The sequence below is a fragment of the Zea mays genome, chromosome 8 (genome assembly GCF_902167145.1).
Source record: "Zea mays cultivar B73 chromosome 8, Zm-B73-REFERENCE-NAM-5.0, whole genome shotgun sequence".
Taxonomy (NCBI): Eukaryota; Viridiplantae; Streptophyta; class Magnoliopsida; order Poales; family Poaceae; genus Zea; species Zea mays.
In genome coordinates, this window is record NC_050103.1 from 166,096,804 (window position 1) to 166,165,385 (window position 68,582).

A 68,582-nucleotide genomic window follows, 5' to 3' on the forward strand; every position below is an offset into this window, starting at 1 on the left:
TCTTTATTGGTTGTCTTTCCCTAGGCCCACGAAAGAATGACCTTACGAATTATTGGGCCCTTGGGCTTTTCGTGAGGCCTTTTACTTCTTTAGTGGACCCAGGGGATATCTATCCCCCACAAGCCCCCGATCTTTGAGTTAATTTAGAGGTAATCAACTCAAAGATCCAAGGTCCAGAAAATGACTTCCTGCTGCCTCCTCTGGCTCTGATCACTCGTTCGACCAAAGTTTGGTTTTGTGCTTGTGCCTTAGAGGTCGGCATTTTGGATTGTAAGACTCTGGACTTCATTGGGTGCACCGGAGGTGCACCCAATGGGTGTAGCCCCCGACCTTTGAGTAGATTTTAGAAGATAATCTGCTCGAAGGTCTTCTTCCAAAGGTTATCTCCATTCGCGCTCCTGCGTCTCGGTTGAGGATTGGTCTTTTCAATTTTGCTCTACGCCTTAGAAGTCGGCGCTATGTTGATTTAGAATGATAATCCATGGGGTGCACCGAAGGTGCACCCAATGGGTGTAGCCCCCGACCTTCAAATGGATTTTTCGAAGATAATCCATTCGAAGGTCTTCCTTCCGCTTGTGGAAACTGGCATGAAGCTATTTTGCATTATGCTTTTGAGGTCGGCATTATGTCATCAATATTTTGCTGCAAAGGTCAGCGTGTATTTTGTCTTTTAGCAGCCGAGTTTTGCAATCCATCCATATCTTGCTAGGTAGTGCAATTTATTTGCTTCTGCGATTGATTGGACGTTTGACGGACGTTCTCTGTCTAGTCTTCACGTCGCTTCTGTCGGCCATATCTTGTACTTTGCTGGTTATATTTGGCTTTCCTCTGATCCTTACTGATATCTCATTTTTGTCTTGAGGTATTCACTGCATGCTCTGCACAGATGTGACCATTTGAAAAATATACTGATAATTCCTGGGCGTCCCCCCCCCCCAATGGGTGTGGGCAAGGGACGGCTTGGTACGCTGAGTGTTTTAGCCGGTTGCCTCTGAGTAGTAATGCGATGGGACGGCTAGTGTAATCATATCTTTTGCACTGTTGATTGGAGTCCCAATGGGTGTAGTGCTGCATGAAACGGCGTCCGCCGTCTGACGTGTCTTCGGGTGGGTGGAAGTGCTTATTGAATGCCTTGCGACTGTTCCGTGACCGCGGTTAGAAGTGAGCGGTTGCCTTTCCCTTCTATAAATAACCCCTTTGCTTCTCTGGTTTCTTCACATCTCTTCGTTGCTCCTTACTGCCTCTTCCCTTTCTTCTCTCCCAAAGCTTCAACCATGGGCAAGAACAACAAGCGCAAGCGTGAGCCGACTCCTCCATCGGAGGAGTTTGGTGACTCGGAATACTCGGAGGAGGAGTTCTCCTCCGAGTCCGAGGGGTCTCCGGCTCCCGCCTCTCCCCCGGCGTCGTCCGATGACTCGGACGACTCCCAGGGGATAGCCGCGGAGGTCTGGACGTACATCCGGGCCGTCGAGCGCGCCGGGCTCGAAGGCTCGGATGAGTCGGAGTGCTCCTCGGATGAGGAGGACTCGGACGGCGGCGACGAGGGTGAAGACGACGACGACGACGACGACGACGGTGACGGCGACGGTGGCGGCAGTGGCAGTGGCAGGGGCGGCGGCGACGGCAGCAGGGACAGCACCAAGGGCGACAGCAGGGGCAGCACCAAGGGCAGCAGCAGGGGCAGCACCAAGGGCAGCGGCGGCGGCAGGGGCAGGGCCAGTGGCTAGAGGCCACTGGTTTTCTTAGATATTAGTATAGTTTAGTATAGCTAGAATAACGTAGTAGTAATTAGTGTAATTTAGTAGTAGTGGTAATGTAGAGTAGTATATTGTAGTTTAGTAGTAGTAGTAATGTAGAGTAGAAGTAGGGAAGTACCAACTCATAAAGAGTTGATTTGTAAGCTCGTCAACTTCCCTTTAATGAAGTATATCGTTTATCCCATCTTTTTGATGACTTGCTACTGCTTTTGCTGAATGTTGAACTGATTCTTTCGATATAGTAGAAACAGCGCCGAGCGATGTGAAGATTGACATCAGCGTTTTAGAAGTAGTACTGAGCAATCGAACACAAGACCAGCGTTTTAGAGGCAATGCCGAATGATAGAAGGTCGGCTTCGGCATTTTAGAAGTAATGCCAAGCGACAAAATACGGGGCCAGCATTTTAGAAATAACGCCGAGTGATATAATATCGGTGTCAGCATTTTTAGAAGTAATGCTGAGCGTTTGAACACGTGGTCGGCGTTGTAGAGGCAGCGCCAAGTGATTTGAAGGTCGGCGTCGGCATTTTAGAAGTAATGCCGAGCGATTGAACACGTGGTCGGCGTTTTAGAGGCAGCGCCGAGTGATTGAAGGTCGGCGTCGGCATTTTAGAAGTAATGCCGAGCGATTGAACACGTGGTCGGCGTTTTAGAGGCAGCGCCGAGTGATTGAAGGTCGGCGTCGGCATTTTAGAAGTAATGCCGAGCGATTGAACACGTGGTCGGCGTTTTAGAGGCAGCGCCGAGTGATTTGAAGGTCGGCGTCGGCATTTTAGAAGTAATGCCGAGCGATTGAACACGTGGTCGGCGTTTTAGAGGCAGCGCCGAGTGATAGCCAGCTTCTCAAGTTACTTTGAGGAAAATGGCCGAGTGATGAGGTGACACATCGGCTTTCTTGGAAATAACTGTTAGATATCCACGTAGCATGCTGGGATTTCGGAGATGACCGCCGGGTGATGACTGGGCACTTTTGAAAAGGTATCTGGCTCAAGAATATCCCTTAAGAGTCGCGCTTTCAGCCGCCTTTGCTTTCCGTGCCCTAGTTCTTGCATTTCCGCATCTGAGTCTTCTCTGCCACTCGCCTCCTGCTCTGTTTCGCCAGCGAGAAGCAAGATGGCGCCCAAGAGGAAGACCGCGAACTCGTCTGCTGCAGTGATCCCCGCCATCGATCCCAACAGTCAGTTGCCCTTCGCAGGTAACCATATGTCTGTGATTTCTGAAGTTGAGCTTCTCCGCCTTGTCTCCATCGGGGTTCTCCCTCCACGGGAACTCTGTTCTTGGCGTTCTTGCCATGGGACTACTGTCCCAACCGAAGATACCCACGAGTCAGTGGTTTACACTCCTTTCCTTCTTCGCGGCCTCGGCCTTCCCATATCTCCTTTTTTCCGTGGCATCCTTGACTTTTATCACATCAACCTGACTCATTGAACCCTAACTCCATTCTCCAAATTTCTATTTTCGTTCACCTCTGCGAAGCTTATCTTGGCGTGCTGCCGCATTTTGGCTTATGGAAGTATCTGTATCACTGCCGTCCTGGGATGGCCGGGGGGCAACATCAATTGGTCGGAGGTGCCAGCTTAGAGATGCGTCGGGGGCGGAAAACCGAGTATCTCGAGATACCCCTTAAAGACAGCATTAAAGGTTGGCGTCTGGAGTGGTTTATAATGGATAATTATGGAAATTCTCTCCCTTCCCGCTCGGGAAGACAGGCAGACGTTCGTACTCCGAGTTGGACTGAATCTCCCACGGACCAAGAAGTAGCCGAAGCGGGCGTGTTGCTTACTGAAGTTGGATTACTGAAAGAGAGAGGTCTGACTGCCGAAGCCGTTGTCACAGATTTTGTGTTCAAAAACATTCAGCCGCTGAAAGACAGGGCCTATCCGGCATATCTTTACCGAGGGCTGGCCGACTCAACCCGAGTTACTAATAGGAGAATTCCTTCTGTGGATTTGGTGAGCCGACTTGAAATGATCCTCAGGGGTAAAGTTTCGAACGTTGGAGCTCCAGTGGCATACTCGGCTTGGAACCTACCTTCTTCCCAAGCCTTCACTCTTTTTGTGTCCAATCCACCCGTGACAGATAGCAATTTGGGTCCTAGAGTGCGACCTTCTGCTGAAGAGGTCCGTTCCTTAGTTGCTTCGCTCGGGGAGATACCTGATGATGAACGGCAGATTTATTTTGAAGTGCCCCTGAACCCTAGTGATGCAGACATAAATGACATGCTCGATCTGCTAGCTGAGGATTCATCTGATACTGCTCCTGATGGTACATTGGCAGTGGTGCCCCTTCCAGAGGTTGATGCGACCTTGGACGTCTCGAAACCTGTCAGTACTCGCCCGAGGCGCCATAGCCGAACCAGTCAGCCCGAGCCTTCTGCTGATGAGCAGAAAAAGAAAAGGAGACGCCTCCGGCGAGTGTCCAGCTTTGACGAGGATACCAGCACCTTAGCTCCTGCTATCGAAGAAATGACTGCAACTGGTCCAGCTGACATTGATCCCAATGGGTGTGCTCCGCCTGCTGCTGACCCCAATGAGGGTGCTGTTTGTGCTGTTGCTGTGGAAGATGAGGAGGAAGAGAATGAAACTCCATTGACTCGGAAAAACAGTCGGCAGTTCGTCGCTAGCGGCGGTAGTAGTGGGGTTCCTTCTCCTGCCTTGTCTGCTCTTATTGGTCTGCAAGAACTGTCCATGGCCAATTTTGATCAAGCTCTAGAGGATATGGTCCCTGAGAACTTGTTGTTGGAAACTGCAGACGTTGATGCAACAGAAACTTGTTCGGCCGTGCCAGATGCTGGGTTGAGGTCGTCCCGTGCCTCGTCGACCTTAGAGCACGATCTCGAGGGCCGGGATGATGACTTGGATCGTCCTGATCCTGTGGAGGTAGCTGAAGGCCCGTCGACCTTAGAGGTGGTCACGGCAGAGAGCTTGGATCCTTTGAATAGTGCTGACATGTGCCCAGCCCCCGAGGGTGTCGCCGGGGAGGACTCGGCTCAGGTGAGGAGCGTAGGCCACTACCCAGCCCCCGAGGGTGTTGCCGGGGGTGACCCGGCTCAAGTGGGCGGTGCCAACCTTGACCCAGCCCCCGAGGGTGTCCGAGCGAGGTCTCCCTCCTGCACTTCCATGGATGTTCATGTGGGTTCCCCTCCATACTCCGGCGGCATGATGGTGGCTCAAACTCCGGATCAGGGGGTCGCTTTGGAGGGCAGCATCCCCACTGGTCTAGCGTTAGGCTCTGCTGAATGTAATGAGCTCGTTCCTGCTGGTCTACTGCAAACAGCTTCGGGTGGTGGTCTGACACCTGATTATCAGCTGATTTCTCCTGACTTGGGGATCCCTTCGTTCTTTTCCAACCTCCAGGTGCTGTGCTTTAGTTTGATCTTTTATGTTGCATGAACCGCTGTCATTATGCTCATCTGTTCTTCTCGTCAGGCTTTGGTGAATGGGTTGGCCAGTCAACTGAAATCGTAGGGTGCTTCCATCCCGGAGGTGGCTTCATCTCTTGAGTGTTGGAATCCGGTGTTACTTCGGGGTCGCGTATCTGAGTTGGAGGCCACCAATGCTGGTCAGTGTCCTTTCTTCTTCTTCTTTGCTCTTGCCCGTAGGTTGTTTTACCTTCTGACCTCATTTTGTTTGAATACCTCTTGATAGGGACGGCTCGGCAGATCTCAGTTCTTGAAGAAAAACACTTTCAAGATCAAGCTGAAATGGCTCGACGATGCGCTGACTTCGAGGAGAAGTATTCTCAAAGTCAGATCGAGTTGAGTCAGGTCTCTGCGGCTTTGGATGATGCTAACGCTCTGAGTTCTTCTCTTCATGTTCAGCTTGACTCTGAGAAGGTAGCTTACGAACCTGTGCTTCGCCTTATGATGCTCTTGGATTCTGAATGAGTTGATTTTTGCTTGTAGGAAGAAAAACGTATCCTTGCTGCTTCTCGCGACAACTTGGACAGATTGTACCGAGATTCCAGTAACTCGCTGACCATCTTGGAGAGGAGCCACCGTTTTACGATGGAGGAGCTTGACAATCAGCGCCGTCAACTGCAAGAATCCTCAGACGAAGTGGCCCGCCTTACACAGTTGCTATCGGTAAAGGACGCCACCATCAAGGGACTCCGAGCTTCTAAGAAATCCATTGCTCAGGAGTTGGAAACTGCTCAGCAGGCTGTTAAAGTCGCTGAAGAAGCTGCTGTCACTTTCAAAGCTCAGCGCGATAAGGCCCTGGACAAGGCCGTTCGGGCGGGACGAATCTTGATGAGAAGACCCGGCGTGGCTGTCCCTGAAGATATAAGAGCCGACGTGAATGCTGCCCCTGATTCCTCGAATCACCCTTCTTCGTCAGTCGTTCCTGAGAAAGACATTAGAAAATAAAGAAACAGTTTGCGTGCTCTGAGCGCGCAGTTAGCATGATCAAGCATTCATTTAGAGGTTTATCGGCTTATCATTCGAATGACGTGATTACTCCCTTATTGTATCAGAATTTATTAGTTTGCAAGTTTGTGGTAACGCTGCATGATGATTATGAAGTTTGCTTGTGGGATATGGAGATCATCCCTTGAACTGTATAAGCGCGAGTATACTATTCTGGTTTGAGCCGTCAATGACTTTTAGCCGGTAACTTCCGTTAGTAGGGTATAGTGGTCACCCTAGGTAAAGTAAGCGTGAGTATGTTGCACCGCCTTAAGTCGTTGCCGACTTAAGTCGATTGCTCCGTTTGTAGGGCATAGTGGTCACCCCGAGTTAAGTAAGCGTGAGCATGTTGCACCGTCTTAAGTCGTTGCCGACTTAAGTCGATTGCTCCGTTTGTAGGGCATAGTGGTCACCCCGAGTTAAGTAAGCGTGAGCATGTTGCACCGCCTTAAGTCGTTGCTGACTTAAGTCGATTGCTCCGTTTGTGGGGCATAGTGGTCACCCCGAGTTAAGTAAGCGTGAGCATGTTGCACCGCCTTAAGTCGTTGCCGACTTAAGTCGATTGCTCCGTTTGTAGGGCATAGTGGTCACCCCGAGTTAAGTAAGCGTGAGCATGTTGCACCGCCTTAAGTCGTTGCCGACTTAAGTCGATTGCTCCGTTTGTAGGGCATAGTGGTCACCCCGAGTTAAGTAAGAATGCGAGTCAATCGTAAACGAACCGAGTATCCTTGAAATCTATCTTTATTGATGACATATTTCCACTTTACAGAGTACATGGCCGCCCCGGCTGTTTTGAAGTACAGCTAGGGGTAAAACTTTCTGAGGTGCTCTATGTTCCAAGAGTTCCCGACTTCTGTACCATCCGTCTGGGTGAGGCGATACGATCCGGGCCGAGTGACCTCTGCTACTATGAAGGGTCCTTCCCATAAGGGTGATAGCTTGTGCCGTCCCTCCCCCGTTAGAATTCGGCGGAGGACGAGGTCCCCTACTGAAAAGAACCTTTGCCGCACAGCCTTATCGTGATAGCGCCTTAGAGTCTGCTGGTATCGTGCTGATTGGATTACTGCATTCAGTCGTTCTTCCTCAAGTATATCAATATCCTCCAGCCTGGTGGCCTCAGCTTCCGCTATGCTTTCGAAGATCAATCTTGGTGCCCCAAACTTGAGGTCAGCAGGTATCACTGCCTCCGACCCATAGACCATGAAGAAAGGAGTGTTTCCATGCAGGGCTCGGCTAGGTTGGGTTCTCAAGCTCCAAACAACATAAGGCAATTCTCTTATCCATTTTCCTGCGAATTTTTCATTTTTATCAAAGACCCTTTTTCTAAGTGCCTCCAATATCATTCCGTTGGCTCGCTCAACCTGCCCGTTGGCTCTCGGATGGGCTACAGATGCATACTTGATCTGAATGCTTTTTTGCTCACAGAAGTCAAAGAATTCTGAACTGGTAAAGTTGGATCCCAAGTCAGTGATGATACTGTTTGGTATCCCAAATCTGAATATTATGCTTTGTATGAATTCCACGGCTTTAGCAGAGGTCAAAGAGGCAATGGGCTGGAACTCTATCCACTTAGTGAATTTGTCAATTGCCACCAATACATGGGTGTATCCTCCTTGAGCCTTCTTGAAAGGTCCAATCATATCCAATCCCCAGCATGCGAAAGGCCAAGTTACTGGTATGGTTTGTAGCTGCTGCGCTGGCATGTGCTGTTGCTTCGACAGGTATTGGCAAGCTTCGCATCTCTGAACTAACTCGGCTGCATCATTCTTCGCCGTCGGCCAATAGAATCCTGACCTGAAAACCTTCCCGACTAATGTTCTGGATGCTGCGTGTATCCCACATTGCCCTGCATGGACTTCCTCCAGAAGTTGCTTCCCAATGGATGGGAGAATACACTTCATGAGAACCCCTGATGCACCCCTTCTGTATAATATCTCCCCAATGAGTGTGTAGTGAGCCGACTGTCTGGCAATGCGCTCTGCTGAGTTCTTGTCGTCCGGCTCTTCTTCGTTCTTTATGTACTTAATGATCGGCCTCCTCCAGTCATCAGAGTCTGACCCGGTTTGATCTACGATGTTGCACTCTTCTGTTTGGTCTATCGAGATACTCGGCCGTGTAATTTCCTGCACGAAAACTCCGGGTGGGACCTGAGTTCGACCGGATCCGAGCTTGGATAGTGTATCAGCTGCTGTGTTACGATCCCTTTCCACATGATGAAATTCCAGACCCTCGAACTTATCTTCCAGCTTTCGAACGGCAGCGCAATATCTTCCCATTGAATCACTTGAACAATCCCATTCTTTGTTTATCTGGCTAATGACTACCAGAGAGTCTCCATATACCATCAATCTCTTGACGCCCAGTGATATGGCGATGTTTAATCCGTGTATCAAGGCTTCATACTCGGCTGCGTTGTTAGAGGCCGGGAATAGTAGCTGGAGAGCATACTTAAGGTGCTCGCCTCCAGGTGCAGTGAAGAGAATTCCTGCTCCTGCTCCTTGCAGCTTCAGCGAGCCATCAAAATACATTCGCCATACTTCTGCGGTTTCTGGATTATCCGGAACTTGCTGTTCTGTCCACTCTGATACGAAATCGACCAGTGCTTGAGTTTTGATGGTAGTGCGAGGTCGGAACTCGATATCATGGGATCCCAACTCGCAAGCCCACTTGGCTATTCGGCCAATGGCTTCCTTGTTGTGAAGAATGTCCCCTATTGGAAAACCAGTAACTACTATGACTTTGTGATCGTCAAAGTAGTGGCGCAGCTTGCGGGCAGTTAGAAGTACTGCATATAATAGCTTCTGAACTTGAGGATATTTTTTCTTCGATGGGCCTAGAACTTCACTGATGAAGTAGACAGGATGTTGTACCGGGTGAGCATGCCCTTCTTCCACTCGCTCGACTACCAACGCAGTGCTTACCACGTGAGTCGTGCAAGAGATATATAGCAGCAAATCTTCAGCCGGCTGAGTCGGCGTGGCTCGCTGGGGCGGTTTCAATACTGGCGGTGTTGTCAGGAATTTCTTCAGTGCGTCTAGAGCTTCTTGTGCCTCTGAAGTCCATTGAAACTTATCCACCTTTTTCAACAGTTTATAAAATGGCAGACCTTTTTCTCCCAGTCTGGATATGAATCTGCTCAGGGCTGCCATACATCCTGTGAGTCGCTGAACCTTCTTTTGTGACCGAGGAGCTTCCATCTTCATGATAGCTTCAATCTTATCTGGATTAGCCTCAATTCCCCGGTGGCTGACGATAAATCCGAGCAACTTTCCTGCTGGTACCCCGAAAACGCATTTTTCAGGATTGAGCTTCCATCTATATCTTCTCAAGCTGTTGAAAACCAGCTGTAAATCTTCGATGAAGTTTTCTGGATTCTCAGTTTTGATCACCACGTCATCAACGTAAGCCTCCACACGCTTGCCCCAGTGATCGGCTAGGCATGTTTGAATGGCCCTCTGATAAGTCGCTCCAGCGTTTTTGAGGCCGAACGGCATGGAGGTATAACAGAAAGCACCAAACGGGGTGATGAACGCCGTTTTTTCCTCGTCCTCTTTTGCCAAACTAATCTGATGATACCCGGAGTAACAATCTAAGAAAGACAGCATCGAACATCCAGCGGTGGAATCCACCACCTGATCTATCCTTGGGAGCCCGAAGGGATCCTTCGGACAGTGTTTGTTGAGATCAGTATAGTCGACGCACATGCGCCAATCCACTTTATTCTTTTTGAGTACAAGAACAGGGTTGGCTAACCACTCGGGGTGTAATACTTCTCTAATAAATCCGGCCGTGACCAAGCGAGCTAACTCGGCACGAATGGCCTCTCTCTTGTCGGGCGTGAAACGACGCAGCTTTTGCCGGATCGGCCTCGCCTGAGGGTAGACTTTTAATTTGTGCTCGGCCAGTTCCCTCGGGACTCCCGGCATATCCGCAGGTTGCCATGCGAATACGTCTCGGTTATCTTGTAGGAACTGGACGAGCGCGCTTTCCTATTTGTCACTCAAACTGGAGCTGATGATGGCCGTCTTGCGCTCATCAGCGAACCCCAGGTTGATCCGCTTGGTGTCCTCAGTCGGCTGCATAGAGGTCGCGGCCTGAGCTTCGTTTGCCGGCACGGCGAGGTCTTCTTCAGGCTTAGAGTTCGCCGGTGTAGAAGGAACCGTTGACGGCTTGGTGGTGAGGGCTGCTTGGATGGCCACTCGGAAACATTCTGCGGCCCCTTGGAAGTCGGCGCGCACAGTTATGATTCCTTGTGGTCCGGGCATCTTCAGTATCATGTACGTATAGTGTGGGATGGCCATGAACTTGGCCAGCCCTGGCCTCCCGATGATGGCGTTGTACCCGCAGTCGAAATTCGCCACCTCGAACCTCAGGAACTCGGTTCTGTAGTTATCCGGAGTCCCGAAGGTGACCGGCATGTAGATGTGGCCCAACGGGTATTCCCCTTCCGTCGGCACGATGCCGAAGAAAGGAGTGTCTGACTCGTGGAGCTCTTTGAGGTGAACTCCCAAGCCTTGGAGCGTACGGGGGAAGGTGACGTTGATGCTGCTCCCCCCGTCCACTAACACCTTTTTCACCCGGCTCTCTCGGATCACCGGATCGACGAGGAGCGGGTATTTGCCCGGGTGGTCGAAGTTGAGCCATTGATCCTCCTGAGTGAACGTGATTGGGTGCTCCGACCACCGGTACGGGGCGGGAGGGCCGGTGGTCGCCACCAGTATCTGGCGATCGTTGAGCTTTTGTTGTCTCTTGCTCTCCTGCGACCCATGTCCACCGAAGATGACGTTGACCTCCCTGTCAACGCGCGGGAATGCTCCTCCTCCCCCCTCCTCCGGCCGATGGGGCTGTCGTGGTTCATCTGGTCCTCCCCTCGGCGGAGGAGGTGGTAGAGGTTGGAAAGGTCGGCCATGCCCGACGGAGTGCTTGAAATCCCGGCAGTTGCGGAGAGTGTGGCGCATATCCTTGTGGTACGGGCACTGGGCGTCGAGGATGTCGTCCAGCGTGCGTTCGCCTCCACGAGGTCCTCCTCGGGCGCGAGAGGCGGGTGGTCCGGCGGCGTGTACTTCTTCGCGAGGTCTCTTCTCCCAGCGCTTGTCGGGCGGCTGGTTCGCGTCGCGTCGTGGTGCTGCTGGCACGGGCTTTGCTCCTCCGATGAGGTCCTGGGCCCGCTCGTCAGCGGTGATGTAGAGGTCGGCTTCCCGGAACAGCTCCTCGGAGGTAGTCGGCGCCTTTTGCAGTATGGCTCGGACGAAAGCCGAGTCGTTAGATCCTCTGTAGAAGTCCTCGATTACGGCCGCCTCCGTGACCTCGGGGATGCGGTTTCTCATGGTCTGGAACCTTTTAAGGTATGACCTGAGAGTCTCATCCCCCCGGCGCTTGATGGATTTGAGGTCCCATGGTTGCGCTGGCTTGTCGGAGAGAGACTGGAAGTTGGCGGTGAAACGTCGACTGAAGTCTCCCCAGTCGTCGATGCAGTGTCGGGGTAGATGTCGTAGCCACTGCAGCGCGTCTTGCCCGAGGACGATGGGCAGATACGCAGTCATGACGTCCTTGGATGCCCCGGCAGCCCGAGCAGCGGTGGTGTAGACGGCTAACCAGCCCCCCGGATCCTGCTTAGGTTCATATTTGTCGACATTGGATACCTTGAAGTTGGGAGGCCATTGGATGGCCCTAAGGCGCGGAGTAAGGGCGGATACTCCGCACGTGTCCTCCTGTCGTCGAGGATGTCGTCTGTCCCGGGGAGGGGAGTGGCGGTGGTGGCTCCTCGACCGTCCCCGGGTGGTTCCACCAGTTGAAGCTGTTGCCGACTCAGTTCGGGTGGCCTGGCTTTGGGTCGGGAAGCCATGATCTCGATCATACTCCTCTCGACGGCGAATTTCGTTCTCGTGCCGCCGTTCGCGCGAAGCATTGATAGAGCTTCGCGCGTCTCGGCGACTGTTGATGGCGTGTCGCAGATCGTTCGGCGGATGAGCGAGCGGTAGAAGATGGTTGGCTGCCTGAGTGAACAGGCGCCGGTATCCCTCGGCGTCGGGGATCCGAGGAAGTCCGTCAGCTATCCGGGCCAGAACGCCTCCGACTTCGCTCGGCGTATTCATGGCTCGGGCGAAGTCGGGGTTCAGGTTGCGCCCGAAGAGCGGATTCTCGCGTCGTTGCCTTACATCTTGCTCGGCTTGCTCCTGAGTTCGACGGCGATCTCGTCGTCGGGAGTTCCTTCGTTCCCTGAAGACGCGTTCTTCCGGAGTTTCTCCTATCTCTGAGACCTCGTCTCGCGAGACAGGTTGCTCCGGATCCCGTTCTCCAGCTGCGTGATGTCGTCGAACGTTCCTGCGCCGATTCCTTCGTCGGCGGGATTCTCGCTGAGGCGGTTCTTCTCCAGGCGCGGTCGGTTCATCGTCGGAGACGGCGGGTGATTCTGCTCTCCCGATGAAGAGGACGTCGGGGTAGAACGGTATTGCTGCCACGGCGGCTTTCTTTCCGTTCTCCTTTGAGGTCGGAGGAACGGGAAGAACGACTGGCCTCTCCCTGGTCTCCTTCTTTCTCACGACCCGTGTCCATTCTTTCGTCGGAGAAGTAGACAGCGGAGTCTTCCGGGTCAGCGAGCTTCTCGCTCCAGCCTCCCCGGAGACGATCTTGTTCCGAAGAGCCGGAGGTAGCTTCTTTCCAGCATTTTCGGAGTTTGTTGGAGGAGACTTCTGTTCCGGCAGATCCGCGAGGCGGTGTAGAATTCCTTCTTCGTCCGCCACGGAGGAGATTGTCCCGAAGCAGAATGTGGATCCGGGACGCATGGTGATCTTGCTGTGGAAGGTGACGGCCATTGAGCTAGCTTGGATCGTCGACACACCCCCTACCTGGCGCGCCAGCTGTCGGTGTTTTGGGTCCGACCGCACACCCGGGGTTGCCCCTCAAGGTGTTTTTAGGAGTAGGACGGTGTCGACGACTGTAGCAAAATGGTTCGTGCCGATCGCACGAGGGACAATGGACAAGATTTACAGGTTTGGGCCGCTTAGAAGTGCGTAACACCCTACGTCCTGGTGAGTATATGAGCGTGGTTACAAGAGGATTCTCTGGATAGAGGGCGCAGAGAGTTTTTGTGGGTGGCTAAGTGGAGCAGAGTCGATCGATCTGAAGGGGTGCCCCCTAGGCCTTATATACTCGGCCGTGGAGCATTACATGTGATACGATAACAACAAGTAGCTGAAAGATAGTGAACTTCTTGAGTTTATCCTTACGTAACCTCCCCCGACTTATCCTCGCATGGCTCCGTTGCATGGGGGCTTCAGCGCGGGAAAGTCGGGTCTCTGTTTGTGATTCATTCGTTCGACGTTGTGGGCCGCCTGTGTTTGCACTAATCAGTCCCACGTCTTCTTTATTGGTTGTCTTTCCCTAGGCCCACGAAAGAATGACCTTACGAATTATTGGGCCCTTGGGCTTTTCGTGAGGCCTTTTACTTCTTTAGTGGACCCAGGGGATATCTATCCCCCACAGATCAGGCTCAGTGGGCACGTGTGAAGAGGCACTTTTGGAAGTGCGCTGATAAGGTCATCAAGGATGCCATGTACAATGCTCGCATCGCGGCCGTCAACTACTACTACAAGAAGATAAAGGGGCAGAACATGAGCAAATCAAAAGGGCCAATGAGATCTACCTCACAGAGGAGCAGTACCTGGAGAGCGTTGTGGATTGGCTTGCGAAGGACATGGAAGCCTGGAGGTGGTTGGCTAAGAGATGGGCGTCGGCCTGAGTGGATTGCAGAGTCCCAGAAGCACCGTGCCAACCGTGGCACTGAAGGACCGGGGCACAGGTACGGCGCCGATGGACACCTTGGTACCGCACGCCGCATGGTAAGTATATAAATCAAACTTGTATGTTACATCTATGAAAATTCTATGGTTTAACTCTTCTTTTTCATGCAGGAAGCTGAAGTGGAGTTGCTCCAAGTTTTATGGAGGTTTACGTCCGTGGTCACCATGGCCCTGATCCAGCGAACCCTGATGTGCTATGCAGCGAGGCGGCAAGGGAGAAAATGGTAAACAAGTTTGTATTTACGAATTAAATTGCATGTTTTGTGTCTAACTCCAACTCTAACTTTCTTTGCAGAATGCATATGGGGAGGAAATGACTCAACTCCATGGGCCTGACTTCGACTGGATGCATTCGGACTTAGATGCCTCGGCGTTGTACCACAGTGGTGGGGGTAGAAAGCATGGCAGCTGAGGTGTTTGTGTTTGATTCGACAATTTCATTAACAAGAATGTGTCCACTTAATGGCTCAACTATGTGTATCATGTAGGTTTGCCTTTGGCACCGGCGTTGTGGAGTATAACAGGACAATAGGTCAAGGGAAGGCATCGTCTTCAGCAGGGAGTTCTCGCTCCTCCAGGTCTGCTCGAGAGGCTGAGCTGGAGGAGGAGACTCGGGCAGCACAAGAGCAGGCTCGAGCAGCACAGCAGCAGGCTCGAGCAGCGTAGGAGCAGGTCGGACAGCTGACGCAGTATATGGCTTCTTATTTTCAGGTAATTCGTCTATCTCATCACGTGTTATTGAATTCAAAGTATAATGTTGCGATTCTAACGTTTCATCCATTTGCAGGAAATGACTTCTCGACTCGGCCCTGATATGAACTTGCCCACTTTTCGCCCTCCCTAGGTAACACTATCTGAACACTTCAATTCCATAGCAACTGTTTTTTATTATAAAAAATGGCTCGCAGGCACAAGGATGGGGACAATGGCCAGGACAAGCTCCAGCGTCACAGCCACTGTGAACCGATGTTGGGTGGACGCAGGCACATGCAGGCACTTGGATGGCTCCACCACCCCAAGGATCACAGCCAGCCCCAGGATGGGTGCCACCGGTCTCCCAGGCACTGCCGGGCTCTCAGCCACTTCATGCGTGGATGGCACCACCATCGACGGGGTGGGTGCCACCACCTCAGGGGTGGCCAGCACAACACTACCCGTGGATGCATGCACAGCCTCCTCAGCACAATGGATCACAGGTGACGTTCCATGTTTAGTTTTATGCAAATAGTGACCAAACATAGCAATGCATAGGTATAGGGATAGCAAAACACAACCTTATTTGAATGATTGATGAATTGCAGGGTTCAGTGTCACATGCTCAGGGATCGGAGGGTGTTGTCAACGTCTAAGACTACCTCGTCCATGGTTCCCGAGGGAGTGGCTACCTTCCTGGTGGTGGAGGAGGGAGTGGCCAAAACTCCCACAGCCCGCAGGAGTGAGACTTGTCGTGAGTGTGGACTGTGTATGGACTATATGTATGGACTATGTATGGACTATGTATGGACTTTATTATGGATGTGATTGTGGTTTGAAACAATTATGGTATTGATTGTGGATGTGGTTTATGAATTCTGTATTGAAACTGTTTATTGTATATGTGATTGTGGATTATGTGTATTTTGCTGTGAATTAAAAGGTGCAGAAAAATCTGTTTTGGGGAGGGGTACCATGAATTTTCGTCGGCCTGCACGGAGGCCGACGAAAATACATGCAGGCCGACCCAGCTATTTACGTGGGCACGTGGAAGCCGACGAAAATAAAGCGCCCTATTTTCGTCGGCCACGGTGGCCGACGAAAATACCCCGCTGAGCACCTATTTTCGACGGCCTTGGGGGTACCGACGAAAATAAGTCATTTACGTCGGTACCGACGAAAATAGTTGCACATTTTCGTCGAATTTATTTTTGGCGGCTATTTTCGTCGGTATGCCGACGAAAATAGACTTTTTTCGTCGGTTTACGCTTATTTTCGTGGGTTTTTGGCCACGAAAATTTATGCTTTTCCTGTAGTGTTCTATTTAATTTTTAATAGCAAAGAGATTTTAGCTTCTTCAATCTCCTCCCAAACACGCGCTTAGAGTTTAGTACATCAGATGTTTGGTGAATTTTAATGTTAGTTTGTGCTTTTTTGCAGTTGTACCATTTCTTTTTTAAAAAAAATGTATGTTCCTTAGGATTACACGGGTATATAAATTGATTAAGATCCTTAATTAAATATAAATATTGAAGTGACACAAGGCAAAGTCCATTTGGGCTATACTCATGCATATATAGTTGTACACGTCAGGTAACAACATTGCAAAAATTAGGGCCATTGACTCTTTTCTACTACATGCAACCTTCTACTTTTAACATATATAACATTCTATCTTTAAAACATATAATCTCCTATCTATAACATATATAACCTTCTATATCTGACATCCCTCAATCTATATGGTATAAAATTAAGTTTAGATTGCTACGAATCTTTCCAAATGATGGACCAACCAAAGGTGTAACCAAATGTGTCACCTCTTTCAAAGACTAGTTATAACATTCTATCTTTAACCATGAACCCTTAATTAGCTACAACTAGTCTTCGAAAGAGGTGACAATTTTTTGGAAATTTTGTGCCAAGGGGTATATCTAGGCCAACGATTCCCCAACATTGTCGTGCAAATGGGCAGAAGAGGAACAAATGCTCTATGGTTTCTTCTACTTCCAGGTTGCATAGCTCACAGTTGTATGACTGAATATTCATGTCTCCTTCTTAACATATTTATAGTTCTTAGGCGATCCTTAATCAGCAACCAAAAAGAAAACATTGTGCTTTGGTTGACAAAATCATATCCATAACTATTTGAAGGCAAGATCCACCTCAGATGCCCAATTAGTGCTAAGCCTTGGATGAGGACAAGACATTGGACCTTATCTATTCCCCGCACATAATCTCCATTTACCAAGTCTCACCCCTCTTTTTCATTGGAAAGTTTTCCTAGGCACTCCATTAAGCATCACAGCAGAGGTTCCTGATTCTTCCCTTGTCAAAACAGGAGGAGGAGAGACTTTGATCCTAAAACGTGCAAAGCACACATGTACGGAGAACGGCACATACTGCACTTTATTACCATCCAATCATTAATGTTTATTTATTTAGAAATGTTGGTGCACCAATTTATTTATTTATTTATCCAATCCAGCTAGTTATATTTAACCTCAACTATCAACTCCTGTTTTGTGATATACTAGTACAACTAAAATGTACTCCACATGTGTCTAATGGCTTGGGAGAAAACTAATAATATTCGGAAGTCTCTCCCAATAAGGCATGCATCACATTTGATCGAGAGCTTCTACAGCTGCATCTTCAAATAATTTACACCCATTATTTACTCGTTTAGTACGGCTGGTAATATATAATCTGCACATGGCTCGCCCTAACTTTCTGGCGGCTGCTGCTCTGCTCTCCTTTGTTTAGCCTGATGATGGCTCTTCTGCTCAATATATATATGTTGTGTGTTCATTATCCTGTTTTGTTGTCTTGCAATTGTTTCCAAGCCAGTCAACCAATTGGCTACTCCAAAAAAGCAGGACACAAGTGCATGCACTCTCCAGGAACGTAATGAGTTTGTTATGGGTGTGTCCGTCGCTGTAGATGACATCAGAGGAGAAAAGGGCGCCAAAACAACACTATGAATCGGCCGCCACATCATTTCATGTAGGAGAAGCTGCCACAGAAAGAATATATATAATCAGGCATTCAGGCCTACTAATTAGGCCGGCGTGCGTGACAGTGTCAGTGTACTTATCCTTCAATTCAGCCGGATATATGTATGCTCTTCTAGGGGGCTTAGAAATTGATCCTAGGCATCATAAAATCTAACATTTATCCCAACGGAACAAATATATATTGTTTCAAATAGCTAAAATATTTTCCATGCTTGGATCATATGGTTCGCTAAGACACTACACAAGCAGATTAATTTTGTTAGCAGAACTACTGAGTTTCATACACCAAGAAATTTGACCCAAAAGGTTAAGTTTTGACTCCGAATGTAGTAGGGTTGTGAGGTTGTCCATGGAATTTGGCTCTTTGCCGAGTGTCATATTCTTTGCCGAGTGTTTTATTTCGGGCACTGCCACGCAAAAAACTCTCGGTAAAAGAAAACACTCGGCGAAGAAGCTCTTTGTCGAGTGTTTTATTTTTGACACTCGGCAAAGAGTTTCTTTGCCGAGTGTCTTTTTTTGACACTCGGCAAAGGGCTCTTTGCCGAGTGTCACAAATACAACACTCGGCAAAGAGCTCTTTGCCGAGTGTTTTTTCTCCAACACTAGGCAAAGACAATTTAAAAATCACATTTTAAAGTAGTAAATTAATTCAAATGAAAAAGTTTTCAACTACAAATTTGTATAACTCATCATGATGTACAATTTATATATTGAACATTTCTTCATATGACAAAATAAAAATAAATTTGTTCATAAAACCGATATCTCTCTCGTAGTTTATGAAACTACGAGAGAGACGTATAGAATTTGTGCATATTGTTAGAACCATCATCTGAGATAAACAAATTACCAAACAACCAAAATAAACTTTGTAGATCTTGAGAAGGTATATAAGTTTATAGTTGACAACTTTTTCATTTGAAGTCATATTGTCAACGAAAACTACGTCTGAATTTAAAAAATTTAAAATTTGAATTTTGAAAACGACTTCGAAAGGAAAAACCACCAACATGAAAGTTGTAGGTATTGAAGAGTTATGAAACTTTGTAGTTGACAATGTTTTAGTTTGAAATCATCTTGTTATGCAAAACTATGTTTGAATTTTGAATTTTTCAAACTGTCTCGGATGGAAAAACCACCAAAATAAAAGTTGTAGGTCTTGAAATATAATGAAACTTTGTAGTTGACAATTTTTTGATTTGAAATCATCTTATCATTGAAAATTTCGTGTGAAGTTTTTAAATTTAAAATTCAAATTTTATAAACGGTCTCGGATGTAGAAACTATTAAAATAAAACTTTTAGATCTCAAAAAGTTATGCAACTTTATAGTTGGTCACATTTTCAAATGAGCTCATTTAGTGCCTTAAATAATCAAATTCCTCTCGATTTGTTATAGTACATGGGGAATGGAAACGTAATATAAACATAATTGGTGTAGTAGTGTAGTGGTATAGGATGGTATGTGCGAGAGAGAGAGGTTGTGAGTTCGAATCTCACCATTTACAAAACATATAAGTTTTATTCAAAATGATAGGACAACAGGTAAGGTAATAGGGTAGGGTTAGAGAGTTGTTTCTAGAATTTAAAAAATGTTTTGCTGTTTTTTTTTTAATTTTTTCGATTCTTAATTTGTCGAGTGTTTTTCTTTGTCGAGTGCTTTTTGACACTCGGCAAAGTTTTTGCCGAGTGTCCGAAAAAAAGCACTCGGCAAAGAACCCTTTGCCGATGAAATCTTTGCCGAGTGTTCTTTGCCGAGTGTTATACTCGGCAAAGCCTTTGCCGAGTATAAAATAGCCTTTGCCGAGTGTTAGACACTCGGCAAAGAACGCGATTCCGGTAGTGGCCATGACTCATTAGCAACAGCAACTCAACATTATCATTCCTGCAATGCACATGTCCATAATCTATGTCTGGCTTAATTACAAACACTACATGCATGCTATAATACTCGGTGTTAGATATGTGAATACGTCACATGGGTTAACTCTTTAAAATTTATTAGGTGGTCTGGCTCTCTATGCAATGTTCACAAGGTTTAATTCAAGCAAAATTTGTTTAAGTAGACGAGTAGCTCATCACATCAGGGATCAGACGACCGTAGCAGGTATTCCCTTTTGTTTATCTTAGCTTACGGAAGTCAAGTGATGGTGTTGCATTATACGACATCTGTCTATAAAAAAACTCTTCACTTTCTCCACGTGTTTTTGTTGTTGTTGTTGATCGAGGTGCATTACTCAAATTAATGGTGGCAGTATTACAATGTGCTAGAATCATTATCTTTTTTTGGCAACTTGGCTTTATAGTAAGAGAACATCTAGTCATAGATCAGTCTTCAGAGGGAATTAATCACTAGTACACACAGCCTCTATAGTGACGGTTCTAGAGACGTTTTCACTAGCGCTTTTCAGTGCCGCCAGTACTAAGGGCTAGTGGAAATCGTCATTTCCGCTGGCCGTTATTCAAGAACCACCAGTGGAAATAACATTTTCACTTGCGGTTTTCTTAAGCAACCGCCAGTGGAACTTCACTAGCGGTTTTATTATATCCCACAATAGACGATGTACTCGTCTGCTCTATGCCTTGTTCAGCTGCTTGGCATGCATCTGTGTATTTTTCTTCTTTAAAAAAAAACAGTGCATTTGTCTAACATAGCCATACAGTTTAGTATAGCAGAATTGTTCCAATCACGTGACTCGAAAATGCTTTGCAAGTTAAGCTTTTGAAAAAGACATCACAGTTCGTACTTCTGCCAATATTATTATTTTTCTTTTTTTTTCTATTCCAGCATTCTTCCTGGCTCTAGATTATTTCAAAAGAGGCTACAGTTCCCTTGAAATTGTCCAATAATTGACTCAGTTGCAATTCAAGTCCATATTAGTACACCCAGATAGTGAAGCTTATTTCTTTGGGATAAATATCACTGCTGTGTTCAAACATTTTTTTAAACAAGATTGAGTTTGGGTTGGACAATGCTAATGTACAGAATCTGTCTGTATCCTGCTGCGGGTGGCAACTGGCATGAATACATCAATCAGCGGCGCGACTGTTCGAGCTCGTTTGGTGTACGCGATTTTATGACAACCTTCTATGAGAATCTAAATTCCCCGAGAATCTGACTGTAGATAAAATCTAAATATCGTGAAATTTATGTGTGAAGGAAGATAAATAAGTTTATAGAGTTTATGATCTAGAAAATGATGAATTTCTGTCATCGGGACGACACGGCGAATTCTACATTTACATTGTTTTGGACGATTTTCCGCCAAAGTGATTCTCATAAAATAAGCTTAGAAGTGAAACTGTTAGAAATAAAATAAACACAAAGATTTGTGTGTAAAAATCATCTTTAATATAGAGGATCAAACAACCACGAGAAAACAGATCCACTATCAACTGTATAGTACAAGTTACACAGAGGACCTATATTTATAGGCGTACATGAAAGAATATTTCAAGACATATTCTAAGTATATAAAATGAATTAGAGACATATTCCAACAAATCTCCCCTTAACTCTAAATTCATAGAACTGTTTTCCAAACACCACTATGATGCTAAATTTGAATATCAACCAAGTCTAAGGAAGGAATCATTAGACTTGGACCTGGAGCACGACTTTATATCATCAAAATAATCTCTCTTCTGGAACACAATAGAAACAGTTTCAACATCAACTGTTGAACATTACAAGTAATAGAGATTATTCAAACGGTTGTCCTTCATGATAATACGATTGCCACGATAAACCTTAAGACCAGGCGGCGGCGACCACAATATGGATAAAAACAATGTGTCTAACACTAGCTCCGATACCCCTTGTTAGGAAATAAAATAGACACAAAGATTTACGTGGAAAAATCTCTTCCAATATAGAGGAGCAAACAACCACGAAGAATACAGATTGACTATCAACCACAGAGTACAAGTTACATGAATGACCTATATTTATAGGCGTACAGGAAAGAATATTTTAAGTCATATTTCAAGACATATTCAAAATATATAAAATGAATTAGAGTCATATTTCAACGAAAAATGTTTGCCTGTCAGAAACCAATTTTAACAACTAGAATCCGATTTTAAACTGAAACAGGAAGAGGTTGCAATTTTTTTTTGGGATCTATGCAAATTTTTTTGGGAGCCAGCACTGTTTCCTGATGCCTGAATGCCTTCCTCGATGCATCAAATTGCTCAGAGTGGGAGCCCAGATTGGCCGATCGGGGCATGCATGCAATGCATGAACACACACGATCTACCTAGAACGAACGTCGTCGAGGTCAGGCATGGTTGAGGGTCAGTTAATGATACGTCTGACTGTCGACCGTCGTATAGTATAGCTAGTATATCTGTATATGTAATACACTATATCTGTCACCTATCAGACCTACTGTGGCACTGATTCTTAGATTATTATCAGTGGATAAAAACTCCAGCTATACACTTGGTAAACGTGATCCTTAAATACATTAGTTGTTCATAGCTGACTTGTAACAAACTAATTATTGTTATATATATAACACTAATATATACTTATATATCATATCGCATGACGCGTTAGGCGAGTACGATTAAGTACCAAAACTATTTTTTAATCTATGTCTCCGAAAGTGGAAAACTAATAAACACAAACGCGTATAAATAAACACATACGGGGCACCGAGTCTCTTGCGTACCATTGTAGCTCATCGATCTTCAGTTCTTCACCACATACGCATGCTTCGAGAGCAAGATAGCTGCTAGCTACCATCTACCAACGGGTCATCGGAGGTGGAGCAAGCAGTGGCCAGCTGCTCCTCCACGCCGCCGTCCACAATGGCAAAGATCAAGCCATGGCCTGCAGGTCTGTCGCCCGACGATGACTCAGAGCGTGAGCGGGGGCAGGCAGCAGCATCGTACACGGTGTGGATGAAGTCGCTGGTGTTCAACGGCAACGGCTGCACCGTGTACGGCGCCGACGGCCGCGTCGCCTACCGCGTCGACAACTACGGCTGCCGCGGCGGCAGGGAGGTGTTCTTCATGGACCGCGCCGGCAGCAGCCTCGTCAGGATCCAAAGAAAGGTAGGTGCAGTGCATACACATCAAAATAATAAGAAGAAAAACAAAGAGAGACCGAGATCGTTATATTTTCTCCGAGAATCGCCATCGAACCCTATGTCCCTATCTATGCTCTCTGATGCATGCCGGCATTGTTATGCATGCAGAGCTTTTGCATGTTTAGGAGATGGGAAGCTTGCCGGTGCTTAGACGACGACGGGGAAGACGCGAGGCCGTGGTTCAGAGTGCACAAGACATGGAAGCATGGCTGCGGCGCCGGCGCCGCCGCCGACGTCGTGACGATGCACGGCGGCGGAAGGACGTACGAGATCGAGGGGAGCTCGCGCAAATCGGACTACAGGATCCGCGGCGCGGACGGCGCGATCATGGCGGCCGTCGGACGGAAGCGGACGGCGTCCGGGGTTGTGCTGGGGGACGATGTTCTAACGCTGACGGTTGGGTCGGGGACGGACCATTTGCTCGCCCTGAGCTTGGTGGTCGTGTGTGGCATTATGAACCGCCGCTTGTGATATGGGTGGGAATGGGAAGGAACGACCAACCAAGAACGGAATTGTTTCTTCTGTAAATCAAATACGTATAACATACTAGCTCTACTGCAGTTTGTCTCCAGTTCATTGAAATAGTTTCTTTCATATGACTGGTAAGAAGTTGGCAACTCTTGAGTCTTCACGAGAGGAACAATTGGTGACTCTTGGCGGCGAGCTAGCTAGAGTTTGTTCGTGGATAGGGGAGCAGTTTGGAACTTGTTTCCCACTACTGAAGAATAGGGCTTCCATCTAACAACATTTGTTTCGATTGTTTTAGAAACGGTATTGATACTAGACAAATAGGGCTTCCGTCGAACAACATTTTTTCCGGTTGTTTTAAAACCGATATTTATACAGGAGAATAAGGCTTCCGTCCAACAACCTTTGTTATGGTTGTTTAACAACTTGTATTGATACTAGCTTCAATATCGGTTAAAAAACATCTAGCACGTACAGAGGGTATTAGTGCCGGTTGAAGCAAACAACCGATATTAATATTAAGTTATTTAGTACCGTCTCAAGACAAAAAATGATATGTAATTATTCAGTACCGGTTTTTGATAGAGCCGTTATTAAAGATTATTGTTGAGTTCGCGTGGTACTGTGGAATTTAGTGCTGTTACGAACATGAACCGGTACTAATATAAAACTTCTTCTCTTCTGCCGCTTCAGTGGGTCCAGTCACACAGAGTCTTGGTTAGTCTGAGGTCTTATAAAACCTCTTCCTTAGTGACAGACTCACACCGATTACTTCCTCTGCATCTTCCCCTCCGATCCTGATCTCCTCTCCTCTTCCACGTCGCCTCAACAGACCTAGTGAATGCCCTAGGTGTGCGCCTCAATGCACAGACCCTAGAGGAGCGGCTCGCAACAGCGATGCGCGTGGATCGCCGCCACCTCGAGCTTCAGTGCCAAACAAGTCTCGATCGCGTCACCGTACGCGGGTTTTTCCATCGTGCATGCAAAGTCCTCTTGAATCCCCGTCAACGTTTCGCCACCGCCGCTCTTCTACTCACCATGTGGTGGGTTCCTCGGCCCCAACTGCACGCAAGGTCTTCTCCGTGCTCGTCCTCGTCGAGGCCACCATTCAAGATTACATCGTCGGGCATGTGGAGACCGCGATGCCGGTCATCATCACCCCCAACAATGAAGATGAGGAGATCGATTATACGAGACTAATGGACGAGGAGTAGAAAAGTAGAAATTACTATGTATTACGTATTGTGTAAGAACTTAGTATGATGTTATATATGTTTTAATCTTGTGGACCTGATCCCCAATCAAACCAAGGGCGATTTCCACCCGTGCGTACGCTGTAGTCCGACGGTCTAAAGTCGATGTTGCTTCTTGTTGTATACAGACCGTCCGACCTTTATAGGCGGACTGTATGCGTCTATTCTGGATTTTCTAGCCTTTGTGCTCGGACCGTCTGGTGTACGCAGGACAGGTGACTTGATCGGGTATCCAACCGTGCTTGCCTCCCGGCTCCTCCAGTCTTATTAGGTGTTTTCTTGTCCAGAGCCTTTCGAGTAACAATTCCGCATGATATATTTGGCATGCAGGGGTCACCAATGATAATGTTTTTGTCTTGGCCTTTATCGACCGCACACGACCAAATCAAGACTCTCTTGTCCATCGGCTCTAATGTATTGAAAGGGAGAGGTTGTCTATCAATCTGCCTTTCTTAAAATCTCAATCGTCCTTCATTTACAGTCGACATAAGATGGTAGGATCGTCTTGGGATCGACAAAGCCACACAACACGTCTTTAGACGACATAGAGTTGAATAAAGGCGATGATATAGGGTGAGAAGCTACAACTAAGTCTATGCTACACCTACTCTTAAGGCATAAACGATAGATAAGGTAAATAGATTAGTTTGATTGATGTGTGTTCGGTGTTCTCAATCGGGCGCAACTCTTACATTTATAGAAGATCCAACATATTTTCATGAATATGTTAGGGTTTAGGGTTTACAACATGTATGGAAAGGTAAATGATAATAAACTAGATAGTCTTATCCTCAACATCTTCTAGAATAGTTACAATAAGTTTGCACAAGTTAAACTATTACAACATGTGTGGAATGAGATATCCACTATCGATCGAGATTACACCAGCAAACATGTTTCCAGATGCAAAGTACAGGAGCACGTAATTAGAGATGACATTTTGTTCCGTAAACTCAAAACCCGATAGGTACTCGACCTCACAGGTGTGGGTATGGCCGTACGGGTGAAGATTTTTGATCCGCGGGTGCACCCGCATACGACCCGAACTTTCGTGGGCGCAAGTTCTATTTCAACTCGCGGATAACCCACACCCGACTTGATATTTGGTTCATTTTTATTTAAGCAAAATAATTAAGTTATCACAATAATTATTTTTAAATAAGTAACTTGGCTAACAATTCATGAAATGATTTATTGCTGCTCAACGTGAGAAGGCTTAAAATTCATAAATATAACTTAATTATTGTTGTTACTTAATTACTTATAGCTAAATTATTATTTAAAATGCATTGAGTAAAAACCCAAGAGTGACCCGTAACTCAACGAGTTTAGATTGACTTTACGGGTGTGATCATGGATATGTTTTTGCTCCATGCGACTCAACCCGACACATTTCCATTCCTACATGTCATTCATCAATGGAAGGTTCTCTTGAGGGTAAGGCCAGGAAAATTTGAGGGCATGTGCAAATCTAGAGTAGTAGAAAGATTAATAACATTGTAATCTTGCATTAACTTACATTGTAATGAATATATAAAGAAACATATATATTTTATTTGAATAACATTTTTTTGTGGGTTTTTATATAAAATATTTTATGATATGTTTATATTTAATCTTCTCAAGGATATTATGACTAAAAATACATATTTGTTGTATCATAGTAGCACACAAATATAATTTTAATAGCTTTAATTTAGAGAAACTTCGTTCACCCAAGTAGATAAATGTTAGGATCATACAAAGATTCATTCTTTGATGCGGCACTCAGCAGTTCCACTTCGGAGCAGCGACAGGACAGAGAGGAAGATATATGTTGCATATTAATATGTGTTGTAGAAGATTATAAAACTAGAATAAATATCTTTTTAATCTTAATGCAACTATTTGGCATCTAATTACAAAACTTTGTCAAAGAGCATGTTGCAAACATATCTTGCATTTCTCAAGATGTTTTTTTGTCATTTTATAACGACTTAGTCAATTTTGTGTTCACATTAATTTTAGGGTTTTTGCTAAGCGGTTCTTACAAAATTAGACTAAGCTTAATGTTTGAGCGTTCGTAACAACTTTTGTGAGCTGGAGTAGTCCTTATCCAATCAACACTCGGGCACTGGGCTCCATCCTCCCACTGCCACCGGGCCCAATAGGTGGTGCTTCAGTCTGGACCCGCCCCTGATATTTTTCCGGTGACTCTCTTCCTCTGCACTTGGGTCCCACCACTTTTCCCTCCCCTACCTTTCTTCCTTCTTCCCCAAGACCGCGAGTAAAAATTTCGCTTAAAATTCGATTCCACGAAGCAGCAATCGCAAGCTCGAAGCTCTAAAATAATCTCTTCCCGACGCCTCTGGAAGGTCATCATCTGAACCCAGGTAGCCTCCAGCGCTGGAGACGTGCCGTACTCAAACCCTAGCCACCAATGGCAGCCGGCGGCGGGGCTCCGTGGGCGGAGCGCGCGCGGGTGGTGGGGACGCAGATCCGCAACAGGTTCCGCGTGGCGCCCGTGGACCACCGGTCGCTGTGGCTGCGGGCGGACGGTCGTGTCGCCACTGAGGCGGTCCGGCGGTGGTCGGATCGCGTTCGGGCCCTGCTGCAGAGGGGCCGGAGCGCGGATCGGAACTCCACATCGACGGATACATCACCTGAGGCGGTGGCAAAGCCTTCGTCCAGCGTTTTGAGATTCTACAGAAAGAGAGGTATAGATAAGTGTGTGTGTGTGTGTGTTTTGCACCAGTTTGATTCTAATGTGGTCGCTGCGCGTAAATGTTTACAGCTTCGATAAACATTTACTATCAGTTTTGACTATTGGAACTGCAACTACACGTATGGAATAATTGATACTTTTTACCACTTAGATCTTGCTTCCATCTGTGCTTGTGGGTCCATTTGTGTCTATGATTTGTGTTCCTGATGACAATTTTCCAAAACCCACTTATAATAATTAATAATGGCAAAATAGCAAATCTCTCACTATGTAAATTCTGGTTGCTACAACTGTTTTTAGTTTTGATTATGATCTCATGATAAAAATAAAAGGATATCCTACTGACGAGTTATTTGTTATTTATCAGTGGGCAAAGAAGTTAATGGGATTGAAGACTCTGTTATTTTCCGTTCGCTTCAAGCATTGGCTGTTCCTCTTATTGGCAATGCATGCTATGTTTTTATGCATGGTCTTAACTCAGTTCAGGTATCCTAGCTAAAAAGAGAACACTTGATTACTCTGTCCTACTCGTGCCGTTTTCTCTAAACTCTGAGGATGTGCAGGTTTATGGTGTAGAGAAGCTTCATCAGGCATTACATGGGAGACCTAAAGGCAAGGCTCTTCTAACGGTAAATGGAATATCTTTGTTGCAACACATTACTCTTATGCGCATCATTGGGTCATTGGGATGTAGGCATGCAGCTACTAAATCTAAAGATCTTCAGCTATGCTTCTAGTCATGTGTTGTTTTATATTTGTAATTTTCATTTTCAGGTCAGCAATCATGTGGCAGCGATGGATGACCCTTTCGTAATTGCTTCCCTTCTCCCACCATCTGTTATGCTGGAAGCACAAAAGCTGAGATGGACACTGTGTGCCACTGATCGGTGCTTTACAAATCCAGTTTTGTCTACATTCTTCAGGTCTGTTAAGGTGTTACCTGTTTCTCGTGGTGATGGCATCTACCAAAAGGTATCCATCTTATGAAAACATCAGTATGGCCTAAATTTTTTAATGTTGATGAACCGATTTATCCACGCGATTCATATTGTGAAAGCATCATGAATAATGGGGGCAATACATAAGGAAATTGAACACCAGGCTTCACAATATTTTGAATAGGGAAGTTGCAACCGGAGGTGTGCTATTCTTTAAGCAATTAGCAGATGTGGATTTGAGAATTATTCTTATAGAATTGCTTGGTTTAACTTTAACGTAAGAAATTAGATGACAAACATAACAAAGTCTCTGGTAGTTAAAGCACTATAGTGAGTCCTAAGGTATTTATATATTGGTATTCCTTGCTGCATGGGTTTACAGACTTCCTTTTGCCCTCTTCTCAGATATACAATTTTAATGCCTTCATGCCTTGAATATCATAAGTCATCCTTTCCAATCTAAATCGTGAATATGATCGATTACATTTGGACTATTGAATGAAATGCATCACCAGATCCACTCTTCACTTGTACCCTTTTTTGTTTTCTTTGTTCAGGGAATGGACATGGCACTTTCAAAGCTTAACAGTGGTGGATGGGTTCATATATTCCCTGAAGGAAGCCGTTCAAGGGATGGAGGGAAAACCATTGCTCCTGCCAAGAGAGGTGTTGGAAGGTTAGAAAATCATTTCCCTCCTATACCTAGCACTATCTGTTTGCTTTTGTCTGCATAGCAAAAAACCTGCACCCTGCTTATGGATATACATCATAGACTTGTTTAAAGGTTCTTACTTATTGGTCAGTTGAGTTTTACTGAGTTTGGTTGCCTATTGTTTTACCAGATTGGTAATGGATGCTGACAGCCTTCCAGTTGTAATACCCTTTGTCCATACTGGGATGCAGGATATAATGCCTGTTGGAAAACGAATCCCCAGAGCAGGAAAAAGGGTGTGTGCTCCTAACCCGCACAACTCATCAACTGCTGTCATAAAATATTTGCTAAAATTATTTTATTTGATTTTCTAGGTGATTGTGGTCGTGGGTGACCCAATCAACTTTGATGACCTGCTCATCGACAACTGTGGTGACACCCAAGATATCCCTAGAGGGATCTTGTACGACAAAGTGACACAGAGAATTGGGCAGCGATTGCAGGAACTCAAGGTCGAAGTCGACAGACTGGCTGCAGAGCAGGAACCTGAACTCCAAAACCACAACGTGGGTGATGATGGATACCGGCTGTGGCAGCAGGTCGATTGGGAAGGATTTGGGATAGGGAGTTCCATGTTGCCATCAGAACCTTCAGCTGCTGCGCAAGTGCCATCAAGGGAAGCCGAGCCTGAACCGCACGTGGAAGTGGAGCAAAGCGTGTCTCCAGCCCCAAGTGCAGCGACCTCATACAATGTTGCTGTTCCACACTGGTTCCAGCGCCATGCGGACCCTTCTGAACTCATGGGGTTCGCTTCCCGTGGCCTGATCAAGCATGGCAAGTTCTTGGAGGAAGGCTACAGGGAATTCCAACAGTCGGCTACTACTCTGCACACCTTTTGGGTTTCTCGTGCTAACAATGCTGCACACCGATGGAGCACTGCTTAGGCTGCCCGCAGCGCTTCCCGTGGCGCGCCCCTCCGTCGGCTTTAGTGGCTACAGTAGCGACAAAACGGTGCATCAGATCACTCTACTAGCTCCTATACACAGAACAAGGACAAAGCAGCGCACTACGCCAGATTGAGGGGGCACTGTTCTACCCCTTACCTGCGCGCTACAGTGCGCGTATGAGTTTGATAGTTGGAAAAAATTGATATTGGATAAAAAATAGATATAGAAAATGATATTTTATAGTTGTGGGGTATATGAGAAACTTTAGAGGGAACAACTGTGTGAGATAAAAAAATAGGAGATGAAATGTTGATGATGTGATATAAAAAATCAATATAGGAGAGATTTAGGAGGAACTGCTGCAGATAGTCTTACTGTCTGTAGCGGTCACCTCTAAGTTTTTCCTCCTATATCACTTTTTTTGCGTCACATCATCAACATTTTATCTCATACTTTTTTATCTTCCGCAGCGGTTTCCTTATATTCCCCCACTATACCCCACTACAACTATAAAATATTATTACCTAACATTATTCATCTTTTATTACTATTTTTCAACTATTAAATAAGAGAGCATTGTGTAAGGGGTGCTACAGTGCTTCCCTTGATCTAGGGACGGGCGTTGCCTCCCCTTGCGCTGCAGCGCGTAGGGGGCCATTTGGAGACAGTCGCTGCCCACGTAGAGACCCGTACGCATACACAGTGCAAGGTGAGGGGCATATGGAGGCAGCCTTAAGACTATCCGCAGCGGTTCCTTCTAAATTTCTTCCCCTATATCACTTTTTAGTCACATCATCAACAGTTATCCTCTATTTTTTCATCTCTCGCAGTGGTTCCCCCTAAATACTCTCCCTATACCCCACTACAACTATAAAATATCATTTTCTATACGTATTTTTCATCTACTATCAATTTTTCATCTACTAACAATTACTCGTGTACCCACAACATAGTGTTGGAGGGGATGAACAGTGAACCACTGAATTGAGGGGGAGAGAGAAGAGGGTCGACGCGTAGGGGGTAGCGCTGCGGGCCAGGGGGAGGGAGCTGTAGCCACTAGCAAGGGGAGGGGGTTGCTCAACTAAACCCCGCAGCGCTGCACCCTAAACTTGCTAAAGTGCTAGTGGGGGAGCTCTGTACCTCCGTAACAAGGGGCGCACCAAAGGATCCCCTTGATTTTTGTGTACCCTACCCTAAAACTGTAGCAACTGTAGAGGTTACAGTGCTCCGTTAAACCCTGCAGCGCTGCACCCTAAACTTGCTAAAGTGCTAGTGGGGAGCGTTGTACCTCCGTAACAAGGGGCGCACCAAAGGATCCCCTTGATTTTTGTGTACCTTACCCTAAAAACTGTAGCAAATGTAGAGGTTACAGTGCTCCGTTAAACCCTGCAGCGCTGCACCCTAAACTTGCTAAAGTGCTAGTGGGGGAGCTCTGTACCTCCGTAACAAGGGGCGCACCAAAGGATCCCTTTGATTTTGTGTACACCGGTATTTGTCAGTTCAAAAAAAATAGTGGATGATAAATGTGTATGAAAATTGATATTTTATTGTAGTAGTGAGGGAGGATTTAGGGGTATCCCTGTAGAAGGGAAAAAAAATAGAGCTAGATGATGTGACATAAAAGTAAGATATATAAGGCTATCTGCACTCATGAACTGTAAACGATACGCTATCCAGATTCGGTTTCATTTCCAGTAAAGATACGCCGCAGCCACGTACCTTATCGAGGACTGTAAACTTGGAGCATGCAAGAGAAACGCTATATCTAGCGTCGTATTGAGCTTCTGCGCTACGCACTACGTATCTCTCTCTGCTTCTCTTCCCTCTCCGTCGTTCCACTTCCAAAAAAAAATATGTGCAAGAACGTGGCAGTTGGGATGGGAAATAAAAGAGAAATTGAAAAGAAATAATATAATATGTGATAGTTTGTATAGAGTTGAGATATAGAGTAAACATGACTGCAGAGGATTGTGGTATAGAGTAAACATGACTGTTGACGGGGATAGAATATTCCTTTTAGAGTAGAAATTTAGAGTAGTATGAGTGCAGATAGCCTAAGGTCAAATCTAGGGGTAGACGTTAGAGATAGCCTAACTGAGGCCACTCCCTCTCTTTGTACATAAGTTGTAGGAGACCTCGAGGTTTGATACATTACTGAAAAATGAAAATGCACCGCAACACAGATAACTCTTTTCAAAAGTTTAAACTTTTGTGACTGTTCATCTTTTTTTCTCGAGAGAAATTTTCTATAAGAGGAACGGAGGTCCGATAAGTTTTTCATTGAGCGGATCTTTGGCCACTGTGTTTTTGTCTTCAATTTTTCAGCGGTTCAGCCACATTAGACATGAATTCAAATAGATAAAAAACTGCAGAACTCATGGGCCATAACTCAATCATGTACTTTTGCACGTGTTTCCTTGTGTTTTAAAATCGTTTGTTTTACCAGAATTTATGGCAACGGTAGAAAGACAGCAGCAGCGTCACAACGTTCACCGAGTTTGAAACATTTATAGCCGTTAGACACAGCCGCCCATTAATTCCCCACCCTCGGCGTTTAAAATTTGCAACTCTGCTGCATCTTCTTCCATTCCCCACTCTCCAGTCTCCACTAGCATCAGTCGCCGCCGCCTATCCTCGAGCGCCATTTCCATCAACAGCATCCGCCTCTGGCAAGCTAGCGACAGCAACTCATGGCACTCCGCGCGCTCGACAATACGAAGCCCGCCGCCGTCGAGGAGCGGCCCAAGAAGGTGGCTAAGGTGGGCGTCCCCGCCGCCGCCGCCAAGGCCGCCGCCTCCCCCGGGAGTGGCGGCAAGAAGAAGAAGGGGAACGACGAGAACTCGGCGCCAAGGGCCACGGCCGCGGCGGCGGAGCAGGCCGTGGAGTACATCTCGTCGGAGGAGCTGGAGGCGGCGGCCAGCCCCAAGGCCAAGGCCGCGGGGCTGGTCGCGGACCTGGACTCCAAGGACTGGGTCAGGACCTGCGAGGCGCTCAACGACGCGCGCCGCCTCGCGATCCACCACCCCGCGCTGCTGAACCCGATCCTGTGAGTTTGGTTTGGTGCTGTTACATTACATCTCGTCCGATTTTCAGCGAGTTGCCCGGTTTCATTCGCGTGGCTGATCCGTCCGTCGGCAGGGAGAAGGTGGTGCTGGCGGTTGTGAAGACGATGAAGAGCCCCCGCAGCGCGGTGCTCAAGACGTCCATCATGGCCTGCGCCGACATCTTCAGCTCCTTCGGCAACCTGCTCGCCTCCGTCTCCGACGACGCCTTCGACAAGCTGGTACGTGCCATGTCGCGCTCGCGCTCCTCGGGGGACAGTTACACAGATCCCGAGCTCGCAGCTGCTGAGTCGGTCTCGTCTCCGTTGGTACTGGCAGCTGCTCCAGCTCCTGCTGAAGGCGTCCCAGGACAAGCGGTTCGTGTGCGAGGAGGCCGAGAAGGCGACGCGCGCGATGGCGGCGTCGATGCCGCCGCTGCCGCTGCTGAAGAAGCTCAAGGCGTACGTCCACCACGCCAACCTCAGGGTCAGGGCTAAGGCCGCCGTCGCCATCTCCCACTGCGCCGCCCGGATGGTACGGCACGCCACGCCACGCCACGCCCAGGAAGGCAGGAACAGCTGCTCATCAGTCTGCCCATTTCAGAGACTCAGATTCTCCTTTGTTGCTGGCGCGCAGGACATCGGCGCGATGAAGGAGTTCGGGATGTCGGCGCTGCTGCAGCTGGCGGTGGAGCTGCTGAACGACCGGCTGCCGGAGGCGAGGGAGGCCGCCCGCGGCGTGGTGGCGTCGACGCACGCGGCCTTCGTCAAGGAGGCCGCCGCGAGCGGCCAGGAGGACGACGCTGCCGCGTCCTGGGAGAGCCTCTGCGCGCTGAGCCTCCCGCCCATCTCCGCGCAGGCCGTCGCCAAGATCGCTGCCGCCGCCGCCGCCTCCTCGCAGTAGCCACGGCACGCGTGCGGACGTGCGCCGCTGGCGTTGTTTTTGGGGGTCGTCTGGTTCGGTTCAGAAGTAGCGCTCGTGAGTCTTCAGACAGAGCTCGTTTGTCGCCGCCGCCGAGTCTGTTTGTTTGTTCTTTCTACTCCATGCTATCTCGCATGGTTAGTGTTCTGTTTATGGCTTCGTCAAGTAATAACATATCAATTAACATAGTTTACTAGTGTGGTGGGTGTGAAAAGCAAAATCTTTTAAAAAAAAAGAGAGAGAGATAGCCTCGCATGTAGCACCGGTACACAGATGAACAATTGCGAAAGGGAAATTTGGATCCATACCATTAAAAGATCACCACTTTGGATCCATACCCTTACTATCTCACTTACATGTGGGTCCACATGAGTCAATGACATGTGGGGTCCATGGTATATATCTAAAGTTTGGATCTTTTAATGGTATAGATCCAATTGTTCCATTGCGAAAAAATCATGTTCAGAAATAGACAAACATTAATTTTGTTTTTCCGATCCGTTGGCTGAGGTTTAAGATGGGGGCCGGGGTGGGCCGTGTGCAGAGACTGAGATGGGCAACCGATCTCTCAAGGGAACCGAACAAACGCAAAGCTGTCGCATCCATCGGAAAACGACGTCATACCGCCTGTCACTGCCGCCCAGTGGAGTGGGGCTCAATCATTCGCAGCAACATTCCTAGTCGTAGGCGAGGAGCGAATTGCTTCAAGGAATCGGAATCCTCTCTCTCATTCACTCACTCTCTCTTATCCAAACGCCCCCGTGCCCCGTCTGCGTCGCGTAGGGTTTTGGCAACTTGCACGTACGAGAGCGTCCATGGACGACGGCAGCAGCAACAAGGTGGTTGAGGACGTCGCGGAGGAGGACCCCGGCCGCCGCGGCGGTCCATGGAGGACGGATGAGGCCGACGCCAACGAGAAGGCGCCTCGCCCGAGCAGGCGGGTCGCTTCCCTCGACGTCTTCCGCGGCCTCACCGTCGCGGTAAGTAGCAGTAGTAGTAGTTCACAATTGCAAGAGCCAGGGGATTGAGCGGTGAGGGGATACAGATCCAAAACTGACAATCCGTGTGCCTGAATGCTTGAGCAAAATTCGAGAGAGAGAGAGAGAGAGAGAGTCATCCGTCACTAGCCAGCACCCAGCAGTACGTATTTGAGTGCCGTTCGCGTTCATATGCAGCTGATGATACTGGTGGACGGCGCCGGCGGCGAGTGGCCGGTCATCGGGCACGCGCCGTGGAACGGCTGCAACCTCGCGGACTTCGTGATGCCCTTCTTCCTCTTCATCGTCGGCATGGCCGTTCCCCTGGCCCTCAAGGTCCGTCGTCGTCGTCGGTCTTCCCGTCCATCCGTCGTTCATGCCATGCATGCTCACGTACGCCATGGGTCAAGTCTGAACTCAACGCTGCTTTGCTGATTGATCATCCTGCTTTGCCTTGGTTCTTGGACGACACGTGTGCAGAGGATCCCGGACCGTGGCCGAGCCGTGAGGAGAGTGGTCGTAAGGACGCTGAAGCTGCTCTTCTGGGGCATCCTGTTGCAAGGTTACTTACTCTGTACTCTGTTAGACACCCGCCCTTCGATTTTGGCAAGTCTCTACTCTCTACCTCGTGCTCGTGCGGCAAATTAAAGCTGATTAGCGAATTTGGGAAGTGGAATGAATGTGTCCAGGCGGTTACTCCCACGCTCCGGACGAACTGGCGTATGGAGTCGACATGAGGCACGTGAGGTGGGGCGGAATCCTCCAGAGGATCGCTCTTGCGTACCTGGTGGTTGCGGTTCTAGAGATGGTGACGAAAGACGGCGCCAAGGTTCATCAGGACCAGCCGCCAGGTTCTTCAGGCCGCTTCTCCCGTGTATTCAGAATGTATCTCTCCCAGTGGTACGCAAGAAAGGCTCGGGTTTTTCCTTTCCAGTTTCGCAAAGGTTCCTTCCATTCCATCTCGACAACGCATTGCATCTATCTATATGTATAAAAGGATCGTCGCGTGCTGCATTCTGGTGGTCTACCTGTCCCTTGCCTACGGGGTCTACGTTCCTGACTGGGAGTTCAGAGTGCGAAACGCTGACAGCCCAGACTACGGCAAAGTTCTAACGGTATGTTCTTCCTGTTAGAATCTATACTGTCTAGGATCGATTCCTAAGTCCCTATAATACCAATCCGTAACTGAAAGTAAAACCTTGATGACGTGTAGATCTGATCTACTGATCTATTGAGAGGAACGGGGAAACACACCTTTGTTGTTGTTGCTATCTTCATACCGTCGCCCTGTAGAGAAGCAGCAGGGCATTGGGATCCAAGCCGCTGTAGGTTGTCGCGTTTCCAAACACTCCGACGCCTAGGCGATGGGGGCCTCTGAGGACTAGGGTTTTAGGGCGAGGTACTAGCGTTAGTCTTTCCTGCGACCCCTTAGTCCTATATATAGCGTCGTGTGTCTGGGGGCTCCAACCGAGGTTAGCGTGGGCCCTCCCAATCAAGGGCCCATTTAAAGAGATAGATAGTTGGGTTTAGCCCAATCCGGTCACTGTTGACCAGCTGTAGAGGACACACCCAACAATCTCCCCTTTGTTCTCTACATTCCTTATTCTCAACTTTTCTGGATTCCATCCCTTGACAAGTTTACACATAGAGACCAAGGTGTGACAATGATCGATTAAGTATCATCGCACTCATTGACTACAACATGCTCGCCTGCTTCAGAACGGGAAAAGACTTTATTTGGTTGCAGTCTGTAGCCCCTGTGATTCAAGATCATAGGCACTCCCTTAAACCCATGCCGGCTACGTGATATCTTAACACGTTGGGTGGAAGACCTTTTTGTGAGCGGATCCGCTAGCATCTGCTATGTTCTGTTATGCTCATCTTTTATGGTTTGATCCTGAATCTACTCCTTAACAACATAACACTAAAAGTCAATGAACTTGGCAGCACCACATGACTTGTTGTTATAGGAGTACGGTACTGCTGGCTCATTATCGCAGTAAATTCTCAGTGGTCGCTCTATGCTATCAACCACTCTTAATCCGGGTACAAATTTCTTTATCTTTATTGTCTGCCCATTTGCCTCATGCATGGTTACAAACTCAGCGTGCATTGTCGACTATGCTCTCGTTGTCTGTTTGCAACTTTTATAAGAAATAACTCCCCCAGATATAGTAAATTTATACCTCGAAGTAGGGAACTAGATCTTCTGTTTGTTAGCATGAGGCCATTTTCGTACCTTGGAGGTACATTAGAGCCTTCTTAACTACTTAAAAGTGTTCTATGCTTGGGTTGATCTGATATCTCCCAAGCATCCCGGTAGTAAATTCTAAGTCAGGGCGAATATATATTTGAGCATACAAAATGCTTCTGATAGTAGAAGCATATGGTACTGACTTTATCTGATCTTTCTGACACTGAATCTGGGGACACTGATGATTCCCAAACTTATCACCCTTGACTTTTGGCGCAGGCGCGACCTTACACTGATGCATACTGTACTTCTTTAGTACTTTTCTAAGTATGACTTCTGTGAGGGTTCTAATACTTCATTATGTCTATCTCTGTGAAATTCTATTTTAAAACATAAGAGGCTTCTCCTATGTCTTTTTATATCGAAGTTCGAGGAACAAAAACTTTCTGTTTCCGCCAGTAGATCTTTATCACTACTAGCTAAACATATGTCATCGACATACAGAACAAGGAAGATATACTTTATTTTTCCTTAGATTTCGCATAAATGCAATTGTCTTCCTCGTTATCCTCGAAACTAAACTTTTTGATAGTCTGATCAGATTTGACGTACCACTATCTGGAGGAATGTTTTAATCCATAAATGGACCTCCTTAAGTGACATCTCTTGTTTTTCTTTTACTGCTCACAACAAAACCCTTTGGTTGTGTCATGAACACGTTTTTCTGTTAACTCTCCATTTAGTGATGTTGTCATTACATCCATCTGATGGAGCTCTGGATCAAAAAGAGCCACTAATGCCATAATGATCTGAAATGAATCTTTTGTTAGGACAAGTGAGAAGGTTTTATGGTAGTCAATGCCTTCTCACTGTGTGAACGCCTTGGCCACATGTCCTTGTATCTTTCTATATTCCCTTTGGAGTCACGCTTGGTCTTCTAAGCCCACTAATTTGCGCTTCTCATAGCTATTTCATATGTAGTGGGATCACCTTCTGCATCGATGTCCTTACACATATAAATATCATCGCTTTCTATGTCTACACTTGTGTAAACTCCATAATCATCAGGAATCGCAGATCGTCTAGACCTTTGAGACCTTCATAAACTTGTTTCTAGTTCTGGTTCGTTCTGGGGCTCCTGCATTAGTGCATCACTTGGCGTGACACTACTACTGCCATGTGAACTCTCCTGTGCAACCGACTCAGAAGAGCCAGAATGTGCAGAAGGTGTAGTGACTTGCTCTATAGTAGTTGCACTTGGTGATACAATATTTGCAGCAGGGGTTTCACCTCGAGTCGTTACAACCGTTGGTGGAACCACAGCTGGTATCGAGAAGTATGGTTCTTCAACCATCGGAATCGGGACATACGTCCTCTTTCCTGAAGGTCAACCTCTCTGAGTACCTTACTCCCCTTGATCATGTCATCTTCTAGGAAAATGGCATGTCTGGTTTCTATAAACTTGGTTTGTCTGCCTGGGCAGTAGAATCTGTAGCACTTCGATCTCTCAGGATAGCCAATAAAATGGTAGCTAGTGGTTCTCTCATCTAGCTTTTCCTGCCCAGGATTAAATATTCTAGCTTCTGTTGGACAACCCATATGTGGAAGTAGTTGAGCGTGAGCTTTCTGCCAGTTCACAACTCAAATGGAGTTTTAGCCACTGATTTGCTAGGAACTTTGTTGAGTATTTGCATAGCGGTTTTTAAAGCCTCCATCCAAAAACCCAATGGTAAGTTAGAGTAACTAAGCATACTCATTACCATGTCCATCATTATTCTTCTTACGCCTTTAGGCAACCACATTCTGTTGCGGTTCACCAGGTGTTGAATACTGAGCTACAATACTGTTTTCACTTAGGAACCTCGCGAAAGGATCCTGGGACCTGTCCATACTCAGTATGGTGCCCACAATACTCCCCCCACGATCTGATCGAACAATCTTTATCTTCAAATCGTGTTGATTCTCTACTTCAGCCTTGAACTGTTTAAACTTGTCTAAAGCTTCTGATATTTCCTTAACGGGATAAATATAACTGTAGCGAGAGTAGTCATCTGTGAAGGTTATGAACGAATTAAACCCATCTACTGTCCTAACTAGAAAAGGACCACAGATATCTGTATGAATAATTTCTAACACTCTCGTACTATGCTTAGCATCTTTCTTAATCTGCTTCGCAAATTTACCCTTAATGCAATCTCTGCATTGCTCTAAGTCTGTGAAGTCTAGGTGATGGAGAATCCGTCCCTTAACGAGACTTCTTTTCTCCCCCTCGAAATACGGCCCAAACGATAGTGCCATAATTTCGACGAGGTTTCTCCATCACATTGATTTCTTACTCCTGCCAATGTTGGCTGGTTTGTTTTCTGGTGTATCTAGCACCACTGTGCAAAGATAAATAAAGTATGTCTCGTCAGTTGGCGAGACCAACATCTTTATTATCAAAACTGAATAACACACAGTCTCTGTCACTGAAGTGATAGTGGATGTGCTGATTGTCTAATCACGAAACAGAAGTTAAGTGTCTACTTGCTTTCCGTTAACCACTGTAACTGTTTTCAGCCCTATGGGAGCCTTAGGTTTGTACGGAATTGCATTCTGTAGCATCTATTGCAGGAATTTTGGACACTTTCTATTGTATGCCCTGTCTTCTTGCAGTAGAGGCAGGTCTCAGGGGGATCTGAGAAACAGTCTGATTTTTGCATGTAGAAAACATCGTGATCATGTTTGAACTTATTCTTGAACCTTTCTTAGAGGTCTTGTTCTGTCTGAGGATTCTTAGTTTGGAAAGATTGATAGAATCACTTATTTGACTTATCAAACTTTCCTCCTTCTAGACACACTGTGTCATGAGTTGATCTATATAACACTTGTCCATTTAGACATATGCTTTACTGATCATGAAATGTCTCATATTCTGGAATAGCACACTCAATAGAATCCTGGATGAGACTCTCAATGTGATAAAGTACACTACACGTGGATCTTTTCCAGTTGACCTTATCGATGTTGTACTGCAACATCTTAAGGTCATCCTAAGGTGAGCCTACTGTAGGCTTAATGGGTTTCTCAAACCACAGTGAGGAATCTATTTCATCCACTGTAGTTATCATTTCAATCTTTTCCCGCCATAAGTGACAATAAATACCACATAACGGTTTAATCTACCTTATCTGACCAACTAGTAGGCCAATATGTGCACTTTTGCGAAGTAAAAACAGAAAATATTTAGGACGTCTGAAGTAAATACTGAAACATAGAACTTGCATGAATTAAATATTCGACGTTGATCAAATAATAACCATGTCTGATCTACAAAATTTCTTGTTCTAAAATTCTAAACCATCGTTGGATGATCTAGAAAATTTAATTCTTGTATAAAATGTGGCAACAATATTCGACGTTGGTCAAAATATTCAATCACCACAAAAAAACTGAATTTCTATGCACTTAAAGAGAATTAATCCACGTAGGCTTCATAATAAACAATAGTGCATAGAAAAACAAATAATAATCTGGTTCTAAAATTCTAAAACCATCGTTGGATGATCTAGAATATGTATATTTTTGTTCAAAATGTGGTAACAATATCTAACGTTGGTTAAAATATTCAATTACCACAAATTTTCTGAATTCTATGCAATTTAGACAATAAATTAATCAACGTTGGTTTCATAATCAACTGAAAAAATTGCATAAAATATTGAATAAAGTACCAAAGTACGCAGCGGAATAAAATAGTCCATAAATATATCTGTAATTTTCTATAACTGAGAATTATTTCTAAGATATTTTCTGAATTTTCTGCACTATTTTTCTAATTTCTTTTCTGTGTTTCTAATTTCTGGAAATAGAAAACAAATTCCAAAAAAAATTGGAGGTCATTTCGGCCTGGTCGGCCCAGCCTGGACATGGCCTTTCGGCCTACTAGAGGAAGGGGCGCGCGCAATGGGCCGCAACCTGGGCCCAGGCCGCGTTTTTGGCCCACGCGGCCTCCCCCTCCCCTCCACTTGATCTCAGTCGTCGAATCCGATCCGACGGTCCAGCTTCTTGCGCGTAGGCTATAAAAGGCGGGGATTTCGGAGAGGCTGTAAACCCTAACTTCATTTCTATTCTCCTCCCCAGCCGCCAGGAAGCACCGGCGCCTGGCCAACGCCGCGCCTCCCTTTTCCCTTCTCTGTCTTCTGTTTTCGTTCTGTCAGCCGCGCAGAACTTCAGCCGCCAGGGAACTCTGGTTCCTGGCCGACCGAGCCCTTCAACTGGGCTGTGCGCCACAGAGCCCGAGCTAACCTTTTGTTGTCTCTCTCTCTTTTTTTTCGAAATCTGTTCCGATTTCTGTTCGTGATCTGATCGGTTGTAGTGATTTCTGCCGAGCTCTTAGGGATAAAATCCCTTTCATTATTTCACTGTTTTTTTAAAATAACGAACTCGGTTCATCAGGGCTTCTGGAACTCGATTCGAGTTGGGGATTCTGTCCTAACTCCTACTCCGAGATCCTCTTTCTGTTTGGAACTACAGGAGAAAACGACCCCCTTCCTCCAATCGTATAGAGTTCTTGATATTTTTTTATACCACCGAACAGATCGAGCCTCGGATTTGTTAAACCCGAGCTCTATTATTTTTCTGCGAATGAAATTTCTGTACCTTTGACTGACAACCAGTACATGGATTATATTGATAATGCTCTGTACACATAATCTGTACGTGTTTTCTGTTTTATTGACTGTTTCTGGGTTGTAAATTTAAATAAAATTCCGAGCTACTGTGATCTCTTTTTGTCCCTGTTGACATATGTACCGATTAGGGTTAGGTCGTAAACCCTAACCCTAAACAGTGGTGAGAGCTCTCTCTGGTTTGAGGCCGAGACACACTGTGTCGCTTACCGACCCGAGAGCATTGACACTTTCTATCTATTCTAATCTACTCTGTTCTCGGGTGATAAACGAAAAAAAAAGTTCAATCATGTTGATCCGAGACTTTTCTGTGATCTCATAAAACTGATGTGGATTAGGAGATCTAGGGTTCTTAGGACGGCTTTGATACCATTGTTAGAATCTATACTGTCTAGGATCGATTCCTAAGTCCCTATAATACCAATCCGTAACTGAAAGTAAAACCTTGATGACGTGTAGATCTGATCTACTGATCTATTGAGAGGAACGGGGAAACACACCTTTGTTGTTGTTGCTATCTTCATACCGTCGCCCTGTAGAGAAGCAACAGGGCATTGGGATCCAAGCCGCTGTAGGTTGTCGCGTTTCCAAACACTCCGACGCCTAGGCGATGGGGGCCTCTGAGGACTAGGGTTTTAGGGCGAGGTACTAGCGTTAGTCTTTCCTGCGACCCCTTAGTCCTATATATAGCGTCGTGTGTCTGGGGGCTCCAACCGAGGTTAGCGTGGGCCCTCCCAATCAAGGGCCCATTTAAAGAGATAGATAGTTGGGTTTAGCCCAATCCGGTCACAGTTGACCAGCTGTAGAGGACACACCCAACACTTCCTCCTCCAGCCTTCGGATGTGGGCCTCGAGAACTAGCTCGATCTCGTCTGCAAGTGCAACTCATCTGCAGTGCTCCTCCCTAATGCCTACAGGTGAGGTGTGGTACGAGGGGGGCGTTGGACCCTCCCTGCAACGCCGTAGGCTACATCGACCGCAGAGTCCTGGGCATCAACCACATGTACCAGAAGCCGGCATGGAGAAGGCACAGGGTCCGTGTTCTCTCTCTGACAGGACAGGACATGGCTTTGCTGCTCGTGCTCTTACTGTTACTTTCTTTCAGTGCTTAGTTCAGTAGCGCCTGTGTGTGTGTGACTGTGTGTGCAGGCCTGCACTGATGACTCCCCACACGAGGGGCCTTTCAGAGAGGATGCCCCAGCGTGGTGTGTCGCGCCATTCGAGCCTGAAGGGATACTGAGGTAAATGAATCTGCTGCCCCCTGTATCTGTATGCATTGGCCTGCTGAGGTGGGGTTGGTTCCTCATGCACTGATTCAGGCTGCTAACAGCATCGCTTCTGTAGCTCACTGTCTGCTGTGCTGAGTACGGTCGTCGGTGTTCACTACGGGCATGTGCTTGTCCACATGAAGGTGATGCTAGCTGCTATTTACCTCTCTCACTTTGAGCTCTATTATGCCATGTCACTTTATTAAGCTCTACTATTACACTGACGTAGTTGCACATGCATGTGTTGCTGTTTCTGAAATTCCAGAGCCATACGGACAGGCTTAGGCAGTGGGTTACCATGGGCGTAGCTCTTCTCGTTCTCGGAATCATTCTGCACTTCTCGCATGGTATAAATAGATACCAAAAAAAAGCATGCTACGAATGTCTCAAGAAGTGTTTATCATCTTCCGTCTGAAATTTCGCTTGACAAGCAAGCTGCTGGTTTACATTTACACGTCGTCGTCTCCTTCCTCGCAGCGATCCCGCTCAACAAGCAGCTCTACACGTTCAGCTACATCTGCGTCACTGCCGGCGCCGCTGGGGTCGTCTTCTCAGCGCTCTACTTCTTGGTAGACGATGCCGTGTCTCCTCCTCCACGACTCCGCACGTTTCGTACGTGTGTCTGGACAAGGCTCAAGACTGTGTCTGTGCATGCCTGCTTGCGTGTCGCAGGTCGACGTCGTGAGCCTGCGCTACGCCTTCGCGCCGCTGCGGTGGGTCGGCATGAACGCGATGCTGGTGTACGTGATGGCCGCGGAAGGCGTCTTCGAGGGCTTCCTCAACGGGTGGTACTACGAGAGCACCAACAACACTCTGGTAAACGGAACGGAAGCTACCGTGTGCTGACTTCTTCGGTTGAGTCGGCGAGACGAGACCATGCAGCAGCTATAATATAAATAACACATCTACTGGAAGTTTGGTGCAGGTTTACTGGGTGAGGAAGCACGTGTTCGTCAAGGTGTGGCACTCCACCAGGGTGGGCATCCTCCTCTACGTCCTCTTCGCGCAGATCCTCTTCTGGGCGCTCGTCTCCGGCGTCCTCCACCGCGCTCGCCTCTACTGGAAGCTCTAGCGAGCGAACGGTGGCATAGCATGCTTTTGTCTTTTGAACTGCACATGATACACACGACACCTCAAACTCGAACCCCAAGTTAGTTTGAAGAACTCAAATCACGGGCAAAATGGAATTCGGCGAGCGGATCGGATTCATTATTATCCGTGCGTGTGGAGTCGTCGGCACGTACACGTTCAGTACAGGTACTCAGTGTAGCATGCATAGCGCGAAGGCCTAGGCAGCAATGGTGCGGCCACCGTCGGCGCAGATGACCTGCCCGGTGATGTAGGACGAGGCGGGCATGCAGAGGAAGGCGACGAGGGACGCGATCTCCTCGGTCTCGCCGAATCGGCGCAACGGCACCCGCGCCAGCTCCGCCTCCATCATCCTCAGCGACGTCTCCGGGTCCGGGTCCATCTCCAGCGCGACGCTGCTGAACATGTCCGTCTGGACGCCGCCCGGCGCGACGCAGTTGACGCGCACGCCGTCGCCGGCCCACTCGGCGGCCAGGCTGCGCGTGAGCTGGTTCAGCCCGCCCTTGGTCGCCGAGTACGCCGCCAGCGCCGGGTACGCGACGAGCCCCGCGATGGAGGACACGTTCACCACCGCGGCGCCCGCGCCCGCGCCCGCGCCCGCGGCGAGGAGCAGCGGGTGCGCCAGCTGCGCGAGGTGGAAGCAGGACTCGAGGTTGGTGGCCATGAGGCGCGCGTAGTCGCCGGCCGCCGTCTCCGTGGCCGCGCGGAACGTGCTCTGCCCGGCGTTGTTGACGAGGATGTCCAGCCTGGGCCCCAGCTCCGCCCGCGCCGCCGCCACCAGCGCCTCCCGGTCGCCCCGCGCCGACACGTCGCACACGGACGCCGTGACGCGGCCCGGCAGGCGGGCGTCCGCGGCCCACGCGCGCAGGCGCTCGTCCAGGTCGGCCGCGGTGCGGGCGCACGTGTGCACGCGCACCCCGAACCCCGCGAGCTCCTCCACGATCGCGCGCCTATTCGTGTCATGTTCATGTGTCGCTCAGGATTCAGGATTCAGTAAGCATAAGCAGCCCAGCGAGAATGCGTACGGCCTACCCGATCCCCTTGCTTCCTCCGGTGACGAGCGCCGTCTTACCGGCGAGGCTCCACCGTTCCTCCCTGCTCCGGATGCCCGCCGCCGCCGCCATGGAGGTAGCTCGCTCTCGATTGCACACGATCTGTCGCCCATTGTAGTCGCAGTCGCGGAATATATATACACTGTACTAGACTAGCAAGTTCGTGAACGCCCGGCACTGTGCAGTGGATTCTCCATCACAGGATGAACAGAGATGCCTGGTACCTTCGCCTTGTCTTAACGTGCCTTGTGAGTATCTACGGGGTGCAAATAAACCGCACGGTGGCGTGTCTTCCAACTCCAACTGCAAATCACACAGCCGGCATGGACCATGGATGCCGGCCGTCCGGCCGGCACCTCTGTTGCGTTGCGGTAAGACGGCCTCTAAACGATACCCCGAGAGGCTCCCCACGCCGAATTCAGGGTATGTTTGGGAACAAAGGAAAAGGGTATGTTTGGGAAGAAAGGAAAATGAAGGGGATTATAGTGATTAAAACCTCCTTATTATTTAGTTTTGAATAGCAAAAGTATTTTAGCTCTTCCATTTACATTCATTCTTCTGGCTCCCAAATAAGCCTTGTGTTTACATCCTCAACAGCGCACCCTTCGGTGCCCTCCCCAGTGCCAACGGGCAGGGGGCGGGGGATCCCCAACACGGCCACACGAGGAGGCAGTCTTGTGAACGAGAAAATTAATTGGTGCTTTTAACTGCAAAATTAATCTATTTCTAGTATAATTACCTAATAAAAATATGTGTTATGACCAGGGTTCACTATCCCATTTAAGGGTGCCTTTGGTTGGGCTTCCAAACTTACTTTTACTTTTAGGAAAGTCCAAATACCAACCAAAGGGATAAACTTTTACTAACGTACTTCCAAAAAAGTAGCTTTTCTCTGGTTCAATTGTCACAGCAGCCCTTGACGTGCTTTTTTTGGCTGTGGGGGCGAACTTATCCACAAAATTACCCGCAATGCCATTATAAACGTACCGATTCGCTGCTTTGAAAGAAATCAGATTAGGCGTGGAATTGTGGCGGCGGCGGCCGTATCCTCCCGAGCTGCTCCCTAGACGGCGGCCGGTCCTCTACAGGCGGCTCCCCAGCGGCTACCCAGTCGGCGGTCGGGACTCCCAAGACGCCGCTCGTCTTCCTCCCCAGGCGCCAGGCGGCCGCGGCTCGTGTTCGTCCCCAGGCAGCCACGCCTCCTGTTCCTCCCCAGGCGTCAGGCGGCCGTGTCCTCCCCAGCCGTCGGTTCTTGACTTCATAGGTTTCCTCTGGACCTCATGTGCATGGCTGCTTGCTGATTTTTAGATAGCATCACGTTCTGTCCCCTAGCAAATTAGTCTCTATGCCTATGTGTCACAAGGAGGAACAAAGGGCTTTAATGGGAATCAGCTTTAGATTTGCTTGTTCGTTGCCTTCATTGTTTGGTGCCTGGAAAAAGGAAGTGTGCCTCCATTATTAGCTAGCACTTATTCTGTTAAGATTCGAAATGGATTCAATTGAAAATATTGGACGCATAGCAGAAACCGTCACTATAAGAAATCATGGAATATGGTGCAGCAAAAAGATAAATAGGAACTCGTTATTCTCTAGCTCTAAGCTTGGTAGATGAATGGGAGATTTGAGCTCAATTAATTGATTTGTGGCCTGTAAAGCTCATCATTAGCTATCTGTTATTTATGATGGTTGTGACAACCAGCTTCTCAGCCATTTATAGCAATTAGAGCAGTTTGATGTTTGTGTGGGGGGTGGTGGTGGGGAGGGGCATTGTCTTGCTTTGCAGTCTACATATGAATCCTGGTACAGCTTATTAAGGAAAAACCCAGGGGCGTCTCCCCCCTGTGTTCTAGGTTTTTTATGATGATTGTACCAGAATATATTTATATAGCCTATATGGATGCAACCACTAAGAGTAATTAATTGCTAATTTTCTGCATCCATGAAGCTGTCATCTGAATTGTTCTAAGCCATGTCATATTCAGAGAAATATCAAACCCATATGTTGTTGTTTCAAACATTAATAGTGTAACTTTCTTTTTTAAAGAAAAAACAGACACTATTACGTCATTTGTTGAACACATTATAATCTAGTAGGGTATTTGACACTGGACCAAGATTGTTTGAGGACACTATTAATGAGATATGCAAATGTTACATATCTCATTAATATCTGCAAAAAAGAGATAGAAGATGACAATAAGCCCATGGGAGTTTTCACTAGGACAGGTTGGAAAAATTTGGTTACAAAGTATGAAGAAAAAACAGGCCTAAAGCTAACAAAGAAACAATTGAAGAATAAGTTGGACAACATGAAAAAGGAGTATACATGGTTCATGGAGTTCAAGAATGCGACCACTGGTCTTGGATGGAATGAGGCAAAACAAACTGTTGACTGCTCCAAAGATTGGTGGGATGAACACCTAGCAGTAAGAATAATATCATGTCCTTTTTAATTTATCATTTTGCATTCTTCTATATGGACTGACTTGGTATCTTTGTTCATTTAATTGCAGAGATGTAACAATCCGGATAAAGGTATCAAATGCAACCATGTTAGGTTCAGAAAACAAGGACCAAAACATCTTGATGATCTACATATGTTGTTTGATAAAATACATGTTAGCGGGACAAGTGCATCATGTCCTGGAGATATTTCATCTGATGACTCAAGTGATGATGTGCTAGAGATAGAAAGAACTCCAGAAAATGATGAAGTCAAAGTGGTTGTTTCGAAAAGATCCAAACCAGTGAAAAGGAAACGCAAGGCCTCATGTACTGCTGCTGAGGAGAAGGAAGAGAAGAGTCCATTCTTTCGACTATATAAGAACACATGTTTGAAGATAGAAACAACAGCAGAGAAGATATCCACAAGTGTTGAAGCATCATCAACACATCCAACAAGCCAAGTGCCTAGCATTGCAGAGACTATGAAGATGGTGAAAGATTGTGGGGTTAAAGAGAAAATAGCTCTAATGCACACAACTACATTTTTGATTGTGAAGCCTGAATTTAGAGAGGTCTTCTGCATGCTGGAAACAAATGAAGGAAGGTTTGACTTACTTGAGAGGGAGCATGCAAAGGAAATGATGAGGCACATGTAGAAGATTTTGAATTATTTATTTATATTAATGTGTTGTGAGAACTATTTGTTTGCTTGCTATGTAAGCACCATTTGGAATGATGATATTGTGTCCATAATCTTTGTTTTCTGTGCACAGTTTGCTTTGTTGTGTACAATTTTGTTTGTTGTCTACCTATTCATTTGCTATTCAATTTTTGTTATAAATATTAATATATTAATATATTGTGTAGATGGCTGACAACATGACAACTTTGGCCAAACAAGCAAACAAGGGTCTATTGTATCTTGCTGAACTGTCCCAGCAAGCAGCTGTTATTGGTGAAATGGGTGAAGAGTACAATCAGAGATACTTGCACAAAGGAGAGTACAGGGAAACCCCAGAAACTGGAATACAATGGGTTACGAATTGCATGGGTCGTCCAAGGTACTTTTATAAGATGTTTCGCATGAGCACAGATGTTTTCATGGCACTACATGACTTGCTCGTCTCTAGTTACGACTTAACATCAACTAATAATGTATCATCAATGGAGTCACTAGCAATGTTTTTGTGGATCGTTGGAGGACCACAATCATTTTCACAAGCTGAAAATCGTTTTACCCGATCACTATGGACAGTGCACACCAAATTTCATGAAGTACTAAAATGTTTGCGCAAGTTATCGAAAGATAATATTAAACCAAGAGATCCTACTTTCAAAACTGAGCATGATAGAATCAAAGAGGAACGTTTCTGGCCGTATTTCCAAGGAGCTATCGGAGCTATTGACGGTTCACATGTTCCTGTCACAGTGCCAGCAGCTGAAGTGCTTAACTATACATGTCGACATGGGTATACATCTCAGAATGTGTTAGCAATTTGTGATTTTGACATTAGATTTATCTTTGTCGTTGCTGGGTGGCCGGGTTCTGCACATGACACACGGATCCTGAATCATGCTTTAGCAAATTTCCCTTCATTTCCGGTGCCTCCAAAAGGTATATATGTTTTGTTTCATTCAATATTTATATGGATTTTTTGTTTTGCTAATTTTTTTGATATAGGTAAGTATTATCTCGTCGACTCTGGTTATCCAAATCGACAAGGATATCTAGCCCCTTTCAAAGGAAGCACATACCATATACTAGAATTTCGACTTCGTAATGGATGTCCTCCTCAAGGGAAGTATGAGATATTCAATTTCTTACATTCATCTCTTCGAAATGTTATTGAGAGGGCTTTTGGAGTCTTGAAGCAGAAGTGGCGTATTTTGAAAGGCATTCCAAGTTTTTCTACACGTACACAGAAACATATAATAATAGCTTGCATGGCGTTGCATAATTTTATTCGTGACAGCAATTCAGAAGATAAGTTGTTTGATAGATGTGATGCTGATGAGGAGTACTTGGTACAACAGAGTTTCACGTCACAAGCACAAGGAGATGACAATCCAGAGGGAGAAAATGAGAATACAATGAATACCATTCGCATTAAGATAGCTGATGCTTTGAGTACTGCGAGAGGGAGATAGTTATGTTGAAGTAGGATATTCTGAATCATCAGTTTATTTATGTGTCTCCTACAATGTAGGGTCATTACACACATTTTGTACCAAACCTACAATTTCACAGTTGTTCGAACCAAACGGCTTTCTGCTTTTTTCACAGCTAATATTTTACAGCAGCTTTTTCACAGCTTACAGCTCACAGCAGCTTTGTTTCACAGCCACAGCACAACCAAACACACCCTAAGACTCATTACCCACTCATTCTCAAGAACGAGAAACCGGCGAAAACTGCCTAAAAACCGCCAATCCTCAACGGTTTGTAATTTTAAGTTTAAAAGACGGTTTTCCATGTTCTCAAAAGGGTTTTGGTAGAAAATGGGTTCGAGTTTGGAATGATCACTTGATCTCGGAATGATCACTTGATCTCACTCAGAGATGCACTAGAGAAGGCTTAACACTTGCTAGGTTATGTGTATGCACTTGTGGAGGCTTGTTTGCTTCTGTTGGGTCTATTTATATATCCCCATAGCCAATCTAGCCGCTGGGTAGATTCTGCCTTCTCGAGTGCACCACCGGACCTTCAACAGTCACATTATCACCGAGATCCTAGCAGTAGGGACGACAACAAGGATTTCCCCATGGGTTTTAGCTCCCTATCACGAACGCTTGCAGGGACATTTCTTCCCCATACCCGCTCCCCCAGGGATAAATCTCCGTCGGAGATCCCCGTCACCGCTTAAATTATAATTAGGACATACTTCATATGTTATTAATGTAAAGCATTGTCACTTATACACATTGCCAGCTACGAAATCATTATGTGTATATTAAAATAAACACATTTGTACAATGAATGATCTTTTGATAAGGTAATTATTTATTTTTAACTTTAGCTATTACATAAAACATCGTCACATTTAAGTTTAACGGGTCCCCGCGGGGAAGGGGAATTCTCTGTCCCTGTTAACCCGTCGGGTGAGATTTTTTTTAGTTTACATCCCCGCTGGAGAATTCCCTAATGGAAGAATTCCCCTCGAGGAATCGGAGATTGGGACTTCATTGCCATCTCCACCTAGCAGATACTTACCATTCTGGGTTGGCACCAGACTGGTTCGATGCACACTGGACCACGTCTAGACATTGGAGTTGAACGTTGAATAGGGATGGCAATTGGACCCGTGGGTATGCATACCCACGGGTTTCCTACCCGGTGGACATGGATATGAGTTGGAAAACTCAACCGTGGATCCTATCGGGTCGGGTACCCAAAATATATCGGGTAGGGTACGGATAATATATTTTACCCATATCCACTGGATACCCGAACTATTAATTCACAATTTTACATGTTATGTTTTTGGCCCATGAAGCAAAGAAAAAAAGCCCAAAGCAGTGAACCGGCTAACCCTAAGTTCCCTTCCCGGCCACCCACCCCGCCAGGCCGCCACCCGCCAGCGCCCTGCGCCCGGCCGGCACTCGGCAGCCGCCACCCGCCACCCAGCCCCACCCAACCCACTGCGGCGCTGCCCCGCTCCCGCCCTGAGCTGCGCGGCCTGCGCCTGCGCCCCCATGCTGCGCGCCTGCAGCGTATACGAAGAGTACACCACGAACAACGACGGCCTGATGATCAGCAACAGCACGTGGGACTACAAGATCCCAAGCGTGGACATCATCCCGAAGCAGTTCAACGCCGAGGTGCTGAACACCGGATACCACAAGAACCACGTGCTCTCTTCAAAAGGTAGTTTCTTTCCCCACTGCAGTGCAGGTTGAAACAGGCGGGGCTTGGTAGGTAGATACCGATCATCAGTCTGTGCTGTGTTTCTGCCACAGCTTCCGGTGAACCTGCCTTGGTCCTTGCCTCGTCCGTCCACTGCGCGCTGCAGGAAGCTATCCGAGCGGCGAGGGTGGAGTTTGCGGACAGCAGTCATCTGGACGCTCGCCGCTGGAGTTCCAGATGGATGTCCCTGCACCGATGAAATAGCAATCCACCGGATACCCGATACCCGACGGATACTCGGTGGGTACGGGTCCATTTTCTTACCCAATTGATTTGGTGGGTATGAATATTTGTATAAGGGTCGGGTATAATATCGGGTCGGGTATTATCATACGCGAACACAACTCGACCCGCTGTCATCCCTAACGTTGAAGCCGAAGTAGCTGTTGGACCCAAATGGTTCGGTGCACACGGACCCTGGTCCGTGCACCAACGGTCACAAAACTCGAGGGCAGGCTTCTCACAGAGTCACAGGGACCCTGGTTCGTGCATGAGACTGAGGCCACTGAGTTACGTAGCCTTTGCGTAATCGGCTCGGTGCACCAGGCCGTCAATGTTCCTTTCACCTCCTTCGTGTTCCCGTTGCCCTCTCTCCCTCACTCTCGTCGTTGTAACCCTTTTTCCTTCTCTTCTTAGGATTATAGTGTTAACATGAGCTATGTGTTAGTTATACATTACTGCCATCTGTGTGCATTAAAAAGGACTATCTTTGGATGTTAGTATTGCAGCATGAAGTTCAGAATTAGCATTTGTCTAGACGAATACCAGTGTTTGGTTGACGCTAGAATTCGACGATGGAAAATACCGAGATGGAATTACAGCACACATAGCTTCTTTCCATCAATACCGACGGTCACTCCTCTCATTTGCACAGAATCCTTTTCAAGCTCTCTTCCACGCCTGCGATGCTTCGGCTAGTCACCAAATGCCAAACAGGATAGAGAAATGAATTACTCCTTAATTTTTAGGTTCAATTTCACCTGCCATCCAAACGCTAGCATTGAATTGAGGTCCATTCCAATATCTAGATCTAGGTAGATTTGATATTAGATCAATTTCAATACCATGGCTCTCAATGTCTACGTCCAAACATAGCGTTGCCCTCAATGGGCACGAGCTATATACATAGCTGCCTGCCCAACCAACACAGACCAAGATGCATGACGCATCATGTCGCCTAGAGGTACGTACAAGTGCAAGTGTGCAACACAGATGCATGGTGCCTTGGATTTGGATATGAAAGGATTCCTTTGCACTTGCATGGTGTGCATGCACGCAATTGTTGGGATGGGATCGCGGGGTGTACCGTACGAGAGCACAACGTATGCATTGTTATTGGTCGCAGCATAATGTACAGTCCGAATACTTTCCTATCATTATACCTAATATTTGGTTATATAAATATAGTAACAGAACAACGAGAAGCAGCCACGATGCCACTACTCAGAAGGCAAGCCTCGCTCGATCAAGCAGCTGCGACGGCGGGCGGCGGCGGCCGCAGCGGCACGGCCCTGGCCCTGAGCGGCCGCTTCATGACGACGGTGAACTCGAGCTTCTCGGTGAGGTCCACCTCCTCGCCGTCGGCCTGGCGCCAGTCGAACTCCCTCACGAGGTTGGCCACGAAGTACTCGAGGTGCAGCAGCGCCAGCGCCATGCCGGGGCAGACCCGGCGCCCGGCGCCGAACGGCATCATCTTGATCTCCTTGCTGCCGGTGAGGTCCACGTCGTCCCCCTCGCCGCCGGGCAGGAACCGCTCCGGCCGGAACTCCGCGGGGGCCCTCCACACCTCCTCGTCCATCCCGATGTCCCCCACCGCGAAGTTGACGGGCGCGCCGGCGGGCACGCGGTACCCGTCCAGCGTCGTGTCCTCGTGCACGGCGTGCGGGAGCACGTAGTGGCCCGGCGGGTGGCGCCGGAGCGCCTCCAGCACCACGGCCTTGAGGTACGGCATCGCCTGCAGCTCCTCCTCCAGCACCTCGCCGTCGGCGCCGGCGCCGGCGCTGGACACCTCGTCCCGGAGCCTGTCCTGCATCGCCGGGTTCTTCACCAGGTTCGCCAGGATCCACTGCAGCGCGGTGGCCGTCGTGTCGGTGCCGGCGCTGAGGAACTCGGAGCAGAGGCTCACGATCTCGCCGTCCGTCAGCGGCCTCCCGCCGTCCTCGGGAATGGTCAGCTTCACCAGGGAGTCGACGTAGCTGTCCCCGTCGCCGCCGGCCTCCCGCCTGGCCTGTATCAGCGGGACGAAGAGCTCCTCCTGCCGACGCCGCAGCGAGACGAGCTTCTCCCAGCGTCGGCGGAACACGAGCTTGGTCACCCACGGGAGGAAGGAGAAGACCTGGAAGCTGAGGAAGCTGCCGAGGAGCTCCCGCTGCGTGGCCTCGATGTCCCGGACGCGCGCGTCGTCCCCGAGGCGGTCGCCACCGAAGCACATGTGGACGAGGAGGCAGAACATGGCGTACTGGAACGGCTCCATGACGGCGACGGGAGCCTCCCCGTGGCGGCCGTCGGCGCGGACGCGGCGGGCGAGGACGCCGAGCACCCACCGGCGCGCGGGGGAGAAGGCCCGGAGCCGCGCCGGGTTGAGCACCCCGGAGGCGAGGTTCCGGCGCAGCGCCCGCCACGTGGCGCCGTAGGGGGAGGAGCTGACGTTGCGGCCGCCGCTGGTGAGCACGGCGCTGGAGGCCGTGGAGGGCGGGCGGGAGGCGAACGCGGCGCCGCGCTGCACGAGCGCGCGGTGCGCCGCGCCGCGGTCGGCCACGAAGATGCCCGGGCGCGCCCGCCCCAGCGGCGCGAACGTGAAGACCTTGCCGTGGTCCCGCGCGATGCGGCGGAGGACGGGCTCGATGTCGAAGTCGCGGCGCGCGAGGAAGAGCAGCGGGCCCAGCACCGGCAGCGGCGTCGGGCCCGGGGGCAGGGGAGGGAGCGGGGAGGAGGAGTCGGCATTCCGGGCCTTCTTGCCTGGTGTGCGCGCCCGCAGAATGAGCGAGCAGAGGAGGCAGAGGAGAGTGGTGAGGGAGTAGAAGAGCCAGTCCTCCATGGCCGGGCGTGGGGAGGGGGGTGTCCGGGGTTCGTCGTGCTCAACTCAGCTCGGCTCGGCGCCCCCTCGTCGGAGATAATTACGGGGAAGGTATTTATTGCGGCCAGAGATTACGTTACGTGGGAATGTTTGAGCCGGTGGGAAGTGGGTGGCTGGGAATGGAAGCAAGCAGATGATATTTTCCGCCGGCCGGTGGTGAGTGTTGAAGACATGGGCCTGGGCCGCTGGGGTAATTTATTAACAGCAGGAGACGTGGTTGTCCCTGTCACTGGCCAGGTTGATTATTTGGTGCTAACTAGGAGCGGGTTTGTTTTCTCCGTAGCGACAAAGTTACACGGATGGATGACCACGGCATGCGCTAACGACTATATTCAGCTAAGTATACTATATTCCGAGCAACGATCTTTACCATAAACTAAAATTTATTTTAATAAAAAATTAAGCAAATAATATGATACGATATGTATTGAAAAGAAGATAGAAATCTCTACTACTTATTAAGGCTATAAGGATAGCATGCCTCCCCTGGTTCTGTCTCTCTTGGTTCTGCCTCTACTGTCTCCGACGGGTGGGTCCCCGTGCGTCAAGTGCGTCGAGTGTCTCTTCCCCATGTCCTACTCACAAGACCACTCGAGACTCGAGAGAACCGCCTCCTGCTACTGCCGCTACCTGCCCTCTCTGTCTGCCTTCGCTCCCCTCTTCTCCTCCATCTAAGGTTTGCCACCGTCGCCCGATCCGAGGCAGATGTCACCCACAACAGCCATGGCGAAGCTGTCTCAGGCCCCGTCTAACTCAGGTACGTGCCCTCCTCGTCTCCCTCCTCTCCTTCCTGTCGGACCACCCGCTCCGCGACCACCTCATCACCGTCGTTTCCGCCTTCGCCTCCGCCCTCACCGCGCCCATCTCCAGGGACCACGAGGGCCTGCACCTCGCTGCCTCGTCGACGTGCTCCTCGTCACCGCCAACCGCCCCAACCACACGTTCGACTACGTCGTGCGCGCTCGCTTGTGACGCCCTGCGCACCCTCGACGCCGCGCTACCGGGTCTCCTTGCCGAGGTCCTCGGGCACCTCTCCGCGCTCGCCGGCCAGGCAATCCTACCTCCTCCTGCTCGCCTCCGGCGCACGCCATGCCGTGTGCCTCAGGAGGCTCGCCTCTAGTGTTTCCATCCTGGTGGTAGCATGCCCGCCCATCCCCTTCATCATACCTCCTCACCTGCTCTTGCCTCCCGGCGTCCATGGCGCCACCATCGAAACGTCAGAGACATAAGGAAGGTGCTCGCTCTACTTCTAGACCGTTCATAGGTGCTCACACCCGCAGCGGCCATGGAGATGATGGTCATTCTTGCCAAGGTCGCGTCGGCTATGCTCCAGTGGGCGCCGGCGATTGCAGCGCACATTCAAGTGCACTTCGGGGGGGATGCTGCATTCGTCCAATGCCATGCTGCTACACTCGCTACTCACTCCTTTGCTCCAGTTCCCAGATGCCTTTGGAGCTGAGGATGAGCGCCCGTGAGGTGCACCATCAACTCGCAGTGTCATTGTTGGCTTTGCATTGGCTACTCGGCTGGCTGAGAAATCTGGTGCCTGGTCTCACCCATTGGTTTTACCCTGTCGTGTTTGATCCCCTTGGGCTCAAGGGCAAGAAGCTGGATTGTCTACCTTATGTTGCTACTGGTGTTGATGGGGAGAAGGTTGCAGTAACAGGCAGAGCAAGTGAGCAATTGATTAGGCTCAAAATATGGAAAATCCATTTTGGAAATCCACTGCCTACGACCACCATATTCCATTGTCGCCATGATCTGGCGAGCCTGTACGGCGGGATGAGCCAGAGCCATGACGCAAAACCTGATGGAACCACGCGAAGACGCTCGTGAGGGATCACCACCAAATAGGCACTAGCGACAACTGTGAGAATCTGATACCAATTTTTAATATATCGTGTGATAGCCGGAATATTACGGACCATGATAGAAGAACTCAGAACAAGGTTTGGGAAGAATGGCATGAAAAAATGAACCAGATGAAAAGATAGAAGTGTTCGGAAGTAGTTTTCTGTTATTTTCGTGGTGTCCAACTAGGTTGTCCGCTTTAAATTAAAGCTAGTTGTTTGAACTGCCGCAACTGTAATATATAGAGACAAAAACATTATATAAACATTAGAAGTCGGTACAGATTAAAGCCAGACGAACAGACTAATGACGCTCAATATATCCTCACGCCCTTGATTGGCCTCCAACTTTACAACACACGTCATCATACCGCCAAAACATTGTCATTTATCCTCAATACTGACAGATGTCGGCCTTCGTATCCAGTTGCAGCCATCCTAACTATTGTCGTGCCGACCTTCCTAGGGTGAAAAGTCAAGTAATCTCTGTTAGCAATTTTGCACGTTGCAAAGGTTTTCGTGTTGGATTAGTACTAGCTGTTATGGGATTCGGCAGTCTCTATCCCTATCGCTCGTGTGGGTTCGAACTGTTAACAACTACGTCACCACGGATCACCAGATCCGCTCCATTCCCTCCCGTCAGCAGTAGAGACGCAAGAAGTTGTAGAGTACCCGTCTCTCTTCCCATTAGTATGACAGAGGAAACACAATAGACACGATGTAGGGTTAGGCCTCTGACCTCTTTCTCTTCTCTGTATTATGAGGAGGTGTACAGGTTCCTTATATAGAGATGTGAGACCCCTCAGGGGCAAAGCCGGTATTTGCCCACATAACCCTAACTAGGGTTACTTAACACTCCCCCTTGGGCGAATACCGCGACCAACACATGCCTCGTTAAAACTCCGAAAAACCCAGTGGGAAAAATATGGAGAAAGAGTGCATGGTGATACAAATTGCATTTGCACTTTGTTGCCTCATTAAAAACCTCATGTGAGAAACTTCAAGAAAACTCACCAAGGGAAAAAGAGTACAACAACTGTCATCGGGACAGATTTCGATCCTTTGAGATCTAGATTCTATCGAATCTTCTACAAGGGCTAACTTTAGAAATGTGCCCCCCCTGATCCTTGCAAAACCGTATCAATAAGGCAAAACATCTTCTTCTAAAAGTATATGCACATAAAGATTTAGCAAACAGATTGCATATCCTTGCAATGACTATTTCAGGAACTTTACCTCTAGAAGTCACTTCTAGGATATACGAGGTAAGTGCACGTATCAATATAAATAAGCCACTTTGACTGATGGTGTTCGATCGACTGGATCTATATATTTGATAGAAAGTTCCATAAAGGTTCACATATTGATCATCAAGCTCACGCTTTTAGGGCATAGAATATGACATTTATTGTCTCACGATTGTGATCAATATAAGCATTCGCTCCCCCTGACGATGACATCTGTCAAAGTCGTTATCCCTCAAAACTCAAGCATATTCTTCAAGATATATGTCTCATTGTCCATCTGAAATAACGAGAATGGATGAAGTTGGGGTGCTATCATTTTCTATCTTACACCACAATTTATAGTTGTGCAAAGCAAATAACATGTCCTTCAATAGGACTTAGGGGATAATATAGTTGCAATAGTACATATTCTAAATATGACACATCGCTCCAGGCGTTCATCCATCGCAACATCTATGATGGTGTAACAAAAGTCCATCAAAGATCGTAATCCATCAGGGATTTTTCATCGATCAGATACATCGTTATAGTCTGTCATTCTGGCACAATGGGGATATTTTGCCAGTAACACCTAAACCTTATAGGTTTTTGCCATCGTGGCTTTAGAGGATACCGTAATTCCACATCTAGTGGAAAATACCATGAGTAAAGATCGTGGAATGCACATGTGCTTATTCGGTGAACTTCAAGTCCTTTGGTACCTCATCTTATTCCTTTTCGGGTTTGTATGGGTCTTTATCCCTATATAGGGATTATCAAACTTTGGTGTTTAACACATACTTTATTTCTTCTAGAAAGGTTCCATTAAGGAACTATAATCTCAACTAGGAGATATTCTCTCTATATATAAGAATGCTCATTCATCAGGAATGTATTATTCGGTATGAGATTTATATGTTGCATATTTACAATTCAAAGATATGAGTCCTCCTAGGATCTCATGGTGGATCTTCAGAATCCTATTAACTGCATATTATAATTCATGCCATTTGCCAGATATATTACATAGCAGAACTGTATTTATTCAACACATATGTGGGATGGGTCTCTCACTAGACCACTTGAACCATCGCATTCACCACACATTATTTAAATAGTGCCCATAAATGTTCGAACTTCAAGCTCGCGACTTTCATTTTGCGATTATTGGTTCAGCCTCGATTGCGTTTATCAATGACCCGATAAGAGAGCTTAAAGCACTCATGCCTAGGACTTTGTTTTGGATCCATTTGCAATCTAGAGGGGCAAGATAGGTGTCGTCATATTTGTCTCCCACATTTAATAATGATCTTCGTCATTTCCCAAAACGAAAGATTCATTGTTCCGTATTTCTAGCACAATGATATTGCGCGCATTGCTAGGAATTTCATCATCAAGATGAACCTCTTCGTGAGGCAAATCACCATCAAGGGTGAATTAATCGAAGCAAAGTTATCACACACCACGTGAATCTACAATCAGAACATATGCTTTGACTAAGGCTGATGGATCATATTCGTAGGCGTCCCCGAGAATAGATCAAATACCAATAAGTCAAATGTGGATACGATATTAATCCCGGGTATATCCACATCTACATCAGGTAGAAGCATTCAAACCAATATGGTTACTCCTCAACGATTTCTGGCAGACTCCATATACACAGGAGTACACACCGAACGACAGGTTCAGTTTAGCTTTTGTGCGTTTAATAGAATATTGAGGCATTACACTAGATGGACATTTATCTCCCCCTAATGCCGAGATGTTCTAAAAGCATACAGATAATATCCCCAACCACAATCATCCAGTTGTGGCCATTGTATGCTATTGTGGTGATTTATTTGGGAAATCTTACGCACATTACAGATAGGGGTTTTATGCAGTGAGCTTTGGACTTAGATTAGTGTAGTGGCATGAATACTACATATTTGTCCTTCAACATGAAGGGTTAGTCTCAACATCCAGCGAGACACGCAACAACAAGTTGCTTCATGGTTACAATTCTGCAAACTTATTGTTATTACTACCAAATGCATAGTCAATCATTAAGATTTAGACTGATATACGCAACACTATTTTATCCATGAGGGTCCTTCAGGGGCTCATGCATACCATTCGTCGTTTGGAGCTATTAGTTTACTTCAGATCAACAAGTAAAATGACCATCAGGGTCTAGCGCTCACAAGGACATTCACTGGTTGTATTGTGCTTTGAGGCACATAGGAAAAATATGTGTGCTTATATTGGTAGTAAAGTGCATGGCATCAGGCCAATGCTGCCAAGCAAAGATTTTTATACACAGAGATGTATAGTCCAGCTCGTTTTTATCACACTGCCCATGGTTTACCCAATTACTCATACCGCTCTGAAATTGGGTATCGATTTATGCAACATTTTTAGGTATTATACTTTTGAGAGAGAACTAATAACAATAGTTAATTATTTGTGGTGTTGCCAGTAGGGCAAACATTTCTCCTCATATTATATACCAAATTGTTCTATATAGCATTATTGCGATCTCTTCTTTGTTCAGCAAAAAGAGAAGCTTTGGAATAGAACAGACAAGGCCAAGAATTCATTTTTCTAGGAAAATCACCATATAACTAGCTTTTGATGAAGCAAATGATGATAACTGCTTGGCAAGAACGAAACAAGACTGGTATCCGCCTAGGATCCGTCTTCAACAACAGATAGTGTTGCTCTCATATGAAGGAAGCATCTGGTCTCCACAAGATCTTCATAGTTCTATCACAAATTAACATCACCAATAGCTTAGTGGTCAAGAATTATGGATTTTCGACACTACAAACCAATGACATATTAATGCCCAATTTTGCTTCAAGCTCAGTGGTAATATGGGATTCCATGGCTATTTTCTACTCTTCTTACTCCTGGTAGATCAGAGATAGATTACAATAAGCATGTTAAAGGGTGGAATCCAATATAGTTCTGCTACATAAACTCCAGGTATATGTTCATTCAGAATCGACCTTTACCATTTGGTTTATAGTATATACCATACCAGTCAAAGGACTATCCTAAGTCAATTCAGCGGCTATAAGTATTTAAATTCTGAGAGATGTATGCAACACAAGCATAGAGGTCCTAGATAGGCCGAGTAAAGTGGTTCGACGAGAACACACAATGTTTTTTCACACCAACGTTGTGAAAAAATTCTCAGAATTACCTTTTGATGTACTCGCAACTTCGTGTTGCTAAGGTACTAGCCATTTATCTCAAAGTTCGCTTCATGCCGTTCAGCGACAAATAGCAATGTGCCAACATCTGGTTGAGCAATGTATGACTGAGATTCTAGCATTTATTCATCTGACAAGGTCTTATTGCTTACTAATAAAATCCCAATTTGTGATGTTTTCTGTGCCAAAAGGCTTTCATGCATTAATGTTGAATTTCTTCAGGTTACTTCGGGTAAAACTTTATGCATGAGGAGAGAGCAGAGATTTAACTTATTTGTGTTTCATTGTATTTCGATTTAATTTCCCAGATTTAATATAGTTGTTATGGCCACTTGGTGATATATATAAATATACGATGCCACACAACACAATCAAACAAAATATAAAGTGAAAACAAAATTGTTTACGAAGGTTGCACATAATGTGACTTCAGGACCTTGAACAACCCACCATAATCCACGCGAGTACAAGCTCTAGCGTATCTGGCATCAACGCGTGTGCGGCCGTCAGGGCTACGACAGCATAGCAAGCCTTCGTGATAAGCGCAACAGGCGCAGTTGTGGCTCAATAGTCGGGGTACATGACAAGTCCATGAAACATGCACAACAGGCACAATTGTGGCTCGATGATCACAACAGACAAACAATGCCTACAGGGCGTGCGAAAAATGCGTGACTCGATGATGGTGGTCCGACTCAACAAGAATGATCCGATTAAGCGAGAGTGCGACATAGCAATCAAATGATGCAGCCAAGTCCGTACGACACAAATACTGCGTCGTGTTGCCAGGGCGCAGCCAGTGCTCAGCCAATGCCATAACTCGATCGATTAATAACGTAGTCTGATCGACGTGTCTGAGTACCCACTATACAATTTAATCGCTCGACATGAGTCCAAAAGCTCAACACATCATAAATATTTAGAGCGATTCAGGTATACACCATATAGTCTTCACATGCACCTTTAATAATTTTCTACTATTTATCTACTACGGGAAATAAAGCAGAAAAATAATACAAGAATTAATGCATAAGCATAATCAGATCAGGTGCATGATGCCATTTTCCAATATTTAAGCATGCATTTTTCTACTAATTATTTACTCCCGGAAATAATTGATTAAAGTAGAAATTGTAACATAAAACATTATTTATTCTACTTGTTATTTGCAACAAAAAATAAATAGAATAAAAACATGAAGCATGCATACCAATTAAAATTATACAAAAGTTAATTTATTCAACGTGAATTTATGAAAAAAAACTTTAAAGCCCATTAGACAACTTCATTCGTTTCATCCAAACGCTCCGTTGGAGCACCACATGCACGGTAGATTTGACCAACCCTTTTTTATAGTTAAAAGCACGTATGACACTTTTGTACATGATGTCATGCCGAAAGTAACGTTTGCATGCACACAACTGCTTTAACTAGGTATTGCGACTTTTTTTCTTTCTCCGTCACTGTAATAATAGGCAACCGCCATTTTCGGATCTATTGCATGCAGCCATGCAGTGGCCGCGTGTAACTGCTTTGACCGGGACCTATAATGACGCAAAAAATATGCACGGCTCAACTGCATGTCGCTCGGTACCGTGTGCATGCAGTGACCATGCACCTTATGTTTGGATGACTGAACGAGGCCATCCTGGCTCACACCCCTCAACCAGGCTGTACCTAGACAGGCTCTATTCACACAACCGATCTTGTTTGGTTACCTGATTCATTCAATCATGTCTGGGTGAAACAGTTGTGGCTAGCCAGGCTCGCCAGAAACGCTCGATTTCGGCGTACAGATGGAGCCAGGCTCCAGAGCTGTTTTTGCATCCGGCTGGCCAGGCTATAGAGGCAATCCAGACATCCAAACAAGAAGGCTTGCATGTGCTGGGACAGGCCCATCTTTCATACAGCCATCCAAACAGCCCAGCAGTGACCGAGCTCATCCATGTAAGGGCTTGTTCGGTTAGCTCCCAATCCACATGGATTGAGTGGGATTGGGTGGGTTTAAATCCCAACTAAGTCGAACCCTTTCTTAATTTTTTCCAATCCCATCCAATCCATGGGTAATAGGATTAACCGAACAAGGCCTAACCGTTGCGTGATCCGATTTTAGTGCCACAAAAGGCTTCACATAGCATTGCTACATCAGAGTTATAGAGTTACTAGGTGAGTGCCCGTGCGTTGCAACGGGAACACATAATACCATGGTACTGTTATGAGAAAAGGTTTCTTAATACATTTGTGATCATATCCATACATAATTTTTGTTATTTTAATCTGGTTGTTTCACCACTACATTGTAATCATCAGTACCATGCAAACTTTTATATATGATATTTAGGTACACGTGTGTTACTACGGTTTTTAAATGAATTACCTTGTAATTGATTCAAAAGGATCCATAGCAAAAGTACGTAAGCTTACCAAAGTTTAAGAGAACATTAATATGGTTAGATAGATCTTTGAATCTCTTTTATAATAAATTTATAGGTATATGCCCGTACGTTGTCATGGAAGTTAAAAATTGGTACGAAACATATATACGAAACGAGAAACATCACTATAATATAAGTATGTGTCCGTGCGTTGCCACGAGAGTTAAAAATTAATATAAAACATAGATAGAGAATAACAACATCACTATGATATGCAAGGAACAGAATACTAATAGTACGATGATGTTGTCAGCTTAAAAACATAGAAGCTAGTTTCATCACCGATAAGATCATTGTGGTCCAGTGTTCTTAAGTCGGTAAGGCGAGCAAGTAAACATGACCACCATCTTAATGCCTAGGCGGGCAAGGTGCCTAGAATTATCCAAGCGCTTGGAGGCCTACAAGACGCCTTAAAAACACTGTTGTGGTCCCAGACAATGAAATGTGGTTGCCTTAAAAACTGAGAGCATTGACGAAGGGAGCTCACCTCCATCAAATTGCAGCGTGGCGTCACAAATGTGCCTAAAATTCTTGCATGAACAAGAATAAAGATCAAGTTAGTCCTTTTTTTACTGAGGACACAGTTAAAGTCCTAGCAGTACAGTAGACTTGTTTTCTGCATGAACAAAGCTAAAGATCAATTTCGTCGCCCACGATAATAACTCGAGTTTCCCTCACTGCTGCTTTCACTTGATTCACTCTGAAATATAGCAGTAACAATAATCTGCTAAGCAATGTCTGCTGCTCATTATGATTTGCATGAATCGAGTATAAGAAGAAAGGTTAATCTAATCACTACAAAAAAAAGACTTGAGTTTTTTTATATATAAAACTGCTACCGTAAATTGCAGTTGTATACCCAGTATTATGCTTGTGTTATTCAAAGTGTTGTGTTTTTTTAACGTTAATGGCAACAGCTCTGCATATCAACTAAGCGAGAGTTCTATATATAAGGAAACATCACACTCAAACTGTCTATGGAGTATTTACACTATTTATTGTGCATACATGTCCTTCTGTGGTTTTCGTTACTCTTAATCTCTTTGATCCTATTCTTACCCACGACTTGGAGGGTCGTGGCATGTGTATTCTCAGTATTGTATACCTCATTGTGCTCTGTTTAACATTAATTTTACATTTCAAGAATTGCCACAGATATCTAGAAGTTATGTGTACCTTCTTTGATCCTATTCTTACCCACGACTTGGAGGGTCGTGACATGTTACGATATGTTTTCTTTTCCGGCCATTTCCATGTTGTGCCATTTTATTTCTTTTGAATCATGAACATTTCCTTTTTTTCCTGCCATGTAACATTATAGTTCTTGCAAGTAGTGAACCCAATAACTTATTCTCATTGATATAAGTAAAAAATGCTTAAAAAGAACTGGTTATAAAACAGCAGAAGACAGCTTCATGTTTATATCACCAGAATGTATATGTACAACAATCTGGCAGAGGATACATAGCCTGTCCTTATTAACACCAAACATTTGATGTGCAACGCTGCCAGCGGATAGGGCACACCACTTACAAAGCACACATTAACGTCCAAATCAAGCCCAGTGTTTTTAAGTCTTACAAACCAGTATACAATCATACAACAACGGTTCTATGTCGCAAAGAACCGCTTGTGCTGATATAGTAGGGTTCTATGTCGCAAAGAACCGCTTGCGCTTCCCATATTTCAGGCTGCAACTGGCTCGCGCATCTTGCTGCTGCCCTCGGATGGCACCAAGCTGTCATAGTATTCAACGAGCACTTTCCAGCCACCCGGGCACATAAAACCATCCGGGGGACTCTCGCGGTTCTTGGCAAGAGTGCGCATTTGAATAAGGCATGATTAGTTAGGATTTGACGAGTGACGACAAAGGATTGGTGCTGAAAATCACAACATCCCAGCAGTTGTGAAAACTTACCTTTGTGCCAGAGATGAAGAGGAAATCATCTTTCCTTGATGGATCGAAGAAATCCATTTTCTTTTGCTTTGTGTCATATGCAGCCACCTGATCCAGAATAAGAGACAAGAAAAATGTCAAGAAAGCAGACAAACAATAAATCTTTCTATTTTCTTGATAACTAAAAAACATCAAAGATTGACATGTGTATAGATGTGAAGAAAAATGCTAATTGCAATACGTTCTTTTACTCACTGGATGTGCATGGAAGGAAGAGATCTGGTCAGGAAGGATGGCATACCTTGAAAGGAAGGATGTTGAGCCTCTCGAGGCCAGGAGCCATGCTCAAAACCTTCTTCCCGTGGTCAGCATCATAGAGGTCCATTTTCTCCGTGGGATGGCTCATACCAGCAGGATCCCTTCCAACAATATAGAAATTTGCACCAACATTAATACGAGCCTTAGCATGCCACTGCACCTCAGTTGGCCCAGCATAATGCATTGGAGAGGGAAAGATCGCAACAACAGTTGATTCTGGGTTGAGGACGCCTTCCTCAAGAACATAGTAGAAATCAACAGTGTTAGAACAGTACAAGAATCAGAACTTGAACATAGTATAGTCCACCAAACCACCTGTTTCATTACAGAAAAAGCTATCATTCAATTCGCACTGGAGTTTTAAGTAATTCAAGTTTACACTTCTTTTTCAATTGATCTAAGAAAAGAAGACGGTTAAAAGCTCAAACAACAAGAAATGACGTCAACTGAATCTAACAGCTGGAGCATTTCCAAACTGCAGTTCAAGTATACAGTAATCAGTGTCAAAACAGGCTGGGGAAAAAACAGCCTAAACTCACCAGCTGCCAACCCCTATCCCATTTCCCAAACATCATGAGGAAACACAAATCACATTTATGATGTGGAACAAGCTTCGAGCTTTAGGAGGACGTTGCGCCATGCATCCGCAATGTCTTTAGCTAGCTTAGCCTGACCCTTGGCAAATTCATGGAATGCGAGTCCAATATCAGCTGTCTTTTGCTCCTGGAAATGAGCGAGCTCTTCATTCATTAGTCTAACTATGTGTTCAAACTTCTTAGTAGCCTCCTCACTGTCTGCTTTCAACTGTAAGGAGCAAGACATCAGTGAACAAAAACTTATGTAAACCTCGTCGACAAGATTACATTAAGAATTCTCAATGAGAAGTTACAGCAAACTTGCCTCTCTAAACTTAGATTCTGCTTCGGCATACTTTTCAGGGTTCATGAACTTCAATTTTTCACTGCAGTGAGAACAGCATTAGAAAGTTGCAGTATGTAACAACCATGTTATTAACAAATCAGGGAGTCCTAGTTGGTGGAGGACTCTGAATTTGGTATTGCAAACACAGTGATTCCTATTTTCCTGATCACTTAACATTATTCTGGACTGGACAGAACAAAAAAAGAAAATGGATTTTGCAATACGTACAGATTAAGCTCTTTATACTTTCTCTCCTGATCCAAATCGAAGTGCTGCCTGAAAGCATTGGCTCGATCCAGCATAGTGGCCTGTAATGAAACCCAAATTAGTTAAAATTTCTGACATTACAACAAATAATATGATACCATAGAGATGACGAGAGGGAAATGCTCACTTTTATAGATTGTACAACACACACATAATCTTTCAAGGGTTCTTCAAAGTTAAAGAGAAGGTTGTCTGCCTACAGTAGAAGCGTCTCAACATCATGAGGTCATAGAAAAATCAATATAAACCCCTATGCTGAAATGCAGAATAATGAATCCAAACACCACAGGATGATGGAGAATCTAGACCCCTTACAATTCCTACAACAAAAACAGATCCATTAATGATCATTGCGAAAATCTTCTAGAGTGAGGAACATGAAGAATTCCCATTTGTTCTTCTATAATTACAGTTCGCAAATAGACCAGATGAAAAAACACTGGCATTGAAGAAACAATGTTTTAAAAAAACATAATTCCCTTTCTAATGTTAGATGTTGGAGAGTAAGTCAGTAAGATTCCCAGAAAGAGAGAGAGAGTACCATAATTTTTTATGTCAACTTTTATCAAATTTCATTACTGATTATACATTGATGTCATTCTTTCAGGATTTGTTGCTTAAGTATCTTAACTCAAATACAATAGAGAGTTCCTGAAGGAACAAATGCTCATGATTTAGACAACAAAATTTGGGATTATGGTTTGACTTTTGAAGTCCGGAAAGAATGAAAATATCTTACTTTGATCATAAAAGAGTACGAACAGCAAAATAAAACACAATTCCTAACAAAATACAATTTACCGCGAGATCTACATCTAACTGCGATGAAGGGCATGTCCCATGCAGTGGTGAGACATTGTGAGAGCATTCTCACTAAATCTCCACATTTGCTAGTTCAAAACAGCCTCTCCATATTTGTGGGAAGGCTCGCCTTGGTTTATGCCTTGCCCAGATCACAAGTATGCCCTTCTTATCTGCATCTAAATACGCTAATCATACCATAATAGTGAGAATGGGAGAGAAGCAATACCTTGCAGCGCCAGTTGTCGCGGTAGAAAATGAATTAGAAGTGGTTGCTATAGTCACTCCAAAAAAGAGCAGCCCAGCAGGATAATAGAAAACTCAGATGTGCAGATCTGCAAAAAGCCAAAAACAATTGCAGTTCAGGAAACACTTACCCTGCTTAGGACAGTAAATTCCTTAAACAAATTTATATTGGTCATCCAGGCATCATCATGTTCATATCCAAAACTTGTGATGAGAAGTGATTGTTCCACCTAGAGAATGAGTGGACGAGTGCCAATTAAAAATAATAACTTGAAAATTTACATCTACATACGCAATCGGGTTATGTGACATTTAATTCAGATATCCAAAAACACTTCTTACAGATGATTTGATGTGTGAGCGTGTGGTTTAGGCCCGGGCCATAATGACTTTAAAAAATCCAATGTTTCTAGTGCAGAGTGCTTGCTAGCTGTAGGTTCCAATGTGGCATTTCAGTTTATATCCCCCTTCGACTGCTTGTTTCAGTGGCTATGCTGCAGCTAATGCTGCTAGCAATCAGCTAGCCTAACTATAGGTGCACGGCCCGGAAACCATTTTAGTGCAGGCAAACATGGGTGCATTGTTTGTATCTCATATGGTAGACTTGTTTTAGGTAGCGAAAGGTGTGATTCTAGAAAGAAAAAAATATTTCATGGTCATTGTTGACTCCTTTAGGTAAATATTCAGTATTTAAGTTCAGTAGTATGTGAATCACTCTTAATCTAAATAAAGGAACTTAAGCACCAACTTACTGCTTAAGCACCAAGCAATGAGCTAGTAAGCTGCTTACAATATTTTAGAAAACTGCTACTAACTAATTGACAACCTAGCAAATAGTCCATGCTTTTCAAATTATAAGACATTTTGGATTTTTCTACAAACGTAGATTTTTTCTATTAACATAGTTATACAGTATTTCTAAAAACATATTTAAAGCAATGTATCTAGAAAAGAGAGAAATGTCTTATAATTTGAAAGAGAGAATAATATGTAACTCATAAGACAGCCTACACAGTAAGGACTGCCAAAAACGTTGAACTTCATGTAGGCCAA

The 68,582-nt window shown here is 46.4% G+C and overlaps 9 protein-coding genes, 1 long non-coding RNA gene and 1 pseudogene across 12 annotated transcripts; 7 read left to right on the top strand and 4 right to left on the bottom strand.

Annotated features, from left to right (window-relative positions):
• Positions 1–22,361: 22,361 nt before the first annotated feature.
• On the top strand, positions 22,362–23,569 carry LOC103637463 (protein LURP-one-related 11). Its single transcript, XM_008659649.2, has 2 exons — positions 22,362–22,734; positions 22,878–23,569. The coding sequence occupies exons 1-2, from the start codon at positions 22,489–22,491 to the stop codon at positions 23,238–23,240; spliced, it is 609 nt and encodes a 202-aa protein (XP_008657871.1). The 5' UTR covers positions 22,362–22,488; the 3' UTR covers positions 23,241–23,569.
• Positions 23,570–26,552: 2,983 nt separating this feature from the next.
• Positions 26,553–30,575, top strand: LOC103636321 (tafazzin homolog). The gene is made up of 7 exons (XM_008658673.3): positions 26,553–27,186; positions 27,562–27,680; positions 27,758–27,823; positions 27,969–28,166; positions 28,690–28,808; positions 28,975–29,080; positions 29,159–30,575. The coding sequence occupies exons 1-7, from the start codon at positions 26,910–26,912 to the stop codon at positions 29,726–29,728; spliced, it is 1,455 nt and encodes a 484-aa protein (XP_008656895.1). The 5' UTR covers positions 26,553–26,909; the 3' UTR covers positions 29,729–30,575.
• A 1,762-nt stretch (positions 30,576–32,337) lies between these two features.
• On the top strand, positions 32,338–33,880 carry LOC100193332 (ARM repeat superfamily protein). Its single transcript, NM_001138468.1, has 3 exons — positions 32,338–32,777; positions 32,870–33,014; positions 33,112–33,880. Exons 1-3 carry the CDS (start codon positions 32,422–32,424, stop codon positions 33,673–33,675), a joined length of 1,065 nt encoding a protein of 354 aa, NP_001131940.1. The 5' UTR covers positions 32,338–32,421; the 3' UTR covers positions 33,676–33,880.
• A 604-nt stretch (positions 33,881–34,484) lies between these two features.
• On the top strand, positions 34,485–44,016 carry LOC100193372 (uncharacterized). Its single transcript, NM_001138502.1, is given in 12 exon segments — positions 34,485–34,673; positions 34,869–35,006; positions 35,151–35,232; positions 35,360–35,570; positions 35,668–35,785; positions 42,452–42,568; positions 42,684–42,775; positions 42,879–42,945; positions 43,068–43,149; positions 43,280–43,371; positions 43,475–43,618; positions 43,728–44,016. Coding segments are annotated over 12 exon segments (1,455 nt in total). The 5' UTR covers positions 34,485–34,508; the 3' UTR covers positions 43,875–44,016.
• Positions 44,017–44,029: 13 nt separating this feature from the next.
• LOC100284821 (tropinone reductase 2) lies at positions 44,030–45,186 on the bottom strand. The gene is made up of 2 exons (NM_001157716.2): positions 44,924–45,186; positions 44,030–44,841 (listed from the first exon to the last, which is right to left on the bottom strand). The coding sequence occupies exons 1-2, from the start codon at positions 45,013–45,015 to the stop codon at positions 44,091–44,093; spliced, it is 843 nt and encodes a 280-aa protein (NP_001151188.2). The 5' UTR covers positions 45,016–45,186; the 3' UTR covers positions 44,030–44,090.
• A 728-nt stretch (positions 45,187–45,914) lies between these two features.
• LOC100279163 (uncharacterized) lies at positions 45,915–49,697 on the top strand. 3 transcript variants are annotated; one of them, XM_035961408.1, is made up of 3 exons: positions 45,915–47,369; positions 47,457–49,003; positions 49,070–49,697. In XM_035961408.1, the coding sequence occupies exons 2-3, from the start codon at positions 48,256–48,258 to the stop codon at positions 49,534–49,536; spliced, it is 1,215 nt and encodes a 404-aa protein (XP_035817301.1). In that variant the 5' UTR covers positions 45,915–47,369; positions 47,457–48,255; the 3' UTR covers positions 49,537–49,697. The 3 variants fall into 3 exon arrangements, with proteins under 3 accessions (XP_035817301.1, XP_035817302.1, NP_001145665.1); XM_035961409.1 differs by having other exon boundaries at positions 45,945–46,207; positions 48,256–49,003; NM_001152193.1 differs by lacking the exon at positions 49,070–49,697 and having other exon boundaries at positions 45,955–46,207; positions 47,038–47,369; positions 47,457–48,124.
• A 1,401-nt stretch (positions 49,698–51,098) lies between these two features.
• Positions 51,099–51,496, top strand: LOC103637464 (putative aldehyde oxidase-like protein; annotated as a pseudogene).
• A 1,052-nt stretch (positions 51,497–52,548) lies between these two features.
• On the bottom strand, positions 52,549–54,388 carry LOC103636322 (cytochrome P450 89A2-like). Its single transcript, NM_001323035.1, has one exon. It carries the CDS (start codon positions 54,327–54,329, stop codon positions 52,758–52,760), a length of 1,572 nt encoding a protein of 523 aa, NP_001309964.1. The 5' UTR covers positions 54,330–54,388; the 3' UTR covers positions 52,549–52,757.
• A 600-nt stretch (positions 54,389–54,988) lies between these two features.
• On the top strand, positions 54,989–56,511 carry LOC100274545 (uncharacterized). Its single transcript, NM_001148901.1, has one exon. The coding sequence runs from the start codon at positions 55,566–55,568 to the stop codon at positions 56,202–56,204; it is 639 nt and encodes a 212-aa protein (NP_001142373.1). The 5' UTR covers positions 54,989–55,565; the 3' UTR covers positions 56,205–56,511.
• Positions 56,512–64,478: 7,967 nt separating this feature from the next.
• LOC103637465 (ATP sulfurylase 1, chloroplastic) lies at positions 64,479–65,563 on the bottom strand. Its single transcript, XM_020542796.1, has 3 exons — positions 65,278–65,563; positions 64,998–65,084; positions 64,479–64,906 (listed from the first exon to the last, which is right to left on the bottom strand). The coding sequence occupies exons 1-3, from the start codon at positions 65,476–65,478 to the stop codon at positions 64,766–64,768; spliced, it is 429 nt and encodes a 142-aa protein (XP_020398385.1). The 5' UTR covers positions 65,479–65,563; the 3' UTR covers positions 64,479–64,765.
• Positions 65,564–65,731: 168 nt separating this feature from the next.
• On the bottom strand, positions 65,732–66,523 carry LOC103637466 (uncharacterized). The gene is made up of 2 exons (XR_002264325.1): positions 66,444–66,523; positions 65,732–66,255 (listed from the first exon to the last, which is right to left on the bottom strand). It is a non-coding gene; the product is annotated as an uncharacterized lncRNA (long non-coding RNA).
• Positions 66,524–68,582: the final 2,059 nt, after the last annotated feature.

Excerpts from the sequence above, each read along its gene's own strand:
- LOC103637463 (XM_008659649.2), top strand. The coding sequence starts at position 22,489 with ATGGCAAAGATCAAGCCATGGCCTGCAGGTCTGTCGCCCGACGATGAC. Across the intron at positions 22,735-22,877 it reads TCGTCAGGATCCAAAGAAAG|AGCTTTTGCATGTTTAGGAG; the intron begins GTAGGTGCAGTG and ends TTATGCATGCAG.
- LOC103636321 (XM_008658673.3), top strand. The coding sequence starts at position 26,910 with ATGGCAGCCGGCGGCGGGGCTCCGTGGGCGGAGCGCGCGCGGGTGGTG. Across the intron at positions 27,681-27,757 it reads ATGGTCTTAACTCAGTTCAG|GTTTATGGTGTAGAGAAGCT; the intron begins GTATCCTAGCTA and ends GAGGATGTGCAG. Across the intron at positions 27,824-27,968 it reads AAGGCAAGGCTCTTCTAACG|GTCAGCAATCATGTGGCAGC; the intron begins GTAAATGGAATA and ends TTTCATTTTCAG.
- LOC100193332 (NM_001138468.1), top strand. The coding sequence starts at position 32,422 with ATGGCACTCCGCGCGCTCGACAATACGAAGCCCGCCGCCGTCGAGGAG. Across the intron at positions 32,778-32,869 it reads GCGCTGCTGAACCCGATCCT|GGAGAAGGTGGTGCTGGCGG; the intron begins GTGAGTTTGGTT and ends GTCCGTCGGCAG. Across the intron at positions 33,015-33,111 it reads ACGACGCCTTCGACAAGCTG|CTGCTCCAGCTCCTGCTGAA; the intron begins GTACGTGCCATG and ends TGGTACTGGCAG.
- LOC100284821 (NM_001157716.2), bottom strand. The coding sequence starts at position 45,015 with ATGGCGGCGGCGGCGGGCATCCGGAGCAGGGAGGAACGGTGGAGCCTC. Across the intron at positions 44,842-44,923 it reads GGAGGAAGCAAGGGGATCGG|GCGCGCGATCGTGGAGGAGC; the intron begins GTAGGCCGTACG and ends TGACACGAATAG.
- LOC100279163 (XM_035961408.1), top strand. The coding sequence starts at position 48,256 with ATGGCTGACAACATGACAACTTTGGCCAAACAAGCAAACAAGGGTCTA. Across the intron at positions 49,004-49,069 it reads ATTTCCGGTGCCTCCAAAAG|GTAAGTATTATCTCGTCGAC; the intron begins GTATATATGTTT and ends TTTTTGATATAG.
- LOC103636322 (NM_001323035.1), bottom strand. The coding sequence starts at position 54,329 with ATGGAGGACTGGCTCTTCTACTCCCTCACCACTCTCCTCTGCCTCCTC.
- LOC100274545 (NM_001148901.1), top strand. The coding sequence starts at position 55,566 with ATGGCGCCACCATCGAAACGTCAGAGACATAAGGAAGGTGCTCGCTCT.
- LOC103637465 (XM_020542796.1), bottom strand. The coding sequence starts at position 65,478 with ATGCATTATGCTGGGCCAACTGAGGTGCAGTGGCATGCTAAGGCTCGT. Across the intron at positions 65,085-65,277 it reads TCAACATCCTTCCTTTCAAG|GTGGCTGCATATGACACAAA; the intron begins GTATGCCATCCT and ends ATTCTGGATCAG. Across the intron at positions 64,907-64,997 it reads TCTTCATCTCTGGCACAAAG|ATGCGCACTCTTGCCAAGAA; the intron begins GTAAGTTTTCAC and ends TGCCTTATTCAA.